Below are 71,252 nucleotides of genomic sequence, written 5' to 3'. Positions count from 1 at the left end.
GTTGAATTTATGCAGGAAGTCCTTCTTACAATTACTGTTATCAACAATTATCACACATAGCTCTCCTTATTGCTGATTGAAACAGTAATTATGCAGTTATGCAGTCCTCTAGCAAAATTAATAGCATATCTTAAAAGCACAAGCGCAAAATGATCATCATTCGCCGGAGACAATTCAAAATTACGATGATAGTTGCTTTCTTCACAAACAATTCAGCTATTTCTGGAATTTTATAAAAGTGAAATCAAGTCAGCTCTGAACCATACATGCTTATGCGTTTTTTATTCGTTATGGAAAAAAATAAATGAGCATTATAGTACGTAAGGGAGAAAATAAAAGCACTTTTCATTCAATTTTCAAATTTAAATTTGTAATTCAAATATGCCCGGTACTCTGCACGAGGGAATCTGTTGCGGTGGAATCTCCAAGTCGCATTCTAGTGAACCACATCTGTGAACTGCTGCTTGCATATCGGTTGACTGGATAAAAAATAGGACACACTCCTATCAATTTCAAGCTATAATAACACTACAAATCATTTTTATTAGTGCAGTACAGTAGTAGTACAATAGTAGTACAATGAAAACAAATTATAACAAAGTATTTCAAAATCATTAATATGACATCTTAGATTTCATACATATATACCTATTTTTAGCTCAAAAAGTTGTGCTTAGGAAATAAGAAAAATTAAGCCAGGAAAAGAAAAAAAAAAGTATATCATTACATATGAACAAAGCACTATAGAATTTAACCATATTCATTCATCTACTAATGACGAAAAAAGATGAAAGAAAGGTTATACATTTGGCCGAAATGATAAAAGTGCATACCATATGAGGTGTTAAACAGATTATCTGAAAAAAAAAAAAAAAAAAAAAAACATATGATGATGCCATTCATGCAACCACATTACCTAGTTCAAAAAATGAGACACATAAATCACCTTTAAAACAAATAGATCATTTACATAAAAATCCGCATACGTTTCACAACGTGACACGAGCAGTGATACATTGTTGAGAAGTAATTACAAAAGACAACCCTTTTCTGTAATTGTCACCATTGTTGGGAAGTGCAATGTTCAAAAATGTTCTAAATTAGTCACAAAAACTGATGCCACGAAGTGAAACAAATATGCAGCAGTAAAAATAGAATCATGGTTATTCTCTTTCGATAATTCTGATTCAGGAAAAATATATCTTCGTCTAAATCAGGAGCAAATTAGATGTGTAATTTAATTGCAAGCGTTTCCTTCAAACATTATAATCGAAGTAGTGCAAAGTCGCTCCATACATCAACATGTGCAATTACCAATAGTCTGATCTGCAGCAGCACCGAGAGCAAAAGCCGATCGATCGCTATCCCACAGTCCAGGTGTTTGCAGAACCTAAGAAAAAAAAATTGCTGTGGATTTTAAGCTAGAAATGTGAAAGACATGATTTCCTAGTGTTAACATACATTTATATGCCTCAGCTCGCTTCTCCTTAACTCACAGAGTTAAGCCATCACAATTAAGGAATCAGCATTGGCTAGTTCACATCACTGGCATTGTCGCTACTATAATCAACCATCGACAATATAACAGCAAGTAGAATAAATATTTTTAGTCTTATGTCTACCGCCATCAATAAAAAGAAAGCTAAATTAAAAGTTTATCAAATTACGGGAAGAAGTGAATACAAACCTTTTCAATAAGTTCCTCAAATGCGCACTGTACACCTTCACGAGTTTTAGCACTTGCTTCTATAAACAGCATGCGATGCTTTTTCGCAAATTCCAATCCTTCTTCTCGAGTAACCTCTCTACTTGACTATAAAACCTCCACATGTTCAGTAGCTGACTTTGGTTACATATACAATCGTTTGCAGTTTATTTGCAGAAAACTTACTATATCAATTTTATTTCCAATGAGCATTTTTACAGCATCTGTTTTGGTTGAATATGTGTCTACTTCATTCATCCAATGGCTAAGTCGTTCAAATGTTTGACGATTTGATACGTCGTATACTGAATAGCATGCTATTTAATTCAGCATTGTCCAAAAATAAATTAAAATCATAACGGAAGTCATCGGAAAGATAGGAGACATGTGGAAACAACAGTAATACATGGTACCAATAACTTAGGACCATCACTGACAACGGAAAAATTATTAGCTACACGAAGGTTCACATTCATGATACCACTCTCTCCAATCTTCAATCCAATCACATGAATATCAAAGCAAAAATTAAAAATCGTCAAATATTTACCACATATCACTCCTTGAGCTCCTCTATAATAACTTGGTGTTAAAGTACGAAACCGTTCTTGTCCAGCAGTATCCTGAAAAAAGTAGCAAATCTGAAGCAAATTTGAAATTTGAAAATGCAGACCGAAAAAATTCTTGAAAAATATATTTATGATTATTGCCATTTGTATTCCATTATAAATTAGGTTTTTAACACTATGATAAAAAGGCCAACTATTAAAACATAGTAGAACATATATCGAGAAATTTTACATTCCTCTGCTACGCGTTCGTCGTCCTAAGCACAAATTTAAATTTAAATAACCTGAATTAATAATATGACTGACAGAAGTATGAACTCAACCAGACGATAAATACGTGGCTAAGTCCTGGACACCGTAATGGAAATGTGATATATGATCATTAAGAGTAAAAAACAAAACAAAACAAAAAATACTTGCCCAGATGGCTAATTTCACCCGATTCTGATTAACCATCATTGATGTAACTCGAAAGTCAACTCCTTAATATGAATATAATCAGATACTTATTGGTAATGGTTTCAAAATATCAATCTCAAACCATTAAAAAAGCAAGTTATATAAAAACTAACCAATTGTAGCAGCAATTTCCGGATCAAATGTGTCATCCACAAACCTCAACATCAAGCTGAAATAAATCATAGTTGTTACAAAAATTCATGGAATTTTTGCACAAATTTGCCTTAGAGTGATGAATTAATTCCACTAAAATTTGCAGTTTATTTTCTCATCTCAATATGAACTACTCAACTACTCTAATAAAATCACTGTTTTCAAAATAATATTATATCATATAATATCATTCCTATCATAAAGTCTTCCATGACACCTTGCTACTTACATAATCTTTCTATTTATGAAGAAGCAAAGACGCTTCCTTAATTTCACTATCATACAAACTATCTACTATACTACGTATGTTTACGTATAGCAATACTTCATATTTCATAGGTATACATAAACGTTAAAAATAACCAAAAATAAACCTCGACTTTCCGACACCACTTTCACCGATGATTAAAATTTTCAACGTTGTAATTGCTGCACCTTCGTCATTCATTTCCTGAAATCAAAAATAATTTTTCTGTTCACGATTTATCGAAAAATTTAATCTTAACAAAACTGCTCCAGCATTCTTCCTCCAACACCTTTGCTCATCCGCAGGAAAAAACCGGAAAGCAGTACAACCTGAACCGGAATTAATAATAAGTAATCACTCATAGAATGAAATCTAAACAACCGTAACCTGACATTCTGTCCGGGAATCAATTTTTCACTGTTGTAACTCAATAGTTCAAAGTTTAAATTAAATGATAAAACACTAAAATAAATTGATTAATTTCTATTTACATTAAAAATTAAAAAAATAAGAAAATTAATTGAGAAATTTTAATAAACAACTGAGATGAAAATGTTTGAAAAAAGCGATATAATACAAAATATCAAATGAAATTAATATCAAATGAAAGAAAAAGAAAAAAATTTATCTTTCAACTTTTTCCAACAAAAAAAAGTCCTTTCTAATTTTCAATTCAATAACTTTGCTTTTTTAAAAAAAAATTTATTGAAAAAAAGATAATGTATTATGAAAGAATAAAGTTAAATTGTTTTTTGCTTTATTTTTTTTTTAATTTTGAAAATGCTTCTTGCTTCTTTGTCTTTTTTTATTTTAAATCAAACTATAAAATCATTATTTTTCTTCTTTTCTCATTTCACAAAAACAAAGCAAAAAAAAAAAGCTATTTCAAAAAAAAAAAAAAAGACTATTCTTTCAAAATAAATAAACTTAAAGATAAAACTTTTTTCTAAAAATGCATCCTTAATGAGAATGAATGTAATGAATCATTTTCTATTGATAATATATCACAAAATAATAGTCATTTCAATAATGTGAATAAATAAAAATAACGTTAAGCAAATTTTCTTCTTACAATTGTAAAAGATTAAAAATGCTTTTGCTTTTGCCTTTCTTTTTTTTTTTAAAGAAATGAAGAAAAAATGGTTTAATTTAGAATTTAACCCATTAAGCTTCTTCTTCTGCTTATCTCTCTCTCCCTCTCCCTCTCTCTCTCTCTCTCTCTCTCTCTTCCTTCTTAACCTTTTTGATTTATTTTTTGATATGATAAATGAATATTATCACATCGGTATATTTCATTTGTGCAGAGAGAGAGAGAGAGAGAAGAGAGAGGGAGAGAGAATTTATGCATATTTTTTTTAAATTAATTCCTTTACAAATTATAATTTATTCTTTACACAGTAAACGAATAATTAATATGAATTAGATTACAATTAATAATTTAAATTTGAAGAATTTAATAATTTTGTTCATAATTTTTTTGTTCTAATAAATTTCAATTTCTTAGAATTTGGTAAACACTTGTATTTGTGAAATGTTTAGAACTTTTTTTTTTTTCCTCTCCTCCTCAATATTAGAATTAAAAAAAATTTTTCAATTCAATTATTTCTTAATTTCTAAATTTATATAATGAAATGAACATTTTTTTTTGTTGTTGTTGTTGTTGTTGTTATGGTAAGATTTATAAGTTAATAAATGATTAAACTAATTAATTTATTTATGAAATAATTATTTTAAAAAAATTATTTAAATATTAGTTATGAGTTATACCAGATGTTTCAGTTTGAACAATAATTTTGTAAACAATTATAATATTAGTTAATGTACCCATACGAAATATAATACAATGTGAAAAATTGAAGATGCAAATCGCATAAATATAAATTTTATTGATTGTTTATTTTTTTTTTCCTTTTCTTTTCTTCTTTGTAAAGAAGAAAAAGCATCATTTCCAGGGCGCAAAATAGCCTATGGCGGAAATGTACCTAATGCTTTTGAAGAAATGAAATTTTCTAATGCTTTCTCTCTTATATTCGCCTACTTTTTCACCTTTTTTTTCTGTTTTATTATAAAATAATCGTTTATTTTTACATATTTTTCTTTTCTTTTTTTTTTTTTTTTCAATGAAATTTAAAATTGAATTTTACATTAATTAAAATCGATTCAATAATAATATTTGCATTTTTTTTTTCCTATCATAATTATAATAATAATTTCTCATCAAAAAGTGTTTTTTTTTTTCTTTTTGTCAAACAAATAAAAAATGATAGATTAATTTGTTCCTCTCATTAGCTAATTTTTTGTTTATTTTTATGCTAACTAAATTTTACACACATTTTCACAACATTTAATAATATGTATATATTAATAAATTAAAATTTAAAAAATGCATTTCATTTCATGCAAATAAATTCAAATGTAAAATCTATTTTGAAAAATTCTCAAAAAATTTTCAAAAATTATTTATTTTTATTTTTTATCTATTCTTCAAACTCTTTGTGCCATTTTTATTTTACATTTGTTATTGTTGTACCTTAGAAAATGACATGTATTTTAGAAAAGTTTTTGCTTTAGAAAGTTTAAAACAAATAGAAATGCTTGTAAACTATGCTTAAAATTTCAATTATTACACTTTTATTACTTTACTTCCTTTTACTTTATTACACTTTTTCCTCTGTTTTAGCAGTAATATTCCATTAAATGACGAACATTTCTCCCTTTTTTTTCTTTTTTTTTTTTTTTTTAATTAATCATTTTGTTAGCATTTTATTAAATTTATTAAATTATAGAAAGACCTATCGGCTATATATGTTCTAAATTTAAATTTCAAAATATATAAAGCAATGAGCAATAAGTCATTTCTTCTTTTATTATAATATTACTTCATTCATTTCACTTTGTCATTTTCAATTTTCTTTTTTTATTTTTCCTATTTGTATTTGTAATAATTTTTTTTTTTTTTTTTGTCATAAATAATTTGAAAATTTAAAAGTTTTATTACTTTTAATAAAATTATTAATTGATAATAATGAAATTAAATTGGCTTAATTTCTTCTTCATTATCAAACAAAATTCGAAACGAAAAAATTTATTAAAAGTTTCTTTAGCTTTTGTCCTCTTTGATTAAATGATAATATTTTAATTATAAATTCTAATTTTGATAACTTTTTCTTATCTCACTCTAAAAAAAAGAAAAAAAAAAAACGTAATGGTTTAATAAGTGACGTTTTTTATATTTCCGTCAATATTTTCACGTAAAAATCGTATGCCACGTAAAATTATTTTATGTAAGAAAATATGAAATAATTTTAATACAAATATAATAATTTTAGAACATCTAAAAATTAAAAAAAAAAAAGAAAAATAAATATAATTTTGAGGCTTTTACTCTTTTCATAACATTGAAATCATTTATTCAATTACTTATACTTATACCAATAGTATTTCAGGTGACAATTATAGGTAAATGAATAGCATTTTGAAACTTTTTGTAACTGTGACAAGAATAAATTTTCTTTATTACTTTTATTGTTAATAGCAAATTTGAATTTGAAGCTAATTCTAATTCCTCATCTAATCAAATCCACTTGATAAGTTTGCAAATTGCAATCAATTTGATCAGATCAAATGATAAAAAATCGTTTTTATCAAATTATATCAATAATTTATTAAATTACACTGATTTCTTTTATTTTTGTTACAATAAAAATTAATTATTAATCGAAATTACTACATTAAAAATGTAATAAAGCAATAAAGTGACCTTTAAAATTATTTCAAAAATGTCAAAGTTCAAATAATATTTACTACATTAAATATTTAATTTCATAAAAAATCTTATAAATATTAAAATATCTAAGAAAAAAAAAAAAAAAAGTGCACAAGAAAAATGTGAAAGTTTGATAAAATGATGTAAATTCATTTATTGCCATTTCTTTTTTTTTTTTTGTTCCATTTGCGCACATTTCCTCTTTTAATTTTCTTCGAGAATGCATATAGCATAAAAAAGTAGGAAAATAATGAGTTTGGTTCATCATTTTTAGCCTAGAAATTTTTATCAAACTAAATAATCTAATTATTAATTTGAATTTCATAAAATATTCCTATTTCTTTTTTTTTTTTTTTCTAGAAAGTTAGTTTTAATAAAATTTATTTTTGAAAACTATCCACAGTTTTATTTAGTTTGATAAAAGATAAAAGTAATGAGTATTTTAGAAGTATGCTAATTAAATGGTAAACTTTGTACTCTATAACATTACTTTATACTTTCACTACAAATGTAATCAAGTATTATGGTAAAAATTTGAAAATATCAACTAAACTTACTTACTTTATATTTATGCATTTTATAATTACTTATTTTATACTTACTTCTTTTATAATTAGTATTACTTAGTCATTTTATGTTTATCTATTTATTATGTGTCCAATTATTTCAAATTGTTCTGTTTGTGATTTATTCTTTTATAAACATTTTAAAATCTAAACTTAGAGAACTTTAATTTATGTCATTTGTTGTTAACCGTTAATTACTTGTTTAATTAACAATAATCAGAAAATTTTCTACTTCTTATAGCAATAAGAAGTAGATAAATATGATAATTGTTAATTAATAAAAATGAATTAATTAATAAAAATTTAATTAATAGAGAAAAGCTAAGCTTAATTAAGATGCATTGTATAATTGAGATAAATTTTTTGAAAATTTGTTGTTATCTTAATATAATCAAACCTATCAATCAATCATTTTCACTAACTTCGCATTCGTTGTTTTTCTTTTAGTATACACAATTTTAAATAATTTTAGTAAATTTTAGTTTTTGTTTTTGTTTTTCTCATTTTCAGTGTTAATATTTTTATCATTATTACGAGTTTAATAATATAAAATTAAAATAATTTATTTTTATTTTTCATATTTTCCTATGTTATTTTCAAATTATAATTGTAATAGTAAAATATGCTCTTTAGTTGTAATTATTTTTCTTTTTTTTAAAAAAAAAAAAAAAATCTCTCTAAATTTTTAATTGCTTCAATTTTTACTCAAAATTATTTTATTCTTATAAAAAGGATTTATTATAAAGTATTGTTAAACCAATTAACAAATATTATATATCATTTTAGAATTTAAATAAATTTTGAATCATAAATTTTTTATTGGTTGTTTTCATTTTTATCTTTCGATATTGCATTATAATTACTCATTTCATTGTTTGATAGATTGAAATCATTAATTAAATGTGATCAATGTTTAATTTAAAGCAATAAAATGTTTACAAATATTTCTGTAATTATTTATTTCTTTTTTTTTTTTTTTTTGATAATTTATAATTTCTGTGAAAATATCTGTAATATATTTTTTTAGCAAACATTTAAAATGTTCAAAAATAATTTCCAATTAATGAAAAAAAATTTTTTTTTTTTACAAATATCCATTTCATATTATTATTATACAATAAAGCAGAAAAAATAGAAAATATTTTTGGGTGAAAAAAATAAAAAAAAAAAAAAAAAGCTTTTAGTGAAATGTATGCATTTTTTATTGACATTAAAAAATTTTAATCAAATATTCGAAAACTTAAATAATGATTTATCCAATAAATAGCAGTAATCAATTTAGCTACAATTAAAATATAATATAAAATAGTTAGCAGTTAAATATTATTATAAATCTAATGCTTCAAAATATTTAATTTTAAATTTGACTAATTGCATTATACCTTCAAAACGAAAAAAAAAAAAGCGAAATTTATTTTCCTTTTTTTTTTTTTTTTTTTCTGTTTATTTCTTGAAAGCTAAATTAATTTTTTTAAAAAAAACAGAAATATTTATGCATTCTTTTAAAATTATTCTATTATTCATTTTACAGAATTATTTCAAATAAGAATCAAAAAAAAAAAAGAAAAAAAGCAACGACGAATGTATGTGAAAATATATTTCAAAAGTGTAAACAATATTTTTTAAATATTAAATATTTCATTGTTATCTTTTCATTAAATTTTCTCTTTGTTTTAGACTTTGAAATATTTTTCGTAACACAAAAACGTTTGAAAATTTTCTTTGAAAAAAAAAAAACACATTATTGTTTCTTTTTCTTCTCATTTATACTTTAATATATATATAGGTAATATTAACTTTAAAAGTAATGCTAATTTTAAAAGTAATATTAACTTTAAAAGTAATGCTAATTTAAAAGTAATATTAACTTTAAAAGTAATGCTAATTTTAAAAGTAATATTAACTTTAAAAGTAATGCTAATTTTAAAAGTAATATTAACTTTAAAAGTAATGCTAATTTTAAAAGTAATATTAACTTTAAAAGTAATGCTAATTTTAAAAGTAATATTAACTTTAAAAGTAATGCTAATTTTAAAAGTAATATTAACAATTTTATTTGTTACTTATTTATTGTGCTATTATCCTTCACTTATGTAACTTTTCAAACATTTTTAAATTTTTAAATGCAAATTTTTTGAATTTTTTTTTAAACACTTTTGCTATATTTAATTCTTTTTTCCTATAAAAAATTTTAAAAGTAATACTAACTTTAAAAGTAATGCTAATTTTAAAAGTAATATTAACTTTGAAAGCAGAGCTTAAGTGATAAGCTTAAATTATATCACTGATAGAGGATAGAGAATTCTAATTCATCAAATTCATCAGGAAGACAATATCGATGATCAATTAAAATATTTAGAAGAGATTGAGAAAGCCAACAATTTTATTTGTTACTTATTTATTGTGCTATTATCCTTCACTTATGTAACTTTTCAAACATTTTTAAATTTTTAAACGAAAATTTTTTGAATTTTTTTTAAACACTTTTGCTATATTTAATTCTTTTTTCCTATAAAAAAATTTTACGCTTAAAAATTTTTTTAGAAATTTAGCAAAATTTAAAAATATTTTCCAAGTAATATATTCATTCAAATATTACTTTCAACAAATAGAAAATCTCATTTTATTGCAAGCACAATTCACAATCATTCAATAATTTAAAATTTTGTAAAATAAATTTTAATTTTTAATTATACATGAAATATTCTTTTGTGAGAATAATTTAACTTTGTGTAAAATTTATCTAAAATTTGATATAATCATACTTTTTTGTAATTATTGTACATATCACATTGAAATACTTTGATATTTTACTTTTTGTTTTCTCAATATTTTACTTTTAAAAAATTTTTATTTCAAGTATTTTATTAATATTTTTTTTTTTTTTTGAAATTTAATTTCAATACTTTGAATTTAAACATTTCTGTTAAAAAGAAATATTACAAATGAAATGTATATTTTACTTTTTGTTTTCTTAATATTTTACTTTAAAAAATTTTTATTTCAAGTATTTTATTATTATTTTTTAATTGAAATTTAATCTAAATTATTACATAGAAAAGTTTGAAGTATTTTTTTTTTAAACTTATGCCTAAAAAGATAAATTAGTAAATCAAAAAGCAAAACATCAAATTTCAACAAAATTATTTATTCAAATGAACATTCATTGTAAAGCTTTATGCTTTCTATCGAATTACTCAAAAATGAAAGTTTCTTTTTTCCTATCTGATAAGCATTATCAATTTTTTCCAATATAAATTAATAAATTTAAAATTAAAAATTTTCAAAATAAAAAAAAATAAAATATTCATTATTATGCTCTTTTCTTAATTACTATATGTTTATTTTGATGATAAATACTTTTTAAATTAACATAATTTTTTTTTAAATATTAAAAAAATTTTTTCCAATATAAATTAATAAATTTAAAGTTAAAATTTTTTAAGCAAAAAAAAAATAAAATATCATTATTATGCTCTTTTCTTAATTATTATATGTTTATTTTGATGATAAATACTTTTTAAATTAACATAATATTTTTAAATATTAGAAAAAAAACTTTTACTTCTCTTTCTAATTAATAAATCATTTACACTTACAAATATTAACTTTGATTAACTTTTAAATTATAGTATTATTATTTATATTCAATAAATTAAAAAATTTCCATTTCATAAAAAATACATAGCAAAAGTGAAAAAATAAAAATAAAAGAAAAAAAAATTAAAAATAAAATTAAAAATAAATTAGAAAAATTTCCATTTCATATAAAATACATAGAAAAAGTGAAAAATTAAAAATAAATTAGAAAAAATTTCCATTTCATATAAAATACATAGTAAAAGTGAAAAAATTAAAAATAAAAAGAAAAAAATTAAAATAAATTAAAATAAATTAGAAAAATTTCCATTCATATAAATACATAGTAAAGTGAAAAATTAAAAATAAAAAAAAAAAAATTAATAAAATTAAAAATAAATTAGAAAAATTTCCATTTCATATAAAATACATAGCAAAATTGAAAAATTAAAAATAAATTTTTTTTACATATCAAAAAAAAAAAAAATTTAGCATTTTGTCAATGCTTTTAACAATAACAACGACAGTAAATGACATTATTTTGCTATTAATATCGATTATTGAATTGAAAATAAAAACATTAATGATGAAAAGTGCATCAACAAAATTTTTGTTTACAAATTTTTTGTTTACATCAAATTTTTGCACCATTATTCAATTTCATTTGATTGAAAGTCATTCGTTTATGGTAGTTATATCGATCATAAATTTTATTTTATATCTCTTTTTACACATTTTTTTTTTTAAGAAATAAAAAATTTTATTTAACAATGTAAATTGATAATTTTAAAATAATCATTTTCAATTAAGCAATTTATCATTGTTAAAATAAGAGAATTAATTAAACTATGGGTAAATTAGTAATCTTTTTTCATTCTTTTTTTTTTTTTTTTTTTTTTTTTATAAAATTTTATTTATTAGTTAAAATATATAAATTAATATGCCAATAAGATGTATAAATTATGAAAGATTTATTTTTGAAATGATGTTTGTATTTATCAAAAAGAAATTTTATCTTAATTATGATCTAATATAAAATGTCGTATTTAACAATTCTATGATTTAATAGAAAATTTAAATTCTTTTTTTTTTTAAAAAAAAAAGAAAAAATGAAAAAAAAATTGGTTTTTATTCATAAAAGTACAATTTTGCAGAAAATAATTTAAGCTTAATTGTTTAAAATTTAAAATTTAAACAATTAAGCTTAAAAAGTAAATACAATTGCACCTATTTTTACATTCAAATATGTTAACAATTTCGTTTGGATTTATTTTAATTTCAGATTGTTAATAAAACTAAATTTCATTGCTAATACTTTCTTTTTTTTTTTTTAAACTAACTAACTTTTCACTGATTATTTCTTTAAAATCATTTCGATAATACATTTGAATTAATTTCATATATTATTTGCCTAACGAACAAAAAAAATATATTATTTTATTAAATATTTATTAAAAATTATTAAATGTATTAAAATATATTATTTACTATTAATTTAATTTACGCAAAGATATTACAAAATTTATTAATAATAAAAATAAGGTAAATTTAAATTTGAGGAATTTTTCATTTTTCATAATCAAAAATTTAAATTTAAATTCGTTTTGATCCCAACTACATACACAACTATAAGTTATTCATTTGCAATTGGTACAATGAATTGCTTTTTTTTTTTTTTTAAATTAATAATGAAATTTTGAAATGTGAAAATTTTTATTTTTATAATAATTATAAATTACTAAAAATTTTCTTATGTTTATTGAGGTTTAAGCAATAAAAAATTTTAATCATTAAAAAAAAAAAAGAAGTAGCACTCAACAAATGTGATAATAATTCATTTCGATCAATATTTGTTTTCAATTTCTGATTAATTCTATTTGATGAATTATTAGTGACTTTTTTTTTTTTGAAAAAACAATATTTTTTTTTAACAAAAAAAAAATAAAGAAAAATTAAAATGAATTAAATTTTTAATTAAAAATGATTGAGATGAAATGATAAAAGATTAAAATTAGAAGAGAATATGACAACTTATAATAAATGATATTATGATTAATTCTCAAAAATACATAATCATTAATCTTAATTTAATACAATCTTTTATAAATTATAATAATTTAACATAATAATATAATAATTTTAATAATTTAATACAATAATTTTTAATAATTTAATATATAATAATAATTTAATATAATAATATAATTTACTTCGAAAGTTTTAGCTTTAATTTTTTTTTTAAATATAATTATGGGTTTTTTTTTTTAAATGCTTCAAAATTTCTAATATACTATTATTAAATTCCATTTAAATTCCAATATACATTTAAGAAGTAAGCAATTAATAAATGTTTATAAAAATTAAAAATTTAAAAAATGTTTAGTTTTAGCATGCGAATAATTTTACTTCCTTTAAATTTACTAAAATAATAATTAGCAAAATATTTTTTTGTTTACTGATAAGATAGCTTCAGTTATCATTAAATAAAAATTTTTAAATTATTTAAAATCTAAATGCAGCATTATTTTCATTGATTTATTAATAATGTGTTGATAAATCATTTCTAAATTTTTTTTACTGACAATATTAGTTAATAATTTAAAATTTTAGTAATTAAATAATAATTTAAAATATAATAAAAAAATTTTTTCAAATTTTATCTTTGCCTAAAAATTCCGAAATTTTTGCTGAAAGAATAAAATAAGCATGAAAAATAAACACTTCCGAAATAAATTTTATCCATTAAAGTTTGCCAAGCGCATTTGGAAGAAGTTATTTTCATTTTTACTCCTCTTCACGCCTCATTTATTTTCATCATCACATTTTAAACTAATATATATATGTACATATAGATCATGCGCTTCAATGAATCATACAATTTACTATTTTGCTATTTTTGATTTGAATATTGGAAAATATTGGAAATTACCGCCCCAAATAATAACTTTTCTTCTTTCTTCTTTCTTCTTTTTTTTTTTTTTAAATTTAATTGGAAAAAAAATTACTTTTTATATCTTTTCTCTTTTTTTTTTTTTTTTTTCAAAATTAAATAACAATTAGTGAGAGAGAGAGAGAGAGAGAGAAAAAAATTATTAGTTTAACCTTTTCTTAAAATGATACATTTTTTGATTGCTCATATCAATGAAATAAAATTGATTGAAAGTTAGTCATTTGTCATCGTCAGCTGTTAATTTATTTTGTTTAGCAATTTAAAATGGTAAATTTTTGCAAATGCATTGAGTAAAATAAATAAAAAAATATTTGAAACAAACAATCATAATGATATATGTCAATTGAGCAGTATTATTTGATTGGTTTTCAGCATTTTATGTCATTTATAATATGTTATCATTATCATTTAATAATTGCTGTTAAATTTTTTTTTTTTTTTCTTTTTGTTATTTATTAATTTTCACTAATTCTCTTAGATTTATTTAAATGTGAAAAATTTTTTCAACTAATTTTTTAATATTTATTTGTTTATGATAGGCATTAGAGTAAGCATATTTTAGCTAAACGAAATAAATATAATAGATTAAATTGTCTTATATAAGCATTTCGAGAAGTGACACTTTTGACAATGTTAGCAAATGAAAAATAAATTAAATAGAATAGAATTGTAGTTCTATTCATTTCAATGAATGAAGTAGCTACTCTAACTGCTAATAATTATAAAAAAGCATACAATTTTTATAATCACTTTTGAACATGAAAATTAGTAAATAATACTATAATGTTTTAGAAAGTTAATCAAATGTGATATAAAAACTGATAATTAGTAAATATTACTATAATATTTTAGAAAGTTAATCAAATGTGATATAAAAACTGATAATTAGTAAATATTATTATAATACATTAGAAAATTAATCAAATGTGATATAAAAACTGATAATTAGTAAAATATGTAATAATTTACTAATTAATAATTCTACAATTTTTCACGATTACTCTCATTTTGTTTATTTGTTTACTTTTTCCAGAATGTTTATGCTAATTTTAGATGTTTATTTAATAATTCGTTTCAAATTATGTATTTAAATTGTTATAAGATATTATGAAAGATAGATGATCCACTAAAACGAATAGATCAATTAGACTATTTTATTTCCCAGAATAAATTCATTTGCCCGGGATTTACCTGAATAAATGTATGAGTATGCTTACTTCATTATTATATTTTAAAATAAATAAGAGCATTGTTTTCCTTTTTTTTTTTTTTTTGCTGATATTTAGTACTAAAATTATTTTCTTATTAGTATCATTTCTATATTAATTTTTTTAAGTATTAAATTCATTGATTGTTATTTGATCAGAATAATTTAGGAATTATTTGTTAATATTTTGTTTTGTTCACAAAAAAAAAAAAAAAGAAATTTCATTTAATATTATTTTTTTTAAAAAAAAAGGAATGAAAGAAGGTGCAAATCAATAGGGTATAATTGCATTCTTTTTTTTTTGAGTTTTTCTGAAAAAGATATTAAAAAAAAAAAGAAAAGATTAGAGTGCAAAATTTTTCATTAAAATAATAAAATCAATTTGTTTCTTTCATTTAATAATTAGCAAAAAAAAAATGAAATATTTGTTTATTTTTTGCAAAAAAAAAATTAACATTTATAAGCATTAGTTGACATTGTTGTTTTTATTGATAAATAAAACTTTAATATATTATTTAAATTTATTTTGAAAAAATTTTTATTAGTTGACATTGTTGTTTTTAATTGATAAATAAAACTTTAATATATTATTTAAATTTATTTTGAAAAAATTTTTTATGCTATTTTTGTACAAACAAATGAGATATTTTAAAATTTCAATGAAACACAGTTATAATTCTATATTTTTAATAAAGAAAGGATCGATCCCTTATCAAAAATATTTGCAATATAATTTGTGAATTTTAATAAATGTATGCAAATAAAAGGAATTGAATTATTTGCTTAACAAATAGACAAATTATTGTGAAAGGAAGAAATTTCGTAGCAATTTTATGGGATAAAAAAAAAAAAAAGGGAAAAGTAAGAGAAAATTTTGCAAAGAAATATGAAAAATGAGAAAATTTTCACAGGAAAATAAGTTTATATTATCATTTGAAAAAAAAAAAAAAAAAAATTCAATGAAAGAAGCAAAATTAATTTAAGTAAATATTAAATATTTTATTGTCTTCTTTAGCTATTAGTTACAGTATTCTCTTTTTTAAATTTCAATCTTAAATTTTAGCTTTAATACTAACTTCAATTACTTTCAAATAAATATTGTTGTCTTTTATTGAATTAAAAAAGTTAACTTTATTTAATTATTATTATTATTACTATTATTATCATCATTACTATTATTATTACTATTATCATTATTATTATTATTACTATTATTATCATCATTACTATTATTATTATTATTATTATTATTACTATTATCATTGTTATTATTATTATTATTATCACCATCATTATTATTATTATTATTACTATTATCATTATTATTATTATTATTACTATTATCAATCTCAGCAGCTGACTGAATAACTGTCATTGATATATCTTTTCGATAAATAAAAGTAAATGCTTAATTAGCAGTGCAAAAGCAATTTTTATTTACTGATACAAATTTTTTTTTTCTTTTCAATTTTAAAATTTGACAATATTTTAATATTTCATCTTCAAATAAATTTCTTTAGCTAGCATAAAGTTTTCTAATTCATAATTTCATAAGAAAAAAACAAGAGTATTGTTTATTTATTTATTTTTTTTTAAATTAAGCTGTAAATTTTATATTGTGTAATTTATTTGGTTAAATTTGAAATGAAAATTTTAAAATAATCCAATTCAAATACATTTGCTATAATTTGCTTACACATTTTAATAAGCTGAATTTAATAAGCTTATATTTTTATTAAAATATAACAAAAATTCAAAAGTTTAAATCAACAAAAATCAACTAACTATGAAAATTAGCAATCAAAAAAGTTAGTTTATTTTTGTGTTTATCGAAGAGAATTATCAACAAATAACAAATGTGCTTTTTAGCATTCTTTCACATTTTCCGATAAGTTCTGAAATGGAAGTTCGTTCGTATAAATAAAAGTAGGAATGAATGAAATTTGCTCATTCTCGAAGTGTAATTGTCACATAATTGTCACATTTGATTATCTCACAATCATATGTGACAAAAAGCTTATATTTTACTTATTTCTCAATTTTATTCTTCAAATTTCTCTTTTTTTTTTGTGTGTGTGCATAAAAGTATAGTAAAAGTACACATTGTTCAAAAAATGTTATTTTACTTTTTAAAACTTAATTTTAATAAAGTTTTAACATTTTTTATTTCATTATTAAATTTCATTTGAAATTCATTTAATCTTAGACAAAATTAGTCGAATTAAAAATTAATCTTTTTGACAAAGTATTGTTTACTCTCACCAATATTTACTTTCTTTTTCTATTTTCTATCTTATTTTTAATTTATCAAAACATTTGAAACATTTTCAGATGTTTTCAATTTCAATGTTAATTAAACTCCTAAATTGATAAAATAGGAAGTTAACAAACGATTGAATAAAATAAATTATTTAATCAATTAAATTAAATTTTATCATATTGCATTGTGATATTTTGTGAACTTTATTAATTAATAAATTAAAAAAAAAACACATCAAATATTTGAAAATGTACATTTATATAATTAAACTAAAAATTTAAACTAAAAAATTGAAATGCTGTTTCTTTGTCTAAAAGAGTAATGTGAAAAAAAAAAACTTAAAATTTTGAAATTTCAATTGTTGAATTGAGAAATAAAAACTCACTATGACACTTATTTTCAATTGCATATTTTAAATTCTTACTTTTTAAATTCAAAATTTTAAATTACAAAAAGTGAATGTTGAAAAAAAGTGAAAGGAAATTAAATTTTTCAGTTGAATTAATTAAAATTGATTATTGATTAAACTTTATGAATGTTTTAATTTTTTTTTTTAAATTAAAATTGATTAAACTTTATGAATGTTTTAATTTTTTCATCATTTTATTTGAACTTATTACAGCCTCAATTTCTGTGGCAAACATTAATTTTATATATGTATCATTATCATTTTAATCATTATCACTTCATTATCATTTTGTTGTTATCATTCAATCAATTTTTTCTTATCAGCTATTTATTGCAAAAATTGTAAAATGCATTTTATTTCATTGATCATATATTTATTTATTTATTTTTTTTTGATAGAATAAAACAATCAAAATATTTTAGAAAATAAAAATTATTACAATGATATGAAAAAATTTAATAAAATTTAATATCATTAAAGTTAGCAATAATAGTATGTCAAATTTTGAAAAATTTAAATAAATATAAGCATAAATTAAAATTTAATGCAAATTTGAATTTATGATAAAAAACAATAAAAGCATTCCATTTTGATTATAATTTCAAATAATTACAAATAACATTGAATTCAAAATAAAATAAAAGAATGGAAAAAATTAATTTCCATAGATTATATTTTATAAATAGCAATAAATTATATTAAATGTGTAATTTTTACAAATTATTCATAAAATAATTTGAATTAAAAATTATTTTATCATTTTATTATAGAATTTTGGAATGGAAAAAAGAGCGAATTTTTTGCAAAAAAAAAATTAAAATTGCAATTATTTTTGCTCATTTTTATAACATCTCATTAGCTATTAGCACAATTCTTCTTAGCATTACAAAATGAAAATAATAAAGTCAAAATTCAAAAAGAAATAGAAACTAAAAAAAAAAAAAAAAAAATGAAAATGAAAGTTTATTTAATGCTTATTAATATTCCTTTAGACATTCCCATCATTATTTTTTCTTTTTTTTTTTTTTTTTGATTTTAAATAAAGTCAAATTTCATTCCTAAATTCAAATATTATTTTTCTCATATAATTTTTTCTTAAGTAAATACTAACTTTCATTTTATCACTCATTAAAAGTAATTTTTTTTTTTTTTTTAAATGATAAACTTTAAACATTAAGCTAATCATTTTCCTTTGCTAACGTATTTTTCTTTTTTTTTTTTTAAATAGAAATAGCTAAGTTTATTTAGCTATATGGTATTATTTCTCGATGAAATTTAGCAAAACAATTTTCTTATTTTAATTTTCCATTCAAAATTTCTTCAGTGTCTTTTCATTTTTCAAATCAAAAGCATTAAAAATCTAATTTTATTCACTCACAAGCTTTTGTCATATAGTTTTGATTGCTAATTTAAACAACTGAAAAAAGAAAATTTAATTCTCGATTTAAACAACTGAAAAAAGAAGATTTAATTCTCGAAAGTTCGCATGTATTTATCCCATTTTTGTTGATTGTTGTAAAAACATTAATGAATCAGAATTGTGTTTTCTTGATCAAATTTAGTAAACAATTTTTCTATTCTAATTTTCAATTCAATTTTTTTTTTCCATTTTTCTCTTTTCCGGTTTTTTTTTTTTTTTTTTTAAATTAACTTTCTTTTTTTCTAAGTTAAACAAATAACATAAAGTTAATATTTTAAACAAGTATAAGTGAGATTATAAGATTGTAAGTTATATATAAGTTTAAAAAAGTGTATCATTCATTACAATTGAATTTAATTTTTTTTTTAATGCCATATGCTAAAGACTTTAATTTTACTTAGCATAAAAGACTTTGTTTATTTTTTTTCAAAATTCTCATAAACAAATCATCAATTTAAAAAAAAAAAAAAGAGTAGTTTCTCAGCTTTTACTACTATTTAAGCTAGAATAAAGATCAAATTAAATCAACAAAAGAAAAAGTAAATCAATAAGAAATTTTACTGCTAAATGCTAAAATGATAAGTGCTTAAATTTCATTCCAAAAAATTTTTTTCTTATTTAAAAACAAAACAAAGCAAAACAAAATATATATGCCTTCGTAATTTATTTATTATTTTATTAAAAACACATCAAATTTTAATCATTTTCAATTTCAATCAAAAATTAATCAAATTTTAATTATTTCGTTTTTGTTTTTGTTTTTTTTTTCCTTTATCACCAAATTTTACAATTTTTACAGTGGTTAATTTTTAAATGATAAAATGAATTAATTAATATGGTTTGACCTTTTAACCTTTTGCAAAGAAGAATTATTTACATAGCTGAACTCATCATATTCAATGATAATTTAACTTTTGATGAATAAAACATCCGATATCATTTCACCCATCTAAATTTGTCATCAAAATAAGCAATCAAATGTCCCATTAAATTGCAAAACCACTTATTAACTTTTTCTATTCAAATGTTTGTTTCTCTCCAGTTTATCACATCGATTTTTGATTGCTAACTTTGATAATTTCAGAATAAATATCACAAAAGAAAAAAAAAATTGAAAATAAAATAAAAAAAAAAAAAAAAAACGAAATAATTTCATTTTTAAAAACGAAATAATTTCATTTTTAAAGTCAAAAAAAAAAAAACAAATGAAAAATTGTATTACTTTCTAATCTTATAAATGCGCTGTATATTTTAAATTTAAATATTTGTGAAATAATTTAATATAACAAAAAATTCTATCATTTTGAACTTTTATTTTACATTATCAATTAACAATGATAAAATTAGCTGAAATCCGAAAAACTTCTGTGATAAAAAAACAAAAACTATTATTAAAATTTTTTTAATTTTTATTATAAAAATAAAAAAAGTTTAAAATTGTAAAAATGAATATTATAAGACAAATAAAAATTTTTTCATTTTGTTATTTTACAACTTATTATTTTGTGCTAAAAATTGTTTGCTTTTAATTTATGCTCCTAATTCTTATTCAACAAGAAATTGAGATTACCATTGTGTGATAGAATAAATAAGAAATAAATTTGAGAATGAAAATTTAATTATTGTGAAAATAAATTACTCCTTCTCTCTTTCTCTCTCTCTTTCTCTCTCTCTCTCTCTCTCTTTTTCATTTATTTATTTATTTTTCAGTCAAAATTTTTGTAACATTTTCATATTTTTAATATACTTTCAGATTTAATTTTAATTTCATATTTTTTACAAAACAAAAAAACAAAACAAAAGAAAAAACAAAAAAACAAAAAACACAAAAAAAAAAAAAAACAAATTCAACTTATTGAATAATGAATGAATTATTATTACTTAAACTAGCAGTAATATTTAGAAGAAGGAGAAGAAAGAGAATAAAGTAATTACCTTTGTGTTCCAATATTTGTCGAAAATCAAATTAACAATTCATAATGTCTCAGCAACATATATCAACAAAAAGTTATCGACTTAATTAACTTGGCTATTTATTTGCATTATTTTTCTTATTTTGATATGTTGTAGAACGAATAAATTTTCAAATGTTATTTTTTTTTGTTAGTTTTTATTAAAATTTAAAAAGAAATTTTACAAAAAAAAAAAAAATTTTAATTTAATTTTTGATATTTTATTTGAAAAGAATAACACAGATATAAATTATTATCTGTTTATGTGAATTGATCATGCATGAGTACATTTCAATAATGCTAATTATGAAGTTTTGTTTGTTAGTTGTTAGATTTAAAGGTTTTTAAAAAAAAAAAATTCAAACTTTCGAAGATGAAATTTTAATTGTGTAATTTTGATGAGAACTAACATTGCTGAACTTTTGCATATTTTATTTATCTTCTTTTTTTTACTATTTTTTTTTTCTCTTTTTTTTTTTTAAATAAACTTTTTTTTCATTGATTAAAAAATGCTTTTTAATTTTTTTTTTTTTTTTGATCAAAATATTGATTAAGTGTTTTCTTGCATAATTACATGTATTTGTTATTAGTTCAAATTTCATAAATTTTAATTTTATTATTTTCAAGGTCTAATTTTTTTTTTTTTTAAAAAAAATATCAGTTTAATTTAATTTTATTTTTTTTTTAAATATTCTATTTTAATTGAAATAAAATTTCACAAAATGAAGCAGATTTATCAACATATTTTCATTTATTTTAAACTTTACGACTAAATAAAGTAAAGCTTTAGAGATATGATTTATTTATGTATTCTTTTCTTTTTTTCTCTCCTTCCCTCTCTCCCTCTCTCTCTCTCTCCTCTTTTACTCTCTTTGAAATAAACTTTTTTTCATTTCACTAAAAGAAGTTTTTTTTTTTTTTAATTTTTTTGATCAAAACACTCATTAAGTGTTCTCTTAAAGCATAATCATATATGCTTTTCTTTCTTTCTTTTTTTTTTTTTTTTTTTTTTAAAAAATGTTTTTGAACAAACTATATAACTCATTGTGATGTTTAAAATGTAAAATTTAAATTTAAAATTATTATTTACAGGAAAGTAAAAAAAAAAAAAATAAGAAAAAAAGAAAAATTCAACAACGAATTTATTTTATTTGTTTACCTCATTATTTAATGGCATATACATATTTATAATTGTTTTTATTGTTTACAAAATGAATAAATGCAACAAATGAAAATGAACGATTGAAAATAAATTTTTCAATAATGATGGAATTAAATTTAATGAAAAATACTACTTCATCAAATAATTCTACGTTGGATGAAGGAATTATTCTACCATCTGTTATGGCAATACGAAATTTAACAGAATTAGTAGCAGTAGCAGATACGACTAATGCAATGAAGGTATTAATCTGTGATATGCTGCTAATTTTATTTACTATTTATTCTAATTGTTTACATCTTTTAAAATTTTTTTTTATTCATTCATCATAATATATATGTATTTTTTTTCTCACACATTTTTTTTTTCAGAAAATAAATAACATTGTTCTAGCTATAGTTTGACTTGTTTAAATACTTCATAATGCATGAATAGTTAAAATATTTCTTTTTTTAGCTTAAATAAACATTCCATTTTTCTTTATACAATAAATGTTTAATTAATACCTTAAATATATTTAATTAAAATTAAATATATTTGAAAATGTTATATGATTAAAAGATTTGTAATAGTAATTTTGTATAATTAACTAATCATTAATTAATACCTTAAATATATTTAATTAAAATTAAATATATTTGAAAATGTTATATGATTAAAAGATTTGTAATAGTAATTTTGTATAATTAACTAATCATTAATTAATACCTTAAATATTTTAATAAAAATTAAATATATTTGAAAATGTTATATGATTAAAAGATTTGTAATAGTAATTTTGTATAATTAACTAATCATTAATTAATACCTTAAATATTTTAATTAAAATTAAATATATTTGAAAATGTTATATGATTAAAAGATTTGTAATGGTAATTTGTAAAAATTACATAAATTTTTATTTACATATTGCAACAATATAATATCAATAAACAAATAAATTAAAAATGATATCAAAATATCCATCTAATCTCTGAGATTTCTTAGAGATATAACATTCACAGTTGTTCGCATAAAGCATTTTAATAGATATCGTCGAAATATGTTTTATTAAAGAGAGAGAGAGAGAGGGAGGGACGGAGAGGGAGGCAGAGAGAGAGAGAGAGAGGGAAAAAGCTAAATTCAGATGCATAATTAATAGAGAAATGCTATCGTTTGGCATTCAGTGTGATAATATTGGCCAAAAACTGCCATCAAATATTGGCCAAAAATTGCCATCAAATATTGGCCAAAGATTGCCATCTCAAAATTAGCCAAAAATTTGCCATCGCCAATAGTTGAAATAGCTCAAATAATTTTTCCACAACAAATTGATCTGAAAAAGAAAAATGAAAAAGCTAATTTTGATTATTTCAATGAGAAGTAGAAATAATAGTAATTAATAGCTGATAATGTTATTAAATTTTAAAATTTTAAATTTTTTTGAATTTTAATTGAAAAAATTTTAATACAACCATAATATATAGATTACTTTAAAAATTGATTTGACTTAAATTAATGTAAATAAAATTAGCTTTAAAAATTTAAAATTTCTTTGAATTTTAATTGAGAAAATCTTAATATAAAAATTATAATATATAGATTAAATTAAAAATCGATTTAACTCAAAATGTAAATAAAAAATTTATATTAAATTAAAAATTGATTTAACTCAAATCAATGTCAATAAATTTATATTAAATTAAAAATTGATTTAACTCAAATCAATGTCAATAAATTTATATTAAATTAAAAATTGATTTAACTTAAATTAATGTAAATAAAATTAGCTTTAAAAATTTCAAATTTCTTTGAATTTTAATTGAGAAAATTTTAATATAAAAATCATAATATATAGATTAAATTAAAAATCGATTTAACTCAAATCAATGTAAATAAAAAATTTATATTAAATTAAAAATTGATTTAACTCAAATCAATGTAAATAAAAATTTATATTAAATTAAAAATTGATTTAACTCAAATCAATGTCAATAAATTTATATTAAATTAAAAATTGATTTAACTCAAATCAATTTAAATAAATTTATATTTAATTAAAAATTGATTTAACTTAAATTAATGTAAATAAAATTAGCTTTAAAAATTTCAAATTTCTTTGAATTTTAATTGAGAAAATCTTAATATAAAAATTATAATATATAGATTAAATTAAAAATCGATTTAACTCAAAATGTAAATAAAAAATTTATATTAAATTAAAAATTGATTTAACTTAAATTAATGTCAATAAATTTATATTAAATTAAAAATTGATTTAACTTAAATCAATTTAAATAAATTTATATTAAATTAAAAATTGATTTAACTCAAATCAATGTAAATAAAAAATTTATATTAAATTAAAAATTGATTTAACTCAAATCAATGTAAATAAAAATTTATATTAAATTAAAAATTGATTTAACTCAAATCAATGTCAATAAATTTATATTAAATTAAAAATTGATTTAACTCAAATCAATTTAAATAAATTTATATTAAATTAAAAATTGATTTAACTTAAATTAATGTAAATAAAATTAGCTTTAAAAATTTCAAATTTCTTTGAATTTTAATTGAGAAAATCTTAATATAAAAATTATAATATATAGATTAAATTAAAAATCGATTTAACTCAAAATGTAAATAAAAAATTTATATTAAATTAAAAATTGATTTAACTTAAATTAATGTCAATAAATTTATATTAAATTAAAAATTGATTTAACTCAAATCAATTTAAATAAATTTATATTAAATTAAAAATTGATTTAACTTAAATTAATGTAAATAAAATTAGCATAAATTTATAGATGGCAATTATTGGAGCGCTTTTAGTTGTACTCATTTTGGGATGTATCATTGGAAATTTATTTGTTATTGTTGCAATTCTAACTGAACGTGATCTCAAAGCTCGACCACAATATTATCTTATATTTTCGCTTGCTATTGCTGATTTATTAGTTAGTTTAAATTTTTTTTTGATTTTTTTTTTTTTATTACTTTAAATTATAATTTATTTATTTATTTATTTTTTTTTTTTGGAAGAAATTAAGTTATTGCATTAGAAAACGAAAAAAACAAAAACAAAAATTAATGTTTTTATAAGAGCACTCACTGATTTATTAGTTAGTTTAAATTTTTTAATAAATTAAAAAAAAAAAAATAAAGTTTTCTTTTTTTTTTTTTTCTCTGCAATATTTTGTTTAAGAAATAAAATTTTTTTTTTTGTGCATGAGAAAAAATTAAAACAAAAAATTAATGTTGTAATAAGTGTAAAATTTTTTTTTTTTAATTATAAAAAAAAAAAACTATTTTTTTGCTTTTTAGTATAAATGATTAAAAATGCTAATTAGATTATTTGATTAATTTTACTTAATTTTACGTTTATTATTTTACTTCTTACAATTACGATAAAATTTAAATATTTAAATTAAAAAAAAACATTCATTTTAAGTATTTCGCTCGAAATGTATTTAAATTTGATATTACATTTTTAATTTCCAGGTAGGTGTAATAGTGACACCATTAGGTGCTTGGTCAACAGTAACACGTGCGTGGACATTTGGCGTAGAATTATGTGACTTTTGGATTAGCATTGATGTATTAGTATGTACAAGCTCAATTCTTCATTTAGTTGCAATAGGTAAAGTAATTTAATACTTTGTAAAAATAACTTTCTTCTTTCGTTTTTTTTTTTTTTTACCTGTATTTAAATTTTCCAATGAAAATATTTATTTGTAAACCTAAATTTTATAATAAAAATTGATTATTTATTTGTAAACCTAAATTTTATAATAAAAATTGATTATTAATTTGTAAATCTAAATTTTCTAATAAAAATTGATTATTAATTTGTAAATCTAAATTTTCTAATAAAAATTGACTATTTATTTACAAAAATAACTTCTTGTTTTCTTTTTTTTACCTGTATCTAAATTTTCCAATGAAAATATTTATTTGTAAACCTAAATTTTCCAATAAAAATTGATTATTTATTTGTAAACCTAAATTTTCCAATAAAAATTGATTATTTATTTGTAAACCTAAATTTTCCAATAAAAATTGATTATTTATTTGTAAACCTAAATTTTCCAATAAAAATTGATTATTTATTTGTAAACCTAAATTTTCCAATAAAAATTGATTATTTATTTGTAAATCTAAATTTTCTAATAAAAATTGATTATTTATTTGTAAATCTAAATTTTATAATAAAAATTGATTATTTATTTGTAAATCTAAATTTTATAATAAAAATTGATTATTTATTTGTAAATCTAAATTTTCTAATAAAAATTGATTATTTATTTGTAAATCTAAATTTTCTAATAAAAATTGATTATTTATTTGTAAATCTAAATTTTTCTAATAAAAATTGATTATTTATTTGTAAATCTAAATTTTCTAATAAAAATTGACTATTTATTTACAAAAATAACTTCTTATTTTTTACCTGTACCTAAATTTCTTTTTTTTTTAAAAAAAAAAAAAAAAAAAAAAAACGAAGAAAAATTGATTATTTATTTCAGCATTAGATCGTTATTGGAGTGTTACGGATGTTTCATATGTACAAAATCGTACACCACATCGTATATTCGGCATGTTAGGGATTATTTGGCTCTTATCATTACTTATTTCATTAGCGCCAATATTTGGTTGGAAAGATAATGATTTTTATCGACGGGTAATAGAGCAACATGTATGCCTTATTAGTCAACAAATAAGTTATCAGGTAAAATTATTATGTTTATTTCTTTTAAACTTTCCCTTCCCTCCCTCCTTCCCTCCTTTTTTTTTTTTTTTTTTTAATTATTTATTTACAGGTAAATTTGTTTTACATAAGCAAAGAGATTTAATTAGTTATCTGTTCTACATTTAGCAAATGATAATTGATTGTAATGTTGTGATAATAATTATTGATAGAACTAAATAATGTTTAATTATTATCATTTATTAGCATCAAAAAAAAAGGAAATATTATTGTGAGAAGAAAAAAAAAAATGTAGACGACAAATTAAAACTTTAGAAAAATACATAATCATTAAAATTTATTTTCATTTAAATGAACAAACATTTTTTCTTTCTTTCTTTTTTTTTTTTTTTTTTTGATAGGGAAATTTTTTAATTTTTTTAAATGATTTTTTGTTTTTATTATTTTCAAAATGTATGAAAAAAAAAATAATGCATGAAGTGATGATACAAAGAAATGAGATTAAAGAATAAATAGGAAAATATTTTAAATAGATTTTAACGACATGTTTTTCTCTCTTTTTTTTTTTTTTTCTTTGAATAACTTTTTTAAAATATAATTTTTTTTTTCTTGTGAGGGTAAAGTTAAAGAAAATGATTTGTAATTAAAAAAATATATTTTAAAAAAAAAGTAAAAAAATAAAAATAAAAAAATTTATTGATCCTTTTAAATGATAAAAGCAATCACATCTGAGTAAATGTTTTTTTTTTTTTTGAAGCATAACAAATAAACTTTAAAATAAATAAGAAAAACAATTAATTCAAAAAAAAAAAAAAGATTTATTTTATTTGAGATACTGATTGATAAATATTATAATAATTTTGTTTTTTGTTTATCTAAGGAAAAATGATATGTTTATTTGTTTATCTAAGGAAATGATATGTTTATTTGTTTATCTAAGGAAATGATATGTTTATTTGTTTATGGAAGATTAGTTCAATTTCTATTTCATGATTTTATGAATAGCACTTGGGCCAAGTTATTAAATAATAAAAATGAGCTTTGTATTAGGAAACAATTTATAATTATAATAAATAAGAGATAACTTATTTGATCAATGACCATTGATAATAAATTATGTTTTATGAATTTATTTAAATTTCAACTAATTCCTTTTTTGTTTATCATTTTTCTAGAAATTAAGGAAAAAAAAAATTATTTTTAGATATTTTTTTGACCATTGACAATAAATTATATTTTATGATTTTATTTAAATTTCATCTAATTCCTCTTTTGTTTATCATTTTTCTAGAAATTAAGAAAATTTCGTTTTTAGATATTTAAAAGGAGATAAAAAAAAAAATTTAGATATCGTTCAAATGTTGATAGTGTTAGACTGAAAGGCTCTGTGTTGTATGTTATTAAAGAAATAATAGTAATAAGTAAAATTTGTAAATTAAATTTTTTATTCTATGTAAAAAAAAAAAATTACATATTTATATAGCCAAAAGAAGTTTAAAATGCTTATATGTGCTAATTTATCTAATATGTTAATTAATTAATAATCTATGTGAAAAAAAAAATTAAAGAATTTTAAAACAGATGACAATAGCATTTATTTTGAAATAGTACAAACTTTTTTTTTTTTTTTTAATAAAATATAATTTGCATATTTAATTATCAAATATTAAGTAAAAAGTGTAAATGAATTACAGATATTTAGCACAGCAACTGCATTTTACATTCCATTATGTGCTATCATATCTATTTATTATAAAATTATGCTTACGGCAAAAAGTCGTTTCAAACGTGAACGTGAACGTCGTAAAACTATTAATTATTCACAACGTGATACCAAAATTCAAGAGCAATGTGGAAATCTTTTAAAGGTAAGTATAATTATTGCTTAATTTTAAAATTTCAAAAAAAAAAAAAAAAAAAAAAAAAAAACAAAACAAAACAAAATCTTATTTTCAAATTAATGATAATTAAAATAAACAATGGAAACAAAAAATCATTCGTTATTACTTTTTTTTTTATTTTTTTTTTCTTTAATGAATTTTTTCTTTTTTTATATGTTTTTAATGAATTGTTTCTTTTTTCATAATTTTTTTCATTTTTTATGAATTTTTCTGATTTTTTTTTTTTTTTTTCATTTTTTATCAATTTTCCATAAATTTAGCAAAATTGAAATGAGCAAAAAAAAAAAAAAAAAAATAAAATACAGAAAAAATATTTCAAAAAAAAGAGTAATATATTCATATAGCTAAAGATTTATCATATCATTTTGATAAATTATTTAACATATACTATCAAATTTTATAGTCAAGAACAGAAACAAATGCAAATTTGAGCAAAGGAAATGAAATGATTCAAGTTAGTACTACTAATCAAACATTTCAAGGAGAACATCAATGTGATTCAATTGAAACACCACTACAATCAAGTTTTTATTTTTATTTTTATTTTATTTTTTTGCTTTTTTTTAAAAAATCTATTTTTCATTGAATGCATAATTTCTTGGTTTGAAATAATGAAATTTTATTCCAGTGGGAATTAACTACTAGACATATCAAATTTGCATTCAACTAATCATAAGAATATTAGCTAGTTATAAGAATATAAAAATATTTGATAAAAAATTGATTGAAAGAAGAAAAAAGAAAAGAAAAACAAGTAAGGGAAAAAATAATTTAGATAGAAAATTTAAAAAAAAAATATATATATATTTACAAATAGATAATTATTAATTATTATTTTTTTTTTTTTTCATAAAAATTAATCTTTTGTATAAATAAAATTAAATTCATATATTTCAAAAAAAAAAAAAAAAAATTTGTTACGTGATAACTTTTTTTTTTTTTTTTTATTTGTAGCAAATGATAAAAATCAACAGAAAAAAATGAATGCTTCTATGAGGAAAAGGAAAGGATGTTTTAAAGAGAATGCAGAAATGAAACGTGAACGTAGAGCATGGCGTACGCTTGCTATTATTACGGGAACATTTGTAGCCTGTTGGACACCATTTTTTCTAGTATCACTTTATCGACCAATATGTCGATGTGAAATACCAATATTATTGGAATCTATTACCAATTGGTTAGGTTAGTAATAATTAATAAATTAGAAAATTTTTATTTTTATAAATTTATACAAAAATAATCTGATATAAAATGTATCCACTAAATTTTTTTCATTTTTATTTTCATTTAAATTATAGGTTATTTGAATTCAGCACTTAATCCTATCATTTATACTGTCTTTTCGAATGATTTTCGAACAGCTTTTAAACGTATCCTTGCTCGATTGCTATTTCTCAAAATGTCACGATCATAACAGTAATAATAAATGATAATAATTTAATATATATATATATATTTTTTTATAATAGCAAATTAGGAAAATTGAATGAGTTATGCAATAATCATTCGTATTTATTAACTGTGCAATATAAAATGATAAAATTTGGTTGAGTAAAAATTATAATATTTGTATGTATGGATTATATGTATTCTTATTATGTTTATCTAATATATTCATAAGATCTCTGTTATTATAACAATATTTATTTATAACGATCAAATTCGATCAAAAGAAAAAAAAAAAAAAAAAATTGATATTTTATAGAGTCAAATTTAGATGAACTCATTAACAAACAGAATGATAATGGATGAATAAGAGACATCTCAAAAAAAAAAAAAAAAAAAAAAAAAATAAAATAAATTTAAAATAAAAAAAAAATTGCATATAGCAAACTGAAACTACTACTCATGCATTAGACTGCTAATTAAAATAAAATTAGCATTGTGTAGTTTTTGCACAAGTTATTCACAACCTAATTACTGATTAGTTTAACAAGAATTAAAAAAAAAAAAAAAAAAATTCTTGGTTTTAAAAGAAATTATCTCATATAACAAAATTTAATTCAAATGATAACTAACATTGCTGATGCAAAATCGACATTTGTTAAATACTACTCAGCTAATGATATGATAGAACAATAATATGCATTGAATAGCAATAGCACAAATAAATATATGAATTTTTCTGAAGAATACTACTCTGAATATTCTTGAAATCAAATCAGGAATAATCAAAACTTAATGAAAAGAATTGTGCATTCATTCTTTCATTTACATTATATTTATCATAATGTCATTCCATCTCATTTACATGCAAATGAAAGGAGAAAGGAGATTATTACATTAGCTAAAAATTCTCCAATCCTAATTTGAAATGAATTCTAAAATTGAAATTATACAATGAATTACACAGTCCCTCTTTTGATAATAATAAAATAATATTAGTTCATTTCTTTCTGACGCTAAGAAAATGAATGAATTGATTGATATTTATCATTTTCAATTTGAATGGCAAGAAAAAACGGCACAGCTTACAGCAACAACATAAACAGCACCAAAATTTATAAATGGAATATTGTTGCAGGAAGGAATAAAGCAATAAAAATCAAATTGAGCCCATAAAAAAAAAAAAGTAACAAATATAAATCCTTTTTCTCACTCATAACAAACTACTGTCTCCAATGCATTTTATAAAATATTTTAACTGGTCGCATTTTCTTTCTTTACGACATATATGTAACTAACGTTCGGTAATTATTAGCTAGGTAAAATTCGGCAATTATTAGCTAGATAATTATCAGGAAAGCAATATAAATTAGCAATCATCAAAAAGATAACACTAGACTTTTTTAGTATTTGTGAGGAAATTTTTCAGAATATTGCTCAACCGAAATACACTACGAATCCTTCCCTCATTATGTGCATAATCTTTTTTCATCCTAACGCATAAAAGTAACTCTTTTAAACTGACTAGGAATGATAAAAAAAAAAATTGGCTAAGGTTAAAATTATCTGAAAACAAAAGAATTTTGTAATGGTCTTCTGTCGGAACAAATACAGAGATTGAAAAGAAGTGGAATGAATATCAAAACAATGAAACACTTCACATACTAGAAAAGATAGGAGCTCACAAATCCAAACAAAATCAAAAGAATAAAACCGATAAACAATCTTTTCAATACCGGAAAAAATCTCAAAGGATTAGTTATAAGATCCTATGATTTAAATTAACTTTGACCTACAGTGACCAACAGTATATTATTAATAGTGCCTAATCTGACCGTAAATTATTCATTGTGGCAGTTATAAAAATATATCACAAAACATTAAAATGAGAAACGTGGTTAAGTTGTTACTTAAGATATATCACCTTAATAAAACAGGTTACTAATATGTCCTGAAAAACAGGAAAAAAAAACAGAATCAGATTATATTGTTAAGGAATGATAAAGGAATTTCATAAATAATAAAAAAAAATAAATAACCCCAGAACATGTGCTACAAATTGGCAAGATGTTGACACATACTTCTTATTTTATTAATCGACCCAATCGGAAGGTACCCATGTTGGTTCATGCTCTAATTTATTTACTATGTTTCGTAATTGCTCAAATGAAGCCTCGAAATTAGCATTTGTCAACACATGATCAAACATATGTCCATAGATCTGAAAAAGCTGTTCACCAGCTGAGATCATTTGTTCAAATTCTGAATCTGTAAATCCGCGAACTGATATTGGTGTTGATGTACCATGATGACCAGAATCTGTAGCTTGCAAGTTTCGTGCACGATGCTGACGTCGAGTTTCCTAGAAAGTAACTTTAACACTCATAACATTCCTAAGATTATCAACAAGTTAATGAAGAAAAAGCATTAGAATAAAATTTACAAAAACTCATACATTACAGTCGGAACACCCTATCCAATTATTTATAGTAATCATGTCCTGAAGCAAATCCAAATAAAAATTAGTCAAAAGTAGTTTCATGCTGCCAAATACCTTTAAAATATCAAATGGCGGTGGTTTAACAAAAATAACGAAAGATTTGAACACTTTCGAGCGCAAAATCCGTAATGCCAAAGGATGTGTATTCAGAACAGGTATGCGACCTGAAAATGAATTAAAGTAATAATAATGACAATGTTCTATTTAAATTCTTTTCCCATTTTTTTTTTTTTTTTTTAAATAAAAATATGGATCATTCATTACTAACATCGTACCTTGTTTGATAACAGCATGAACCGAATCAGCAAGTGTACCATATAAATTTCCTTTATATTCTCCATATTCTAAGAATCGTCCTTGTCTTATCCAGTGTTCCATGCTGTCACGTTTAGCAAAATGGTAATCAACACCATCTTTTTCATGTGAACTGCAATCTATTGCTGATTGTTGGTCGTTTTATTCCATGAATTTCTTAATCAGTAGTTTCTGTTTCCTTACAGTTCTTATTTAATTTAAATAAAAATGAATGAAACAATACTGACTAATCATTTCCATAGTTTCATTTCAACGAATGATAGTCATAGCGAATATGCAATCGGAAATGCGAAACAAAAACAATCTAAATCAAAAGCTGGATGAAGTTAGTAACGATTCCAGAAACTCAGTCTTAGTGCTTAGAACAATGCTCATTTTAGTTAAACAACTTACTGAAAATTTTCACTGTCTCCTTAAATGTCGCCAATGAAATGTCAAGAAAATGTTTATGATTTATAATTGAAAAAAAAGTATACCGTCGAGGACGACTGGTATGAGGTACACTTGTAGCATAACGATCACTGTTGATGGCAATTAGTCGCTTTTTAAGTTCATTACGCCCAACACCCGGGGGTCCGATTAAAACGATTGGCCGGATAAGAGACTGCTTCGGATATAGTAATGATACTGATTCATACAATAAACTATCAATCTGAAAAAAAAAAAAAAAAACCGTATAAAAAATACTAAGATAAATTTAGACTGAGAACGAACAAAATATCAAGGATGATTAAAAAACAGGAATTATTGATTTCGAAAAGAAATAAATCTGACAACTAAAATTTCAAAATTTAATAGTTAACATAACATTATGTGAGTTAAAAAAAAAAGGAATTGAAGTTGCGTCGATGACAAAAGAATAAACTGGAAAAATATCAACACTTACAAAGTTTAGCAGAAAAAAAAAGAAACCTCATTGCCAGTTTTCAGAAACTTTCGAGTTCCAATCTTGAACTTTTCATTCTCTCTCAAAGTGCGATGTTTTTGTTGCAATTCTTCCGATGGAATGACACCTACTCGTTTTTTAAGCTGATTAACTGGAACAAATACATCCATTCTCTATTTTGTTTAATAGAAAATACTGCATGAAAAATATCAAAAATACTACAAGCAATAACAGCAACAGATTTAATTAAACAAAAACTATATGCGTGATGAACCTAACCAGCGGATGCTAATGGTAGTGTGGCAAATGAGCCATGTCCGAGTGAACGTGCCTGCCACCAATGTTCATCACCTGTTACTACTAATTCCAATATTTCCCCTCGGGTAAAACAAAGAGCTGCTTCTGGACAAGGATGTAAGGAGTCCCGACTACCAGAATAATCGATCTGTAATTAAAAGCTATACTCAAATCATCTGCTGCAACATTTAAAATCTTATGTTAGAATACATTAAAATCTTAATTTTTCTCCATTAATCATGAACGTACAACAAAACAGTGTTAATAATTCTTTTGAACAAACACAATAATAGATGCTAAATAAAAAATGTAAATGAATATAGACATGAACGTTACCAAAGCACGAACGTGTCGCGATTCATTCCACACAACAGCTGCAGGTATTTCAGCAGGTTCTAATTTGAAAGTGACTGTGCCGTTTTCATTGTTTTCGTTACCTAACAATTTGACGATTTCATTTGGACTCATGCCCGTAACAGAGACACCGTTCACTTCCAAAACCCGATCTCCAACCTTCAAAGTTTAAAAATAGTAAAAATACCAAGTTTCTCCAAGGAAAAAACCAGATAAATCACGGTAACTCTTATCAGCCATATTTTTTTTTTTGTTTAGAGCTCCTCTGCTAATAAACCAATCCCAATGCAAATATAGAACGAATTAAAAATCTATGATATTCAAACGCACTTAATATTTTGAAATTGAAACAATTTTTATTCTATCATACCAACAGCATTTTATCGACTATATGCCAAGAATAATGATGCAGTACGGAAATTTATTTTCACATGTTTTTTGTGTTGTATGAGACAAATTCAAAAAAGTGACCAGAGAAAACACTATTAAAAATGAAACCGTTTAAGATAATACAAGCTTTCAAAATTTTAAAAATTCAAAACTTCTAAATTAAACTACATAACAATTTTAATCTTAGGATTAAAAAAAAAGAAAAAATTATGAAAACCTGAATATTGCCGCTACGATCAGCTACTCCACCAGCTATAACACGGGCAATATACACTTTTCCATCAGTATCACATTTTATAGTTGCACCAAGAGCTTCATTACCTTTTACCAATCGAACCAGTTTAATAGCAATACCATCATCGTCATCAACCTCATAGGGTATTTCTGGTAATTGTGGCAAATAGGTGCGATTTGAAGTTATATCATATACGGAGAATAAGCTCTACAATTGGAAATAATAACGACAAAAAGAAAAAAAGAGTCTTGACCACTCAATAAAATTTAGTCTCGATAATTGGCCAGTAACGAAGACAAACATTCCAAGACAAATCTAACTGTGTTCGAGATCGGATTTATTACTCACATTTTTACTGAATGAATAAAATTTCAATTCTCATAAAATGCAACTACCTTAATAATAGGCCTGGAGAGAAGTGAAACAAGCTGCTGTACTGCTACTGATGGTGGCGCTGATTCTTCCCATTCGCATAATAATGAATCAACTATTTCAGTTAATATGCTATCTCTAAAAACTAACTTTTCATTATGGTCACATTTTTAGATATCTTTGCAAAATATCGGGCAAAATGTAACTTTTAACATCGAAAAATTCTAAAATGCTTTGTCTAAATTTCCATTCTTTATATTTCGCAAAAAGCAAGAATTCCCATTAGATAACATAAAATGATAAAATTCAATTGATACCCAATTCGAGAGAGATGTAAACCGCGATTGATCAATGTTTTATGGATTATAACAACGTGCTTGAGATCATTAGCTGTTAAATGCTTTTTTCGTTTACCAAATTCATCTTCAACACATTCCAGGATACATTCATATGCTTTTGCAAAAGTTTCGAACGTCACAGGCGTTGTGTCCATCCGCCGTCGTATGTGATAACTAATCACGCATCGACAATTATACAGTAAATCGCTGACTAAAGCTGAAATTTTGTGTAAAATTCATGGAGAGAAATTAAGAAATGATGCAATTACGTGACATAATTACTAGATAAGACGTTGCTTACGCACTGCATTAGTCACGTGCGTAAAATAGAACTACGTGTAGTACATGCCGCATGATCACAACTGGAAACAACATGTGGCTGCAATAATTTGAGTAAAACATGAACTACCACTATACTAAAGCAATGATCCATAACAAAGCATTCCGGAAATGGTTGTATACCCTTCCAGCTTATCAGGAATACAATCCGGTAAAGAAAACCTTACCACTGATTACGTGAAACAATCTGCAATATGCAAAAATTTCCTGAATTTACTCTTCAAACCACACTATCAGCGTGCACTACTTACACGCATGTGCACGAAATGAAATTTCTAAATTGCTTCATTCAACTCCTTTGATGAAAATAAAAATAATTAATGATTCTGAATTTCTTTAAACTTTCAATTTCGATATTTGAAAACTGTAATAAGAATAATTATAAATTACTTCAAAATGATAATTGTCACTCAAATTAATTTTTCTAAGCAACATGGAACGGTTGCTTCGTTTAACCGGTTTTAATAGTGTATGTTAAAATATTTTACGTAATGTCAACAATACAATTCTGATCTAATTTTTTTGCTAGAACTGTTATAGGATGTATACACGTTATACACGTAATAATCATAAGTTCGGTATAGAAAATACGTCAAGCTTATAAACTTCACGTGTAGCTTTGATAGTTTAAATGTGATATCTCAAATTGATAAGTTATTGTTTTCTTCAATTCAACTTGGACATTTACACAATAATTGTAATTAAATGGTGAAAGTTTTAAAGAAGTTAGAAAAAAAAAAAAAAAGTATTCCAATTTATCAATTGGATTATAAGTTTAGTATTTGCATTTTTGAACTGAAAATAACAAATAATTCTGAAATGTTGTGACATTAATAATGTCAACTTTTTATGTTTAGCTACCGAAAGCAACACCACAGGATATACTAAAGCATCCAGATACCGGTGAAATTGTTTATGTCTCGTCACTTGCTCTTCTTAAAATGCTTCGACATGGTCGAGCTGGTGTTCCTATGGAAGTAAGATGAAATTCTTATTTTTTTAAATAACTTTTTTTTTTTTTGAACTTTCATCTGTACTATTAAGAAATGAAAAATGATGTAAAATCATTTGAGATAAAACAATGATTAATTTTGTTATCAGATGGATAATCAAAATTTTTTTTTTTTTTTTTGATGAAATGAGTAATAGTTAATTAGTAGAATCAAAAATATTACATTAATTAGCGATAATGCTAAATGTAGATGCATGATGAGGAAAGATTTAAAATAGAAATTGTTAGACGTTTTAATGACATTGGAATTGACTGTAAAAAGATTTCAGCTAATATTTTTGATGCTTATCAAATATTTAATTTCATTATAAATTTAAATACACTTTAACACTCAGTTAATAACAATTCAAAAAAAAAAAAATTATATTAAAAATTATACAAAAAAAAAATTGTTGGGCAATTTTTATTAGCTGTAATTGCAGCGAAATTTTTAGGTCATGGGTTTAATGCTGGGCGAATTTGTTGATGATTTTACGATTAATGTTGTTGATGTATTTGCTATGCCACAATCCGGAACGGTAAGAAATAAAATATTTTTTGTAAAAAAAACACTGCATGAAAGATATAGAAGAAAAGTAAAGTAGAAGAATCCTGGAATGAGGATACTAAAGAACGAGAATTGAGATTAGTTTTGTTAAAGAAATGATTAAATAAAGTATAAAAATTTGAAGAGAATTTTGGGAGAACGAAAAAAGATTTGCTATTTCTGTAAGTTCTAAATTTATTGTTGAAACAATTTGCAGTATGTCTTTGATTCAGCTATTAACCGCTTTCAGATGGCTTTTTCAAAATTGAAAAGAAACAAATGTTTGAAATAAACTTTAAAAAACAATTCTTTTCAATAATCAATTTTTACTGTGTAAATTTTAGGGTGTATCTGTGGAAGCAGTCGATCCGGTATATCAAACTAAAATGCTGGATATGTTAAATCGTACGGGACGAAGTGAAATGGTTGTTGGTTGGTACCATTCACATCCCGGATTTGGTTGTTGGTTATCCGGTGTTGATATTGCTACACAACGAAGTTTTGAAGCGTTAAGTGATCGTGCTGTTGCAATCGTTATCGATCCAATACAATCAGTCAAAGGAAAGGTAAGCATCTTTTAAATTTGTCCTTCCATCATTAAAAAATTGAAATATGTGATCAATATTGATTGATTATACTCCAATTATTATTACCTTCAGGTAGTAATTGATGCTTTTCGTACAATCGGACCGAATACTTTGGAATTCAGTTTTTTGGAAAGTTCACAAAAGACACTGGCACCTACTCAAGAATCACGACAAACCACTTCTAATTTGGGACATTTGGTGAAACATTCTATTGTTGAGCAAGTTCATGGACTTGGCAAAAGGTTTTTTTTTTTCATTTCTCATTTTAAATTTTACCTATTATTCAGTAACAATTTCTCATTCGTTTCTTTTTTTTTTTTTTTTTTTTTCATCAGATTAAATTAAAAGTTCAAATTTTTCTTTTAAATTTCACACGTTCTTGGAAAAATTTTAGATGGTTTAAATGGTTAACTGTTCAGAAAATGACGAATAATTTAAATCAGAAAGTTCTTTCGATTATAATGCGCTTCATTTTGTTTATATATTTAATGTTTATATTTAATTATCTGAATTTCATTTACAATATCAAACCATCTCATTTAGTACATTCTTTCAATTTAATTATTTAGCATCTAAAAAAATTTTGGTCTTTTTTTCTTAAAAAAAAAAAAATTTTAGCTATTATTCAATAACAATAAACTTCAAGTTAACAATCAAAGAGCAGCAAATGCTAGAAAGTTTGCATATGAAAAATTGGGCTGAAGGATTACAGTTGAATAGTTTCGAGAGTATAGCACAAAATAATTTAGCAAATATGGAACAAATGGTTAAATTGATCAAACTTTATAACAAAGTAATTTAATAAATTTATTAGATAAAGTTATTTTAAAAAAGGAAAATATTAACCAAAAAATATTGAAGTTGCATTTGTATCATAAGAACTAATCGGTTTATTGTACTTAAATGGATTCAGGATTGATTTATAACTTATTGTTGAATGAGAAATTAGTAAGATTTGGTGAAGAATTTAGCAATTATGAGTATTAGTATTGTTTCAAAGGGCTAATGCATAAATAAAGCTTAGGTTTTTTCGAGATAAATTCATTCTTCGTTGTGATAAGCCAAAACATTTAGAAAAATCTCAATTTTAAATATTTAAACCTTGTGAACTCACATTCCATTATGAAATATAGTTACTAAATATTTGAATTTCCTATCTTTGTTACTTATGAAATTTCTAAAATTAAACAAAAAATATCCTCTATCAAATTAGTAGTGAGAATTTTAACTTTTCTGTTGTAATCTTCGTATTTTTAATTAGACATGAATATATCTTTTGTGAAACGCTTCGGAGTTAATTTTCATATTTTTGTATTTGCATTGAAATTAGTTTACATTCATTTAAAGTTATAATTCCTTCTTTTTTTTTTTTCTTTAAAATCAGGAATTATTCATGCTGAAAAAACCATATAGTAGTGAAAAAGGAACAGAAAATAAAACGGAGAAGTCAACCGGATTATCAAAAGCTGAAATTGAAGCAAAAAAAGTTGGTCATTTTGATCCAAAGCGACATCTGGCTATCATTGCAGATAATTTAATGAAGGATAATATTGTACATGAATTATGTTCTATGATTGATGCTAGTGCTTTCCAGTAATTGTCCTTCTCGAAAAGTGTTAAATCTGACCTTAGGTGATGTGTGACCTCACGTGATAATCCTCTTATACTGACCTCACGTGATAATCCTCTTATACTTTCATCTCCAATAAAAGATGAAGATATTTACTGTAATTAAATACAAGATGGTTATTTGGTAATCATCATTGTTATCAAAGAAAAGCTCAACCATGGAAAGATAATTGCTTCCGGTCATTTTGACTTCCGGTCATGTTAAAATTTTTCAGTAATTTTAGTAAATACATAATTATGCTCATCTTTTATGAAATTTAAAAATTAACGACTCAAACTGAAACAATGAATCAAAATTTCTTTTATGTGCTAATTTTACAGCATTTATCACAAAATTAGTTTTTTTTTTTTTTTTTTCAACAAGTTAAAAATAATACTCTCATTATATGTAGTTTTTCGATTTTCTTTGTTCATGAAGTAATGATTTTTCTCCGAAAATTTAATATTAAAATTCGAGTAATTCTCTGATACTTGGAATAATTACAAAGTGATAATTTCTAGATGAAAGATATCTTCGCATCCATACAAAATAGAAATGTTATTATTTTTCAAATGAAGTAAATAGTACTGATACTGAGATGACAAACAGGTATGAATAATAGGAATCAATGTTATTTCTTGATATTGAAATTACTAGGCAATAAATCTAAATTGTAAACCAATAAAATAAATAATTCAATAGCGAGGAAAATTTGATTCAGAAAAGAAATAATCATAAAATAGTAATTTCATTAGTTACTTTCATTTTTGCAAGTTTTACAACATTCACCTGTTATTTTATTGAAGTTAAAATTTCATTTCACATCAATAATAAAAGTGAAAAATTTAGTATATTTTCATTTTACATAAAGCAATATAAATATTAATAATATTTGATACAAAATAAGCATTTTATCAATTACCAAATGATTAAACATTTTTTTTAGTGCAAAAAAAAAATTTTTAATTTCAAACAAATATCACAAATTTTTCCAATTAAATCTATCCAATTTCAAATTCTTATCAATTATTTCGATCATAAAAAAAAAAGTTTCAGAAAAAGAAATGAAAAATTATTGTTAGCAAGCAATCAACATAAATAATTAGCGTATATATTTAATTAAATTTAGAAACGAGATACTTCAAGAGATTTACGATTTTTCAACACACCGAATGATTTTTGAAAAGTTTTTTTAAAATTTTTAAAAAAATTTTCTGACCAATTTTCCGGAACCACATCATATACATCCACTGGTGTAGCATTCTACAATTAAAAAAATTCGAAATTTTGATTTAAAAGAAAAAAACGGTAAATTTTATAAAATTATAAATTTATATAATACTCAAATCCTAAATTATATCTTTCTTAATCTCTGAATTAGAGTAAAAATTTCAAATTTTATTCAAAAAAAGAAAATAAACTATTTAAATGCATACCGTTTCATCTTGATCATTGTATTGTCCTCCATTCATTTGTGCATACGATGACAGATTATTTATATCTGAAGAAAATCATTTTTACAATATTTATCAAAAAAAAAAAAGAAAGAGCTTTGTTTAATTATCATTATTGATTATTGATTAAATCAATCATTATTGATTAAATCAGATCTGACAAAGTTTCAATTATATTTTAATTAGGTATACATTATTTTGAATTTAACTTTGTTAGTATCAATTTTATTCAGCTTAATTTAAATTTAATATATGTAAGTTTAGTGCAATATAGGTGCAATTTGAATGAAATTTGTTTAATTCATATAGATTCTAATTTTAATTTTGCTCTCATTACTATAATTTTCTTAAATGCGTAGTTTTTTTTTTTTCCTTTGAAATTAGTAATACTTAAAATATTAATGTTTTATTATCATAGCTGATTTTTACAAATAATTAACACTGTAAAAAATTGGAACAAAATAAAAAACAAAAAAAAAAAAAAAAAAAAAAACGGAAAAGAGAAAATGATTTAAATGTTTTTTTTTTAAAAAAAAAAGTACGAAAATAAAATTACAAAAGTTAAAATTAACAATTATAACAGAATAAATAATAATAAAATTAATCATCATTATACTTTAGAACATTGAGCAGTGATGTTTTTAATGTTATATGATTGAATATGAAAAAGTAATCAATCAAAATAATTTCAAACTTTTTCAAGGGTAATGAAAGGAGTAGTTCAGATAAAGAATGATTGGTATTTTTATTTTTAAAATGTTTCTTCAAATCTTTTATTGGCATAAATCGTAGTTCAAAATGTATCAAATTAAAAACATCATTCATTTGCTTTTTTTTTTTTTTGTTATTTATTTTTCTTCATTTCATCTTACATTACCTTATTTTCGTCTTCATTTAATTTCCATTTAAATTTATTACTTACACTTTTTGAATTATATTTTTCTAATATATTATTTTATCTATTATCATTATCTAGTGATAAAAAAAGAGAAAATAGAATAACATTCATATGTGGCTAAGTTAGTTTGCTTAATTAATTCAATTCTTATTTGTGATCAGAATTAATCTGATCAATCATTTATCGTTTTTTTCGTGAAAGAAATATATGAACAATTTTTCAAATTAATAAATCGAATACTTACAACCATTGGTAGTTGATTTTGAGGAAGTGTCATTTGTTTTTTGAAATGCTCGTACATCTCTGATCGGCAAATTGATTACATAACGATATTCGGTATTAGTTACCGGCTAGAATAATAATAATAATAATAATAATAATAATAATAATAATAATAATAATAATAATAATAATAATAATAATAATAGTAATAGTAATAATAATATTAATGAAAAAAAAGAATATATATATGACTAATTTATAAATTCAATAAATAATGATATGAAAAAGAAAATAAATAAATAAAAAATATACCTGAAAAAGATTACGTATATGAGAACGACTATTACGTCTACGTCCTGATGGAGCAGTATGAATAGATTTTGTTGTTGGCGCAAATGAAACCATTTTAGAAGAATCAATTGTAAAATTTCGATGTGAATTACATGTATGAGTTTTGAGAATTCCTTGCATACCACCTTATAAATTAATTAATTTTAATAGAAATACTTATGAATATTTTTTCATTTATAATATTAATCTATTTTTGAACTAATAAATGATTAGAATAAATGAAAAAAAAAAAAAAAAAAAAAGCTAAATGAAATGAATTTAAGTTACTTTTTAGCTACTTTTTTCTTTTTCCGGATATATAATATATGATTTGTACTAAAGCATAAAATAGCTGATGATACGAGAAAATACTAGTTGAAAATAGATAAATTAATAAATAGCGATTAAATTTGAAAAAGAAAAAATGAATATGAAATTATCGAATAGATAAAATACTAGTGATCAGATCAATAATGATATAAATGATCAGGTTCAAAAAATACGGTTGATATAAATCAAGATATGACATAAATTTTTGCAAGTGTATCAAGACATGAATAAATTTTGAACTAACAATTTCAAATTTTCAAATTCTTAATTTAAGATGGAAATAGAAGCAAAATGATCGAACAGTGATGAATAGTAATGCATAAATAATGAAAAGATGAAAATTTTCATCAAGAATTGATCAAAATTATAATAAATCTAAATTTTAATATGAAAAAGGAAAAAAAAAAAAGTAGTCGGAAACAAGGTCAAGTAATTTACCGTTGACCTGAATTTGAATTTCATCATACAATCGTCGACCATTCATCCGTGATAGAAGTACCACATCCGGATGATCCGGTTCAACTGTTAGTCTTATCGATGAAACAGCAAATTCACCCCATTGTTCTGTAAAATAATGAACGCATTCATAATCATTCATTCATTTTCCATTCCTCTTCTTAGTCATTTTAAAATTTAATAAAAGAGAAAGAGAGAGAGAGAGGGAAAAAAAGAAGAAAAGAAAAAAAAAACTGCTAACATTCTCAAATTGACAATGACCGTGAAAAATGACAATAATTTCAGATAAGTAACAAAAAATTGATTATCAAATTTTTTTGGTTAAAATGCTTAAATAAGAAATATGAAAATTTTCCTCAAAATTTATTAATTAAAAGAAATGAATTAATTAGTAAAAAAAAAAATAAAATAAAATAAACAAAGCAAACCGCAATCAGCAATTTGTAAGCTAATTGCATGCCTCCATGCAGCAATATCTTCTTCACTATCAGAAGTTAAAATAAATTGTTTATCATATTTTGTTCCAGCTAAATAACAATCTGAGGTAACAATAATACTGCGTTGATGTTTACATGCTAATATCTTTGAATCCTGTAATTTTTGATGGAATATTAAATTAAAAATTTATTTTAATTCTCAGAAAGGAAAAGAAAGAAAGAAAGGAAGGACTATTTTTAAATTGTATTTCTCTTCACAAACATAAAAGTAAACATTGAATGAGTAAATAAAAAAAAAAAAAAAACAACAACAACATAACTAGAAGAAAATAATTCATTACTCAAATGTAAAATAAAAAAAAAAATTCAAACGTAGGAAATTTTATATAAGATTTATGGCATTTAGTAACACGTCACGTGAAAAAAAAAAATTACAACGTATAAGCATGTAAAGTAATTTTCATTGACGGAAATGAATATCGTCAATAATTATAGATTTAAATAAAAAAAAAAAAAAGAAGAAATTTATAGATCTAAATCTAATTTTTATTATTGAATAACTTTTAAACTATTTTCTGCAGATGAACCGCATATTATTTCAATAAACAAAAATCCAATCAAATAAATTTTTAACAAAAAAAAAAAGGTTCATTTTAATATTACAAACAATGTAATTACCATATTAAACTTTGTCATTTTCATATCTATTTAAATGATAATTTTAAAATCCATGATTACTGAGTTTTAATTAAACATTTTTGCTTTCCGGAAATGTTTTCGGATAACAAGAAATAATTTGTCCTAAAATCATATTTCGCATTTTTACATTTTAATTTATGAATGCTACAATTAATCTACCTAGTACTTACCTGGTAATGATTTTATCTAATTAATTACTTCTTTTTACACCATTCTTTTGCTCTTATTTGATTTGTCCACTATTTTATTTTTTTCATAAATCTAAGCTAACTTTTAAGCAGCAAAGATTTATTTTTAATTTATCACTATGTCATGAGCGGATCGTTTTAAAATAAATCACATAGTAATGTTAGGATTAGTATTGGAAATTTAAAAATAATTTATTAAATTGAATTGTTGTTAACTGATATGGCCGAACATCTATACAATAGTTCAAGAGTTATTTAATAACAACAAAAAACAAACTTTAGATAAGTAAAGTCAAATTTAATAAAAGTTTAACTTTCTATGTTACTAATAAGTAAAATGTTTAAGATATTAAATTCTGATCATTCTCGATATGTTATTTATTTTATTGAATTTTAAAATTGTTTACTTACAAATGATCACACATTTACTTACCTACCTTATTAATATAAATGTGAAGAAGGATTTGATTTTGCAATGAATTGCTTGTTGCACATCGTAAAACACCAGCCTATAAAAAAAAAAAAATTTTTTTTTAAAAAAGTTTGAGGTAATTTTTTCTGTGCTTTTTTTTTTAAATTACAAACTTATAAACTAATCAATTAAAATTATAAACTTATAAACTAATCAGTTAAAATTATAAACTCATAAACTAATCAATTAAAATTATAAACTCATAAACTAATCAATTAAAATTATAAACTTATAAGTTAATCAATTAAAATTATAAACTCATAAACTAATCAATTAAAATTATAAACTTATAAACTAATCAGTTAAAATTATAAACTTATAAACTAATCAATTAAAATTATAAATTCATAAACTAATCAATTAAAATTATAAACTTATAAGTTAATCAATTAAAATTATAAACTCATAAACTAATCAATTAAAATTATAAAAAAAAAAGAAAAAAAACTTAAACTATAAACTTATGAACATTTTTGTTCAATTATTTCTCAAATTAATAATGATATAAACTAATTAATCAAAATTATAAACTCATAAACTAATTAATTAAACTTATAAACTAATTATTCTCATAACACAAACCTGTAATCTACAACGCATATTCTGATACAAACAATCATAACCAATGGGTTTAATTGTTAAAATACCATCTGATAGAGGCATTGCAACTGAATTTGGTTGAGCGACAATTCGGCATCGAATATTGCCATATAATGGTGGGCCATAATTAGCTGCTATAATGCAAAATATTAGTACTTAGTTTTATTTACATAAAATTAAGTATAAAAAAAAAAAAAATGTTTGAAATAAAATTTTGAATATTTCATCCAAATAATTTATGCAAATAAAAATTTTTTATTATTCAAAAATCAAATCTTACTTTTTTCACAATTACCTGTAATATTTTATGCTTGAAAATATAGTCAAATAATGAGAAATTGTTAAAAAATGCGGTATATCAAATAGAAAACAAACATTTTTGTTCAATTATTTCTCAAATTAATAACAAATTAATAATGACAATTTTTACTTTATACAAAGTATTAGCATTGAATTTTTAAAATTATTATTATTATTTTGTTTTTTTTGTTTTTAAAACATTACTTTTGGTTGTCTTTTCTTTTTCCTTTTTTTTTGCACTAAATTCTATGTCATAATATTAGTATTTATCACTTGATAACTATTAATAATTCAAATAATAATAATAATAACTATTAATAATTCACAATAACAATAATAATAACTATTTATAATTCACAATAATAATAATAATAATAAGTATTAATAATTCACAATAATAATAATAAGTATTAATGATTCACAGTAATATTTTAAAAGATTTTATAAAAAATTTTCAATTTTTCTTAAGAATGAAAAATATGTAAGAATTGATAAATATATTTATAATTATTTATTTATTTAAGATAAGTTTTTGAAACTAAGCTATTGTTGAAATTTTAAATTCGAAACAATTAATCAATTAATTGATCAATCAGACAAAAAGGGAACATTTGGAAAAAAAGAAAAATTTCAATAAATATATATTTTTTTAATTTATCAAATGAACTTCAAATGAGTACCATTTGGTGACAAATGAAGATCATAAATTCCAACTTTTGGTTTCGCATCACTTAAAGTTAATGTTGTTCGACCTAACAGATGAAAACATTTATTGTTTGAGCTATCTTGACTGCTACCATTGCTACCATTGCTACCATTTTCACCGTTCATTAATGAATCAAATGGTATCGTATCATCATTCAACAAATTTGTCTTCTAAATTTCATTAATTATGTAAACAATTTATCTTTGTAAATTTTATTTTTTTTAAATTTAAAAAAAAAAAATCAAATCAAAATGATTGAAATAACTAACATAATTAGCGCCAAATCGTCGTCCAAATGAACGAGTTAATTTCTGCTTTAATGATTGATTGCTATCACCACCATCAGTTCGTGATGCATAAAGTTGAATTTCAATTTCAAAATCTACCGGTTGATTTTCACTAAAATTTTCAAATGAATTTTTATTTCAACATTATATCAAAATCAAATAAAATTTGTATATTTTGCAAAATTTTTTAATTATTCTTTAGCAAATAACAAATTCATTAAATTCTTTCTAACTTCACTATTCTCGAAAAAACAAAACAAAACAAAACAAAATCAAATTAAAATTGTAGTAAAAACATTTAGATACTACCTGAAAATTATCTTTCTATCTTTTCATATGAAAAATAAAATTTCAAGGAGAAATTTTAGAAAAACAAAATTTCGTTTTTTTTTTTTTTTTTTTTTTTAATGTAATTTCAAATTAATGTAACAAACAAAACGAATGAATCGGTAAATGCCACATCTGTACAGGTACGATCAACGGCTGTCACAATGCGACTGTCATTAACATTGTTAGTTGCTTGAAGTGATACAAACATTGAATATACTTTTCCTTCTGGAAAAAAGAAAAATTTTGTTAAATGAAAATTTTAATTAATTTAAAAAAAAAAAAAGAAAAGAAGAAATATTCGAATGAATTAATTTTAAATCAAATTTGATAGCAGTGGTAAAGTGAAAAAGGAAAATAAAAATTTTATTTAGTAATATTATTGATGATAAAAATTTGGGAGAAATTCAAATAAACGGATAGATAAATTAAAACAAAACAAAAAAATTAATATAATTTCAAAAAAAAAAAAAAATGAAAAATGAAATTTCATATTACACCGAATTAGAAAGTATTAACTTACAAATATATGAAACTTTGATTTTTTTTTTCAAAGTTACCAAATTTTTAAGCATACTTTTTAGCATGAATAGCTAGAAGTTATTTAATGTTTTCAAGTTTACGTTTAAAACATTTCAAGTTTACGTTTAAAAAATTAGTTTGCATTATTCTAGAAAAAAAAATACGTGAAAAAACACGCATATACCTCCACGTGTTCCGAAGTGTTCATCGCTATTCCACGCTAATGGTACCGATAAATGAGATATACCAATTCGAGCTCTGCTTGGACTATTTGACAAGGTTGACATACGTTGTACTTCTCTCTCTCGAATTGCCCTATAAATTTTATTTCCTAAAAATTTCCACAAATTTTATTTTTAGTAAGAAATAAAAAAAAAAAAAAAAACTTTAAGTTTAATTAATAAACAAGAATTTGTAGATATTTTAAAGTTAATTAATGAGAATAAGTTTGAATTTCCAGTAGCTAATTTCTTTTTTTTTTTTTTTGCAAATAGCTTAATTTAAATATCTAACTATGATATAAAGACTGCACAGATGAATTCAGATTGGAAATTAAACATCAAAAATTTGGAAATAAAAATATGACAATGAAAAGATACTTTGCGGTAAAGACTTTTTGATGCGCTAATTTGGTAGATAATACATTTGCGCCTGACTGTGACTCGCCGACAAGAATGGATATGGTACCATCACATGCATTTGCATTTGCCATATTATCGTTTTAGCAAAAAAAAAAAATTTGCATACAATTATACCATTTTCTGGATAACTAATTTCACATCTTTATACCTATAAATAGAATTTCTAAAAAATTTTCAAATTGTTCATTTAAATAAAATAATTGCAAAAAGCGTAGAATAATTTATGAATATGATCCAATGCTGAAAAAAAAAAAAAACAAACTTTTTCTGAAATATGATCAAATAAATTTGAAATGAATTTCTCTATTTGATAAATTTTAAATTTAAACACAGAAGAGAACCTAGGAACGTTTATATCAAATCAACATTTATTGAGTGAAATTCTTTTTTTTTTTTTTTCAAAAAATTTGTTTATTTGAAGTAAATAAATATTTAATAATTTTGTAACATTATCTGTTTATAAATTGAGAGATAAATTGAAAAGATATTCGTACATAAATTAAAAAAAAAAAAAAAAAAAGCAATTTTTGGAAGTTAAATTAATAAATATGTGCTTTACAAGATGCTTATTAGAACATTGCGCTAATTTCCATTCGTAAACAAAGTTTTTAAAATAAGAAAAAGAATGCAAATAGTGGTAAATTAAAAAAGTTTTTTTTTTTTTTTTTCTAAAAAAAAAGACTAATTTAAAGATAGAAATTTTCCCTTATTCCATAAATGTAATTCAAGATTTAATCAAATTAGTAACATACAGGTAGTATTTCAATTTTGATCTATCAGTATGATACGTTTAAATTAGAAACGATGAAGATTTGCCGATTTACTTTTTTGATTAGTTGATTAGAAATAAATCAAAATTTCCGTTTGATTTTTCCGATAAATATAGATAAATTTTGCTGATAAATTAGTTAAAATAATGATTGAAGATAAAAGAATATCAATAGAAAAAGAAAGATTTGCATGAATAATATTATAAGAATAATAATTTCAATTACAATCAATGTTATTTCTGTTATTAAATTAATATTATAAATTACTATTGTCAAATTAGAAATGAAATAGAAATTGTGACAAATAAATTATTGAAGTAATTTTGCAGCAAATTTTAAAATGAAATTCACATTTGATGTCTCTATTTGTTGATAAATACTTATCCGATGGTTTTGGTAAACTTTCTTTCTTTCTCTCTCTCTCTCTCTCTCTCTCTCTCTTTCTCCCTTTATTGACCTTCTTTAAGCGAAAAAAAGTATATTGCAAAAAAAAAAAAGAAATGACCGATTTTATTCGTTCAAACTAAGAAATCATTAAAAAGTACATCAACACAATAACTCGACTCATTCAAATTCAAATCAAACATTAAAGAATATTTACTTTTATCATTGAACAAAGTTTTGTCTTTTTTTTTTTTTTATTTTTTCTTTTTTTCACAATTAATCAAACTTTAATGACAATTTTAGCAAAAAAAAAAATTTAGTAACATTTTATATTTGCAATTTTTTTATTTTAAAAATTTTGAATTTATAAATTTTAAATAAATCAAAAGTCAAATATTTGCAAAAAGTTTGTAAAAAAGTTGATTAATTGAAATATCAAAGATATAGCAATTCACTATAAGCAATTTTTATAAGCTAGAATTTTAATAAGATTGTTTCATTTTACAATATAAAATTTAATACGACTTGTTTCAATTTTATAATTTAAATTTAAAGAGATTTGAACTTATTAAAAATGAAACTTAATCCAAATGTTAAATGGAACCAAACAAATTGTTAACAACAACAACAACAACAAAAAAAAAGAAAAACAAAACCAGTTAAAAATTCATTTCTCATAAACAAAGAATTTGAACGAGTTCTTTGGTTTATGAGAAATAAATATGAAACAGTTACAAAATAAAAAATATTTTATAAATTCTATCAGAAAATTTGTTATATGTAAAGCTGTAAGCTATAAGCGATATAAGTGCAACAATTGTAAACAAATATATAAAAATATTTAAATTGAATTAGTTAAATTAAAAAAAAAAAAAAAAAAAAAAAGATATTTTATAGCTAAGGCTAATTTCATAACCAAAATTGTTTAAAAATTTAAAAAAAAAATACAAAATACAAAAAAATAAAATAAAATATGAACTAGCAATAAATAATTGTACAAATATTTAAATTGCAAAAAAAATTTCTAACTAAAATATTTGATTTAATATTTTTTTCAATAAAACATTGTATTTTTTACTGTCATAAAGGAACAAAAAAGATGAAAAGTAATTTAAAAAAAGTAATAAGTGAACAAAAATAAAAAAAACATATTGAAATATTTTTTGTAAAATTTCACAGGAATGCTAAAATTTTACCTCTCCTCGTCTTTTATCAAATCTTAATTTAAGTACGAATGCGAAAGCAAAAAAACAGATATTATTTCATTTACACTTTTCTTTCTTTTCTTTTTTTTTTTTTTTTTTGCTCAATAAATAATAAAAAAAAAAATAAACAAAATAAATAGAAAAAAAGTTTTTCAATTGTGTACATTATGGTATTTGGTAAATGAATTTAATGAATTTTCCTTTTAAAATGAAAAGAACTTTACAATATCATTCCGTTTACTTCCTGAAATGATAACATATTTAGCTTTTATCAATTCTTATCAAATAGAAAGAAAGAATTATTGTATTTCATCTATTTACTAAAAGTAGTAGAAGTAAACATTAGTTTTGATAAATAAAGATATAAAATTAGTATTAGAGAGAAGATAATTTTGTTGAGAGAATTAAAGAATTTGAGAGATGGCTGACTCATAAACTAAAATTTTGCTTTATTTAAAAAAAAAAAAAAAAAAAAGGAGAAAAAACGCGAAGAAAATTAGAAAATTTTAAACAAAAAAAAAAAAAAAAAAATGTGGGAAAAGAATTCAGTTGTGCCAGTTTAATAAATATTTAATGAAAGTAAATGATAGATTTTAATGTTGAATGGCGGTAATGTCACAAGCTGATAGCAGTTAATCAGAGCCTTATTCTTGTTATTACATCAAATAATTATTGTTTATTGTGAATAATCCTATAAAATATTATTATAATTAAAGAAAAATTCATCCGTCGTTTCATCAAAAAACAAAAAAAAAAATTATCAAAACAAATTTTAATAAAATTCTATTTAATTAATCTGCTAATTGAGCAATTGGTATTGTCCAAAAAATTTTCTATTTTTTCTTTTTTTTTTTTTTAAAAAAAATCGATTCAATTTGTTGCAACACAGAATTGTGCAAAAATTAGATAAAAGAAAAATGACATTTAAAAATTAAAAAACGAAAAACTTTAAAATTTTATGTTGTAAATATCACAGGAAATTTTTCAACAAATTTTAAACCGATTTTATGAAATTTATTGAAGCCAACTTCAATTATTGGTAATAATGGGAACATAATAAAAAGAGCGCAATAAAATTTTAACATTGTTTCCATCTGTTAGTGCGAAAAAAAAAAAAAAAAACACGAATTTTTAGTTTTTTCTAGGAGTGTAAATTTTCAATTGAATGTTTAGAAAGTTTTAAAATAATATATAATTTGCAGAATTTTGTAAGACCTAAATCTATGATAATTGAAAATGTTTGCGAAATTAAGCGAAAGTTTAGAAATAAACAAGAAATAGTGAATGTGAAAGTTAAAAATGAGAATATTTTAAAGAGTGAAAAAAAATAAAAACAATAATTGGAAAATTTAATGAGCAGACAATTTTCCTTCCGGTTATTATTCCGGTTATCACAATGTATTCCATTACAATAAACTAACTAAATATATACATCCTTTTTAGTAAAATAAATTGCTATTGAAATGGACAGTGTCAAAAACAATATTAATTGGGGAAAAAAGAGGACAAACAGGGAAGGTCATAGGTTATAGAGAGGTCAAACCATTTTTCCAAATATCGATTCAAGCTTATTCACTTACATTTATATGCTAGGTAAGCCAGTAAATCTTATTTGAATAAATTGCTACTGAAATGGACAGTGTCAAAAACAATATAAATTGGGGAGAAAAGAGGGTAAACAGGTGAAGGTCATAGGTTATACAGAGGTCAAACCGTTTCTCCAAATATCGATCCTCACTTATGCTAGAGTAAGCCAATGAATCTGATTTGAATAGCTATCGCGTAAAAGAAAAAAGAACAAAAATTAAACTTTAATTCAAATTTTGAAATTGCTTTGAAATAAACTAAATATATTTCAAACAATTTGACTAACTTTCAGCTAATATTTCTCTCTTCCTTGACCTTTTTTTTTTGTCAACTATTGTTTACTAATTGATATATGTAAACAAAGAGAAAGAATGGATCTATTCCACCCCTCCGGCAGTAAAGTACGATGAACAGGAAACATTGGAAAATCTCTACAAAATGATTGTGGTTCAAAACAAAACGTTTTGTTTTGTGACATTCATACACATATAAACAGACAACGTACAAAAACGGACACACAAAGACGGACGGACGGACGGAAGAACGGACGGACGGGTCGACGGACACAAACACACGCACACACACAACAGATAAGGGAATAGCATAATTTATGACCCAACTCGACATACTGCGCTGTTTGTTAAGCTGAGGACAAGAAGTCAAGAATAGTTCCCTGTCTGTCAACCAGCCATCCGGAATGACAGATATGTCAGTCAACCATCCGGAATGATAGATATACAGCAGACATATGAAAGTAGTAGTAGATTTGAATTTTTTTTTTTGTGAATATGAATGGCGCAAATATCACATGCCTTTGCAAACAATGTTGAACGGTGACATTAGATTGCTACTACTAACAATCAAAGCTTTCTAACATTGTTTGTTCATTATTCCATTTGACCTTAATGTATTTTTGTAGTGAATAATTGCCATCTGCGCTTCTACCTTCTGCGCTTTTGTAAAGAGTGACCAATTAGATGAGTAATGAGTGGCCACTTTGACAATTTTTTTTTTTTTTTGTCACAGAAAATGAAAATACAAACGATTAGAGTTGCAGTAAACACTGATATATTTGAGGATTTTGTTTTTTTTTTTTCAAGTTGAAGCAACAAGAATAAATTATTTTGCAAATAGAAGCTAAGCTGTGACAATGACGCACGAAAAATCGTACAAAGCTGTGACAATGACGCACGAAAAATCGTACAAATAAGGCAAAAATGAATTTGAACTTAAAAACAACTCAAAATAGTTCAGATTTACAGATTTAATTTAAATTTATTAAATCTAGTTGATAAAAGATTGTGATAATTGATCATTTTTGCAAAAATACTTTAATTTTTATTTAAGATTAAAAACACTGTGTGTATTTGAATAATTGAATAGCAGCGAACATAGTAACTAATTTTAATTATTTCATTAGCAACTAATAAGACAATAAAAATTTAAAAATAAAATAAAAAATAATATGCTTACAGTGATCAGGAATGATTATAATGAAAGATATAACAAATTGGAAGTTAGGTTTAGAAATGATAAAAAGATTTGTAATTATTTTTTATGGCAAAATGATCACCAAAAATAATATTTTTTACAATTTAATTTCAAATCATTTTCAATTATATAATCCTAATTCAATTATAAAATCCAGTGAAAAATGAGTGAATCTTTATTATAATCTATGTAAATACATATTATTTGGATATTATAATTTTTCATTCATCCTTGCACACTTCAAATTATATTTACTATGTTTGCAAAATCGAACAATGAAATATGTTGATTTGACAACAATTAATTCGACGACACAGCCAAAAGCGCTTTATTATATAATGTGAAAAATTATTACATTTACTATAATATAAAAGCATTTGTATTTAAAATTATGAAAAATTTACATTGAAATAATTAATTCGACGATATGACCAAAAGCGCTTCATTATATAATGTGAAAAATTATTACATTTACTATAATATAAAAGCATTTGTATTTAAAATTATGAAAAATTTACATTGAAATAATTAATTCGACGATATGACCAAAAGCGCTTCATTATATAATGTGAAAAATTATTACATTTACTATAATATAAAAGCATTTGTATTTAAAATTATGAAAAATTTACATTGAAATAATTAATTCGACGATATGACCAAAAGCGCTTCATTATATAATGTGAAAAATTATTACATTTACTATAATATAAAAGCATTTGTATTTAAAATTATGAAAAATTTACATTGAAATAATTAATTCGACGATATGACCAAAAGCGCTTCATTATATAATGTGAAAAATTATTACATTTACTATAATATAAAAGCATTTGTATTTAAAATTATGAAAAATTTACATTGAAATAATTAATTCGACGATATGACCAAAAGCGCTTCATTATATAATGTGAAAAATTATTACATTTACTATAATATAAAAGCATTTGTATTTAAAATTATGAAAAATTTACATTTATTTAGCAATTCTTCCTTTATGTAATTAACCTAATTGGAAGATAAATGATTTAAAGATGGCAAAATTACAGAGCGATCACATAATAATGACATGCGCACATGTCATTACCAGAAATTGCTACCTAAATGCATTTCATGTAAACAAGTTTCTCATAATTTTGTCATTTAATACAATGAAACATTGGAATGATAACAAAAGTGATAATGTGATAAATGGATTGGTCGAAATTTGGAAAATTTGAATGTGATAGCTAATTTAAAATGAATTCTAGCTAGAAATAAATTAAAATATCAGTCAAATAATGAAAATATTCTTTTGAGTTTAATTTTTGATAAATTGAGAATTCAATTATCTTTTATTGATAACGAAACAATGGCAACGAAACACATAAGCCAAGCAAAAAATTCTGATATCTTTTTCATACCTATAAATAGAATTATTTACAATATGTTAATTACATGGTAATAAGAAGATAAACAACTCATTTGCATATTATTCTAATAATATTATTCTAACGATTACAATTATTCAATGAATGAAATTCAGAAAATTTAAATTAGAAATACTTTTTTTCTGAATTGGTTGAATTGAAATTTTGAAATGAAAAGAATGAAAAGTTAGGAGGGATAATAGCAAATGAATGAGTAAATATACGAATTGTTAGAGTATTGCAATGATTATTAAAATGCAGGACAGTGACAAATAATAAAAATGAAAATTTAACGGTGCAGTACGGGGCGGTAATGGCAAGTGGTAATAAAAGTGATTGGAAGTACCGTAGAATGAAAGAAATGATGGAAATGCTACTTTTGTAATCTGTTATAGTTTACAAATTCAAATTTGCACCTTTTTCCCTTTTCCATTAGCTCAGTTTAATTTTGGCGAAGTTTATTTACACAGACCAATTATTTAGATATCGAAGAGTTAGAAAGGGAAATTGAAAATGAAGAGAGTATTATTTGACGATAATAACTATCATATGTAAACAACATCGTTACATCGAGATTTTATCATCTTTATTAAGTTCATATTGCGAACAATTATTTTTGCGCTTATGTTTACGTTAATACGCTATTATTTATTCACAAAAACGAAAAAAAAAACCGGTCGTTAACTAAATTATTATAAATTCTATTGTATTTAAATATTACTATGAATGATTACTTCATTAGTGATAAAAATGATAAGTATAACAAACAGGATACACGATCAACTGATAAGACATTGTTATCAAATGAAGCATTTCCTATTCAAATCAATTCGAAATTATAATGTATTAATTAAAATTGCTCATATTGATATATTATCAAAAATCTTAAATGCTTAGTTGTTTGTTTATGCATTGATTGTGCATTAAATTTAAACAATTAAATTTAAATTTAAATTTCTATCCGAAATATTTTAATGATAGCTTTTTGTATTTTAATATTTATATGTTTGGAAATTTTCGAACAATAATTACACTAATTCCTATTATATTAATTTGCAATGAATTTCCAAAACAGCTAATCAAACAGTTTTTGCACTTTATATGACATTTTAGTATGTGATTTTACTGATTTCATAAATTAAAATAAAATAAAAATGGTATTTGTATGAAAAGAAAATTTCTGCTTTGCATATGATATGATATTTATTTATTTATTTATTGTTTATTTATTTTCTTTTTTGAGTTTATTTATTTATTTATTTTTGAAAAATGAATAGAGACAAATTGAGATATTAGCAGTGCTTATCAAATAAAGCATTATTTCAGTGAATTTTCAGTAATTTTAAAGCATTGTTAATTTAATAAAAAGTAAAAATTTTTCATTAATAAATTGCTCCTTTGATTTGACCAATTAAAAATGTATTTTTCAAATAAAAGTTTTCATTTTCATTCTTAAAATTGGTCAATTTTTGTGATATTTCAAATTCAATATGCCAATAAATTCAGTATTATTATTCACTTTTCAGATTAATGATTTAAGGAGTAATTTTGTCGATTGTAATAGGTTAAAAAAAAAAAAAAAAAAAAGGAAAAGATTTTAAAGAATTGTCAAATTTTTTTTATGACTATTGGCCAAAGTTAGTAAAACATGTTTCATATTTTTGTTTGCATTTTTCCTTTTAAAATTACTTTATCGTCTCTTCTTGTCATATGAAAAAAGAGAGAGATGACATAAGAAGGGGAAATAACAAATTGTCACAAAGATAATTTTGACAGATTTAAATTTTTTTTTTTTTTTTGACAGATTTAAAATTTTAAAGAATATCAAATTTTTTATTTTTTTTTTCAAAAATTAAACAACAATATTAGTTGTTATATGCGGAAAGAAGCAAATTAACAATTGAACGAATAAATGAAAAATTTTAATTTATCACAATGAGAAATTTCTTATCGCAAAAATCATTTTATTAATGGAAAATACGACTAAAAATCTTTTTAATATTAGCAAAAGAAAAAAAAAATACTAATAGTAACGTAGCAAGCCGAATAGTTGATTTTACTTTAGCATTATTACTGAATTCAATATGTGATAGCATTTTCAAACAAACTAAAAAACATCATTTCAGGAAGAATTTCACACTGTTTAATTATTAATTTAGGAAATATAAAAAAGAATCATTAAAATGATATATGATTTTCTTTTTTTTTTAAAAAAAAAATAAATTATTTGAATATAATTTAGTATCTGATATGAAATAGCAAAGAATCATTAAATTGATATATGAATTTTTTTTTTTTAAATATATTACTTAAAATATAATTTTAGTATTTGAAAAATATTTAGTTGATTAATTTGTGAATTAACTAAAAAGGAATAAAAAGGAAAATTAAGAGATTTTGTTGGCAAATTAAATAGAATAATAAAGAAGGTAAAAATTGCAATGAGTAATATATAATAAGCTGAAAATAGAGGATAGAAATGTCTTCTTTAAAATGCCAGATAATCTCTCTCTCTGTCCCTCTCTCTCTGTCCCTCCCTCTCTCTCTCTCTCTCTCTCTCTCTTTGTCCCTCTGTTTATGTATATATTCTATAAGAAAGAATTATTCAGCATCAGGTGAATTTGTAACGATCATAAAATTCTATGATACACTACAATACAATACATTGAGCTATTTGTGAGGTGCGCAATTATAAGAAATTGTCCTCGTTTGATGGTTTGGAATATATTTTTTGTTAGTTTATAAAATTAGCAAATTTTATTTATTATAAATTAGCTAAAAACAAACATTTCAATTTCATAAAGAAATTTGTAATCAAAAAATTGAAAATACCATAAAATATAAATGTATATTTTTGATGATAATTTCTTCAAGTTATTCCATCTTTGCTAAAGTATTAAGTTTTATCTGTGGAAATTAATTTAATTAATTTTTCATGTTACATTTTTTTTAATTTGTTTGCTTATCAAATAGTCAACGAATCATTTTTTTAAAAAAAAAAAAAAAAAAAAAAAAAACCAATTTACAAATTGAACAATTAAAGGTTGAATTTTTGAAGGATTAATGCCTTTTTTCCTTTTTTTTTTTTTTTTTTTTGAGTGGAATTAATGGATTAAATTTCGAAGGATTAATTTTTTTTTTTTTTTTTTTTTTTTTAGGAAGAATTATTGGTTATAAGACGAGTAAAATGTAGGTTTATCATTAAATAGCTGATTTTCCTATATCTCAGACAATACTCAAAAGAATTTGAAGTTCAGTAATTTATAATTAATAATAGTAACAGCAATAACAATGACAAAAAGAATAAGTAAGTAAATAAATCAATAAATAAAGTAGTAATTAGCATCAGAAAATAGCACAGGTAATGCTATTTAAAGTTTTTTTACAATGATTTTTCACTTGATAACACCTGTCAGTTTTGATTAAATTCGAGAAAAAGTTTTGATTAAATTCGAGAAAAGTTTTGATTAAATTCGAGAAAAAGATTTGACTAATATTTTAATCATTACTTATTTAAGTTTCAAATATTGAAGTATTCTTTTAGCTTTAACATTTCCCTGAAAAACAAAGATATTCATGAAATGTTTATAATAAATGGATTAAAAAAAAAAAAACAAATTTTAATATATAATTTAAATAAGCCATAAATTGCTGTATAAATCATAAATTATACGATTTTTGTTATAGAACCATATTTTAGCTATCAATAACAATTCTTACCTATCCGTTTTACTTTGAAATGCTATTTTGATTCAAATTAATAAAACAAATATAAATGTTCTTTAAAAAAAATAATAATAAATTAATAACATTCAAATTAAACATTAAAATTTGGAAATTATTCTATAATCAAATTCATTTCCAATTAATTTTATTGCAAAAATAAAATGGAACTTTTCACAATTAGCATTTTTTTTTTAACAACTCATCATAACCTACTCTAGGAATTTTAGAACGTTTGTTTGTTTTTTTTTTTTTTTTTTTCAAAAAAAAATTTAAAAAAAAAAAGTGTGAATTTTAAAATCAAAGCTAAATAATAAGATAATTTCTTGCACTTTTTATGTTTTGTTATCTAAATCTAGTTGTTTATTTTTTTTTTATATGATTAACTTTTATTTATATTTATATCGCTGCAGGTTTTTTGAAGTGAAGAACATTTGAAGAAGTAAACAAACTAAGCATTCGTAAGTATTTTATGGTAAACATAATAAATTCAATTACAATTAACTTCGTCTGATCATTGAATTACATTTAATCAAATATCAATCTTCGATGATGATAAAAATGTGATAAAAGCTTGAAGAAAAACATTTTGTGATTGCTCAGCGATATTAGAAGAAGTTGAAATTCAATTTTATTACAAAACAAAGGACATTTCTGCCATTTCCGCCAGTGCAACGTGATGAATACAAATAGGAAACTAAAAATGGTGAAAAGAGATTTGTTTGTTTAAACAAATGAATAAATATTGGATTTAAAAAAAACAGTTAACAAAGTGAAAAAAAAATTCCGATTTGCGCTTCGTAAATATAATATAGCATTTTTTTTAAACCAATTTTTTGTTGAAAATGTTAAAATTACCTTATAAATTTTATCAGTTCTTATTTTTTTTTGTGATGTAAATTTTTTAAAATTTGTAATAAAATTATCATTTATCTCCAGTCTATTCTAATATTTCATAAAGAAAATAGTGAAAGTGCAGATGGAAATTCAAAACTTTATTATATCATTGAACTTGAGACAATATTCGAGGCGCTAATGACGGTAATATTATAATAAAATAAAATTGACGGTTGAATTACTAGAAATGGGGTAATGACATTTTCTGGTGGAATTGTCAAATTACAGGAAGTGGACAATGCGGTATTTATCTGATGTCATTTATTAAAAAAAGTTTCAACAAAATGACGTATAGCTTGAAATTAAATTTTATTTTTTTATTTTTTGCTTAGAGTTAGTTATTTGTATGCAATTTTCCACTTGCAATGTTGTTTTTGAATTACTGAAAAGTGCATCTGAAAAAGAGAAAATTTTTTAAATTATCATGTATGAATTATTAAAATTTCAACAGAAATATTTACTGAAAAATCTCAATCATATATGTTAAACAAAAAATTTTCAGAATTATGATTTTGTTTTTGGTTTTTTTTTTTTTTTTTTCTTATCATACTTAATATTATCATGTATGAATGATAGTTTTGTATCATAATTAAAGTGTAACTTGTACGAATTATTTATAAGATAACATTCATTTATGTTTACAAATTTTAATGAGAAAAATTCAAAAGTTAAATTTTTATTATAAATTGACACATACATTGTCAACTAATTTCAATGTTTCTGTTACAGTTATTTTCTAGTATTGGCATGAAATATGCTTAATATTTGCAATATTTTCGATGAGAAACCTAAAAAGATCATAAAGAAAAATAAACTTCTATCTGCATCGAAAACGTTTAACGAATCTGTCGTTAATCAATTCATCACGTGAACTTTATTAACGTCACGTGAACTTTATCGAAACTAAGTTAATGCTTTCTGGAAGTGATCGTAACACCTTTTGAAATTTGAAGTGTTCAATAGATAAGATGAATACTGCTGCATTCCTGTCCGAAAATCATTTTCCTTACAACTCGCTGTAAATGTTCCGGAAATAATCATGCAATTGCGGATCAGAACGAAATATAATCTTATCCGGAAATTGTTCTGCTTACAATACGCTGTAAATGTTCCGGTAATACCCTTACAGTTACGGATTAGTCAAAATATGTTAATTGCAAACAACAATTGTGCCGAATGACTGTTCAGAAATACAAATCGCTGTAAAACTCATTTATCATTAATCATTAATGTTCTGATACTTCCAAAATTATGAATTGATTAGTGCCGAAACTTTAAATAGTTGTTTAAATTTTTTCGTAATACTTTTAATTCCCAAATATTTTTAAAATTAAATTTCGTTTTTGTTGTTTAATTTTCCAGAAATTTTGCAACTATAACATCAAACAATCTAATTGATGATAAGCTTAATGAGCATAAAGCTTTTTGAAAAAAGCTGTTAGTATTATTTCAAAGACTCTTATTTATGTATATGATAAGTTTAATTAACATTAGTTTGATAAGCTTTAATTTAGAATGCCAATCTTTTACCTTTACCTGTCTTTTCCCATTTTTCTGGGATATCATAGTTACCTACAAATTATTACTTTTTTAATACGCATAATTTTGAACAATTAAATGTGATTTCTTCAGCAATAGTTCATCTTATTGTTCTAACATTTATTAATAAATATGTTTATGTTATTATGGAAACGATCAAAAAATTCATTAGTACAATGGAATTCTAGATTTTATCTACTGCATTGTGATAGTAATACTAACGATTTCTAGATTTGAATTTTAATACAAATTCATATAAAGTTTTCAACATTAATCCAAACATATGTAAAGGATTGTATGAATAAACATTCTAAAATTGTTAAATCAACAAGAATGCTTCCCTTTTTTTTTATTTTCATTAAAATATATTAGTAATTAACTCAGATTATAATTCTGTTATACTCAGAATATAATTCTGTTATACTCAGATTATAATTCTGTTATACTCAGAATATAATTCTGTTATACTCAGATTATAATTCTGTTATACTCAGAATATAATTCTGTTATACTCAGATTATAATTCTGTTTTACGCAGATTATAATTCTGTTATACTCAGATACCCAGGAGAGTATAATAAATCTCTTTTCGTAAGGTTAGGTATAGTAAATCGTTCGTTTTTATTCATACATTTCTGGCGAAAACAATAAGTAAAATCTAATTATATATGATAAGTTATAAATATGATAATGACATGAATAATGATAGAGGTAATTAATGAGGACAAAAAAATAATAAGTCGTAAATGATATCAAATGATAGGTGGTAATGCCATGATATTATAATATTAATATTATTTATAATCAGTATTGTTACAATATTTGAAAAGTAATCATTGTAATTTTGACATTAATCATTATTACAAATTAATTACAAGGATGTTCAATTAATTAATTAACTAGAAAATAAAAATGGCCATCGAATTATAATATTTTTGAGAATTGATTAGAATTTTTCATTCTTATTGACTCATTGTAAAATTTTGAGAAAAAGAAAAAAGAAAATTGCAAGCTTTAATTTAATTTATCACATCCTTCCAGTAGATCAGTCATTAACTTCCGATTGCGATATAAAAAGCATATGCCAAATACAATTAGTTGCATAAATGCTGTTAAAATAGCATTTTCTCAAGTTTGAAAACTTTTCAAATGATTTCAAATAATATTTTTCTGTAAAAGAAAGTTTGAATTGCTTAATTTTACTAGAACTGAAATTAATGGAAAATGTGTTAGAATCCAATTAACAAGAAATTCAATAATTAAAATCGTATTTTTTTTTTTTTTTTTGCTGACTATTAGATTTCTCTTCCCCTATTTCATAAATAAATTTAATTGAAGCGAAAGAAAAAAAAATCTGAAAAAAGATATATATATATATTTGTAATTAATAAACTAATTTCGAAAATTTCATCTGCATGAGAGAATTTCACATAAAAAAAGAAATTTACAAACAATCTTTTTTTCTTTCTTTCGCATTGTTACAGTGAATTGAAGAGTAACAATAATAGTAAAATAGAAGAGAAAAAAGTAAACTGAAATTCTGTGTGACAAATTTTGGACAAATTTTTTTGTTAATTATTTCATGAAAAAAAAAGGATTAATTGTTACCAAGAGAGTTGGTGTAAAAAAAAATAATTCAATCATTGAAGTAAGTATACAATTTGATTAAATAATATCAAATTCATATTATGCATCTGTGATTAGATTATAGCATTATATTCGATAAATTATACAAATTCTCGAATTCTATTTACTGAATATGGTATTGGTGTATAACATTTAAAGTATATTTTTAAAAATAAAAATAGGAAATGAAGAAAAAAGGAAGCGATAAAAGAAGCAACTATAATTTTTTAGCTTTACTGGCAATAACATCGAAATACTTTGAATAAAATTTTATTAATAAAAATAATAGAGCATGAAGTAAATGTTAAGGTGAAGAAAATCGTACAGTAGAGATTTATAAGAATCTCTCACAATTATATTGAATAAATATAAGTTAGAATAAAAATGATTTTCAATATTTGATAGGTTCTGAACAAAAATGCCTAAGTCGAAGAATATTTGATAAAAATTAGATAAAAGATGGGAAGATATTTGGATGTGTAATAAACTTCCGGATATTTTAGCTTTTATCAATGGTAATAAGAAATTAGTTCGATTAAAATGCATGAGGAAATGGTTCATTGAGAATGAAAAATTGGTTAAATGATTCATAATTTTGCATATCGCAATGCTAGCTTAATTTTTGGTTGAAATTGTTTTATTAGTTTAGTTTAGTTTGAGATTTGCAATATTCGAAATTCGCGACAAAAATGACTCTAGTTGGCTAAATGTGACCAATGGTCTGTGATCAAATTGACCTTTGAATGAAGACAGGTATTATTCTGTTCTAGTTGCCCATGAATTATCACGCATTAACAATGACGTTGCTACGCTTAGTAACCACGTGAAGAAGGTAGTTTGAATGAAAATGGTGCTGGTTACACAGTCTTTGTTCAGGTAAACTGAAATTATAAATATTACCTAAATTTACTCTATCAGAAATAATAGTTCGATAATTTCTATGAAAGTTATTACTCTCTACATTTGATAAAATTCTTGCAAAGAATATTTCTAAATGGAGTAGTGTTCACTAATGCAGAAGCACTTCTATTTGAGGGTGACCCTAGGTGACCCTTGTTGACTCATCAAAGCATTTGACATTGTTAGCAGAAAAGGACCTTTTGTAAAAGCAAATTTAGAACTTCTTTCTTTCTTTCCTGTTTCCTTGTGAAACAAAGTAGCTTCCTTTCTTGATGGTTCAGATCGCTGACTTCTTTGTTCTCGATACTGGTAGAATCTCGAATTTGTACTGGTTCCGTTCTGTGTACTGTGGGAGTCTTCGTGAAATACTTTATTATTCAAACCTCAAACTAAACCACAGATTGACATTAAATATTATACAACATTACAATAATGAATTGATACATAACACACAAATGTAACTTAATTACAAATCATTTAAAGACACAAGCAAGCTAGATACCTCGCAACCGAGCCATACCAAACAAGGAACTATAATCAGTGGCTTTGTAAGGAAGAAAATTGGGAGGGATTTTATGGGTGTTAAGGTTACAAAGTGGATTACAATCATTTCAAACAATAGCCTTTGTTCATTAGGTTATAGCTTCGCCATTGTGGCGACAGACCTTATGACAAATCGTGAAACTACTAGAATATCCTTCTAAGTTTCTCAACATGATCTGTTGCGGGCGCTTTTTTGATTGAACATTAATTTAAGTTAGGGATTCTGTGTGCAACCCGAAACCACCCGGTCGATTATTAATTCTCTTTATATTATCATAGATTCATCTTAGTTTAAATCAATCCAGTAATAACCTATCCAGGAAGTATCATTCTTTTGGATTCTTTCAAGTGACAAACGATTGACAACAAACTAACAAAAGACGTACAGAACATTCAGAAACTTCGTAAAAAAGTATGAAACAATAAGCATTTAATGTTGAAAAAAAAAAAATGGAATTATAATATTTAAAAATAAAATTGTATTAAATTCATAGAATTAATAGATCTTTCTGTAACTAAACATATTTGCATTTGTTTGTTAACAAAGAATATTTTTGAATAATGGTTTTGGAATTTATCCCTAACTGGATTGTTTACATTTATCAGTTTCTTATTTAGGGATCTTTTCTGTTGTATGTTTTTTTTATTTTTTTATTTTTTTTTTAATTCTTCGTTTAGCTGATGTCCTTTGCGACTTATCATCTTATCATCCATACCTGATTATTGATTAACAACACTTTGTATTGCAAATCATTGCATCTTGTTATGAGTTAATGTTTACTATATATAAAGAGTTATGATCTTTAATTACTTAGTTAATTTTTCTGGATAGCAATCTGACATTCACTGTTCTCATTTCTAATATTATTCAATATCTACGATCATGATCATGATAATCTTATCTCAATAAAATAAAGATTGATCAAACATCGCTTTCTCTGCAAAATATTCCATTCAAATCAGATCCCATTTTACGATACTTGAAGAAAAACATCAAAATTAGTGTTTACTGTTCACTTCTTTTGCGATCAAAATTTTTTTTATCAAAAACTGAGATCATCACCTGCGACTCCTTGAACGGTACCATCAGCGCTCTCTCTGCCCATCCTAAATATCCACTATACTTATCACCTGACCAATATAATAAGCAAGGATCACCAGCAGGTAGGTCATTTTGCTTAAGACCCAATTATGCTGTTTAGAGCTTAGGTCACATCGTCAGGGTGAACAATAATCGCTGCCTTAAGACTGCGATCTGTGTTGAATTCGCTACTGGCTATCGCAACAATCTCAGCCTTAAACAAATCCATCACCATCAGCCACCTACTTAGCCTCAAATCGGACGACATGGATATATATTATTATACATAGGCCAGCTAGTGTCTTTGAGAACTATGTGGAATCTGTCTTGCGAAGAAAAGACAAAACCGCTCTGTCAACACCGCCAGATGTGACCTTTCGTTGTCATTTTTTGTGACAGCACTTACTTATTTCGTATTGGTCTTTTTTAGTGACCAAAGCATTTCTTCCTACACAAATGTTCCTTCGCTATATGTAAATTATTATTACAAATGCAAAATCAGGAAAAAAAAATTGATTAAAATACTACTGTCATTTCAGTAAGATTTAATTCTGTCTTATTTTCTGCTCATTCAGTATTTTTACAAAGTATATTTTTACCGTTTGAATTGATTCCACTTTCGAAATCTATTTTCTTTTACTAAACAATGAAAAAGTTGCACGGCGATATGGCTCAAGAGCAAGAATCGTAATGGTGATAATAGCGATCGATCGCATCTAAAATTATGTGACACTGAAAGAAAGAGGAATTACTGGGAATGATAAAAGATAATCAATGATATGGAAAGCAATGATTCCTTAATTAATTACCTCATAAAAGTAATAAATAATTAAATTAAGTATCATTTTGAAATAACTAGCAAGAAAATTGCTTTCGCAACCGGCAAATATACAGAAAGCATGTGCGCATGCGTTAACTAAAATACACATATATTAATGTCACTTTTGAGTAAAAAAATTGATAAAATAAAAGATGCTAAAAAGCTTCAAAGTACATTAGCTGATTATATGTTTTGATTTTCGATTGAGTAATTTAAAGAGAGATGAAAGAGTGTCTGTAAATGCATCAAATGTTATCATAAGTTTTCACTATTAGTAAACAATTGGAAATGATATTATTGTAGAAAAATAATAAAAATTTACCAAACATAGGCAAAGTGATGAATTCAATCGAATAACTATATAAAATGAATGAATATAAACGCTTCTGCTGCGCTTTTGCAACTCGAATAGAGTCAACACCGAGTGGTTTATACTTATTTATTTTAAGCGATCCCTGAAATAACGAAATGATTATTGTTGCAGAGATCATTGATAATTTCATTTAAAGTTATCATTGAGTTTGGAGAAGTATGTGATAATTGAAATGAAATTATCTGCAATTACCTGGAAAATTGCATCCTACACTAATTAATCATAATTGGTGCCGGAAATACTATATAACTCATTCTATGGATTTCAGAATTCATAAAATCTTACTATTAGAGCAGCAAAGAATAATGAAATAAACAATGTGATATGTGTTAGAAAATAAGGTATACGATATTTGAATTCTGTAAATAGGTAAGTTACAGAAGTACTCCAAATAAGGGCTGAAATATGTAATGCAACGTAGTATGGTTTTTGACTCCTGAAAATAGAGGAAGAAGAATAAACGGTCAATAACTTCCGTTCAAATCCAGAAAATACATTTCAGTAGGAAAAACCAAATAAAAATTTGTGCGGAAAAAAGAACAGAAAATGAAATAGCTTCCATATTACTCTTCAAATCAAAGTTTTATTTTAACATTTTGAGATTGTGAAATTTCCCATTAAAAGAAATAAAAGAGTAATTTTCCAACAAAAAAAGTAAAACAAAAGCTTTCCATCAAAAGAAGTGAAAGAATGAATTTCCAAAGGAGTAAAAGTAAAAGAATTGAAGAATAATGAAAAATACTTACCTATTGGAAAATTTCTTTGAATAAAAAAAGGGTTTCACGTAGGGTAAGTAGCAAATTATGACTGCATACAGCGTTAAAACATGAAACCAAATGCTTCCCAACCTAACATAAAATCGAGACCATTTTTGAATATCTGATCTAAAAAAGCAATGACTATTTTATTAAATCATCAAATTGCAAGATTTAGGATTACAAACTGAAACTAAAGAGACACTTGTGACAATCTAAATGAATTGAAAATGAATCGAAATGGATTGAAAATGAATCGAAATGAATTGAAAGCGAAACTTACAAATGTAATTTGCTTTCTGTAATAGAAATAAATAGTTTTGTAATATTAATTGCATCAGTTATGAGAGCAGCAATAGCCGATGTTACGCAAACAAACATTAAATTCAGTGTGAAATATTTGAAAAATCCATCCGTCACTTTCGTAAATATTAAATACAATATGAAAGGAATAATAATAATATTACCAACTGTTGTAAAATATGCTATCACGTGGCGTCTGTTGTATAAATATGCTAAACAAACGTGTCGTGATTTTGTTTACGGCAATCTATTTATTAACAATTTCTTCTCTCTTTATATTAATTTATGACATCAAAATGTGTAGCTTAGCATAATATTGCATTTATTTAATAAAAATAGTATACATATATATGAAAAAAAAAAAAAACAATAAACAATGCTTTCGTGAAAATTTGTCTAATAGTTTTTCCTAAATTATTTCATTCTTCTCGGAAGGTAACATGAATTTCTCGAAATTCCATGAGAAAATTTTAGACAAAACTTTTGAATATTTGTATTTAAGAATTGCTCAAATGGCTGATAAAGTTTAATTGTAATCTATAAACTTACGGCAGAAAATGCCTAAGCCTTCACACAAAGGCACATTTGAACTATTGATAAAATTACTGCTGTTAGAATAATAAGTGCTGTTCATTTTGCTGAAAATTATTATTCTTATCATTTGGCAAGTTAAATATGTCAAAGAAATGCATAACAAAGTTATACAAATGCGCCACGCAATATTACACTAAATTTAGTATAATTTGTGTCACAGCTGTCAGATCATCTTATCATTATCATATTAACAGCACTTAGAATAATGTAATTGAGGTAATGGCAGCGATAATTATTGCACCTTGCCAATATCACATAAAGTAGTTCATAGCATTTTATTAAGACATTTCTGAAGTTGTTAGCAATATTAAGGTTATTTATCACTCAGTAAAGTTATTAAAAATTTCATTAAGCATAATATTAACAATTAGCATAACAATCAGAAAACAGTAGCTACTAGATGAAATGGATTATGAGATACAAATTTTGGAAAAAAATTTACCTATTGGAAAATTTTTTTATATAAAAAAAAAGGTTTCACGTAAGGTAAATAGCAAATTATGACTGCATATATTGCTAGGGCATGAAACCAAATGCTTCCTAACCTAACATAAATTCGCGCCCATTCTCGATTGTCAAATGTAAAAATGTAACGATTGCTTTATAAGTTGATCAAATTATCAGATCATGAAATTTCAATATCGATCATTTTAATACAAAATAGATTTTTTGAACTGTGAAAAAAATGTGTTGGAAAATGTGAGAAATTTGATTTCATATTTATCCTTACGTAGGTACCAATTTTATGTTACCGTCTTATTATTCCAAGCTGAAACTAAAGAGACATTTGTGACAATTTAAATGAATTGAAAATGAATCGAAATGAATTGAAAGCGAAACGTACAAATGTAATTTGCTTTCTGTAATTGAAATAAATAGTTTTGTAATATTAATTGCATCAGTTATGAGAGCAGCAATAGCCGATGTTACGCAAACAAACATTAAATTCAGTGTGAAATATTTGAAAAATCCATCTGTCACTTTCGTAAATATTAAATACAATATGAAAGGAATAATAATAATATTACCAACTGTTGTAAAATATGCTACCACGTGGCGTTTGTTGTATAAATATGCTAAACAAACGTGTCGTGATTTTGTTTACGGCAATCTATTTATTAACAATTTCTTCTCTCTCATATTATTTTATGATATCAAAATATGTGGTTTAGCACAATATTGAATTTACTTAATAAAAATAGAATATATAGAAGTTGAGAATACAGTAATTTTCATGCTACTATTTTTTCACAACTGATTTAAAAAATAAACAATCAATGGCAGAAGCTTCTATCATATTTGTCTCTAAAATTCTTTTATTCATTGATTAGAACAATGAACAATATTTTCATAAAAAGGACTATTGAAAATACCTTTAATTCTTTGTTGCATATGGGTTGTAACGAAAAGTATATAATAAAGTTGAAATGAAAATTGTAAACTTACAACATGAGAGACCCTGGCCTGTACAATAAGGTAAGCTTATATTTATTTCTATATAATTACTTTCATTAAAATAAACTATATCATTCATTTGGCTGGAAACGATGTTTTATTTAGAACGTCAAAGCTTACGTAAATTTCCGTTTAATGTAAATGCAAAAGGTATGATGTAAAAGTCATCGAAGCACGGATGAAATTTTATTCATTAAGCTAATGAAGTTCTGCCGTGGAGTATTGCAGGTATCTAACAAATATATTAATCTATAATGTTATGAGTCGTTACTCAAACTTTATTGCACAATAAATAAAAGTTATATATAAAAAAGAAAGAAAGCGTTTGTTCTTCATCATCTATTAATGTTTTATTTTGATGGAGAAAATAAAAGAAAATAATAAGTGCTTGCACTTATTATTACTATTTTAATTTGGAAGGATTCTCCTTTTTATCAATTTAAAAATCTCTGTCAAAATCATAATATCATTAAGTGCCCTTAATTTTCTGCACGAAATACTTATTCCATTGAAATCAGAACTGAATTATTTCATTATTATTCTTCATCTCAACTCTCCGTCACATATTATTATCTTTGCTTTTTTTTGTTTTCATTTTCCAGTCGTCGTATATATGATTGTAGTAGACATTGTGAAAATTTGCATTAATTAAGTCGGGCATAAATTAATGATCCCATTTATTTCAACTATTTAATAATTTCAAATGGTTTTGAATACTGCTCAAATAAAATTTAGTTATTGAAATAGTCGTTAAATGAAGTAAGACGAGGAAGTTCTCTCT

At 22.8% G+C, this 71,252-nt stretch overlaps 7 protein-coding genes across 8 annotated transcripts; 2 read left to right on the top strand and 5 right to left on the bottom strand.

Moving 5' to 3' along the window:
• Positions 1-1,297: 1,297 nt before the first annotated feature.
• Positions 1,298-3,334, bottom strand: Bma-rab-18 (Ras-related protein Rab-18A, putative; the record flags this gene model as incomplete). Its single annotated transcript, XM_001894783.1, has 7 exons — positions 1,298-1,390; positions 1,688-1,813; positions 1,892-2,010; positions 2,256-2,328; positions 2,713-2,756; positions 2,847-2,902; positions 3,261-3,334. The coding sequence occupies 7 exons, from the start codon at positions 3,332-3,334 to the stop codon at positions 1,298-1,300; spliced, it is 585 nt and encodes a 194-aa protein (XP_001894818.1).
• Positions 3,335-22,508: 19,174 nt separating this feature from the next.
• Positions 22,509-30,415, top strand: Bma-ser-4 (Uncharacterized protein; the record flags this gene model as incomplete). Its single annotated transcript, XM_043077731.1, has 8 exons — positions 22,509-22,646; positions 25,200-25,349; positions 25,894-26,032; positions 26,919-27,121; positions 28,795-28,968; positions 29,405-29,525; positions 29,956-30,183; positions 30,300-30,415. The coding sequence occupies 8 exons, from the start codon at positions 22,509-22,511 to the stop codon at positions 30,413-30,415; spliced, it is 1,269 nt and encodes a 422-aa protein (XP_042933665.1).
• A 2,064-nt stretch (positions 30,416-32,479) lies between these two features.
• Bma-magu-1 (Guanylate kinase family protein) lies at positions 32,480-36,229 on the bottom strand (the record flags this gene model as incomplete). The annotated part of the gene is made up of 10 exons (XM_043077730.1): positions 32,480-32,749; positions 32,942-33,051; positions 33,163-33,314; positions 33,679-33,854; positions 34,115-34,239; positions 34,368-34,533; positions 34,722-34,898; positions 35,347-35,571; positions 35,760-35,874; positions 36,054-36,229. 10 exons carry the CDS (start codon positions 36,227-36,229, stop codon positions 32,480-32,482), a joined length of 1,692 nt encoding a protein of 563 aa, XP_042933664.1.
• Positions 36,230-36,846: 617 nt separating this feature from the next.
• On the top strand, positions 36,847-40,135 carry Bm7829 (putative 35.8 kDa protein F37A4.5 in chromosome III, putative; the record flags this gene model as incomplete). The annotated part of the gene is made up of 7 exons (XM_001895672.2): positions 36,847-36,882; positions 37,271-37,390; positions 37,860-37,943; positions 38,296-38,517; positions 38,611-38,780; positions 39,157-39,331; positions 39,923-40,135. 7 exons carry the CDS (start codon positions 36,847-36,849, stop codon positions 40,133-40,135), a joined length of 1,020 nt encoding a protein of 339 aa, XP_001895707.2.
• A 1,137-nt stretch (positions 40,136-41,272) lies between these two features.
• Positions 41,273-49,087, bottom strand: Bm1589 (Uncharacterized protein; the record flags this gene model as incomplete). 2 transcript variants are annotated; one of them, XM_043077728.1, is made up of 13 exons in its annotated part: positions 41,273-41,410; positions 41,584-41,648; positions 42,744-42,849; positions 43,034-43,197; positions 43,820-43,945; positions 44,266-44,428; positions 45,599-45,670; positions 46,216-46,367; positions 47,214-47,409; positions 47,509-47,638; positions 47,961-48,081; positions 48,560-48,690; positions 48,975-49,087. In XM_043077728.1, the coding sequence occupies 13 exons, from the start codon at positions 49,085-49,087 to the stop codon at positions 41,273-41,275; spliced, it is 1,677 nt and encodes a 558-aa protein (XP_042933662.1). The 2 variants fall into 2 exon arrangements, with proteins under 2 accessions (XP_042933662.1, XP_042933663.1); XM_043077729.1 differs by lacking the exon at positions 48,975-49,087 and having other exon boundaries at positions 48,560-48,662.
• A 15,316-nt stretch (positions 49,088-64,403) lies between these two features.
• On the bottom strand, positions 64,404-65,065 carry Bm204 (Uncharacterized protein; the record flags this gene model as incomplete). The annotated part of the gene is made up of 3 exons (XM_043077727.1): positions 64,404-64,528; positions 64,745-64,930; positions 65,050-65,065. 3 exons carry the CDS (start codon positions 65,063-65,065, stop codon positions 64,404-64,406), a joined length of 327 nt encoding a protein of 108 aa, XP_042933661.1.
• Positions 65,066-66,133: 1,068 nt separating this feature from the next.
• Bm13031 (Transmembrane cell adhesion receptor mua-3 precursor, putative) lies at positions 66,134-69,056 on the bottom strand (the record flags this gene model as incomplete). Its single annotated transcript, XM_043077726.1, has 7 exons — positions 66,134-66,197; positions 66,771-66,903; positions 67,314-67,446; positions 67,650-67,800; positions 68,111-68,248; positions 68,403-68,634; positions 68,972-69,056. The coding sequence occupies 7 exons, from the start codon at positions 69,054-69,056 to the stop codon at positions 66,134-66,136; spliced, it is 936 nt and encodes a 311-aa protein (XP_042933660.1).
• Positions 69,057-71,252: the final 2,196 nt, after the last annotated feature.

The sequence above is a fragment of the Brugia malayi genome (genome assembly GCF_000002995.4).
Source record: "Brugia malayi strain FR3 genome assembly, contig: Bm_v4_Chr1_scaffold_001, whole genome shotgun sequence".
Lineage (NCBI taxonomy): Eukaryota > Metazoa > Nematoda > Chromadorea > Rhabditida > Onchocercidae > Brugia > Brugia malayi.
The sequence above is the reverse complement of the archived record's forward strand: the minus strand, read 5'-3'. Positions and strand labels throughout refer to the sequence as shown.